A 60,948-nucleotide genomic window follows, 5' to 3' on the forward strand; every position below is an offset into this window, starting at 1 on the left:
TCCGGGTCATGTGGCCAGCAGGACTAAGCCGCTTCTGGCGAACCAGAGCAGCGCACAGAAACGCCGTTTACCTTCCCGCTGGAGCGGTACCTATTTATCTACTTGCATTTTGATGTGCTTTCGAACTGCTAGGTTGGCAGGAGCAGGGACCGAGCAATGGGAGCTCACCCCGTCATTGCGGGGATTTGAACCGCCGACCTTCAGATCTGCAAGTCCTAGGCTCTGTGGTTTAACCCACAGCGCCACCCGCGTCCCTGATAGATACCAACATACAAATTCAAGGGCTGTTGATGGCTAAGCCACGATGGCTTTGCCCTGTGTCCACAGCAGCAGCGCTTCCGGAAACCACAGAAGGGGAATATGCCCTTGTGTGCTTGAATCTTGCTTGCGGACCGGCCAGGATGTTGGGCCGGATGGGGCGTTGATCCATCAGGGCTCGTCTTCTGTCCTTACGATGCTGTCCTGCCTTTGCCTCGGAACGACTTTCGCCATTCCCTCTTTCTCCTCACTTTTCTGCCGGGTGGGATCCTTTCAAAACACGATGCACCATTCTGCAAAGCGTTTGAGAGCTGCACCTGTTTGGCCTTTCCTCGCACGTCCTTCTGTCTGCCTTTTCCTGGGGCTGTCTGGCCCCTGGGAGCGGCTGTTTGGCTGAGTCCTGTATGGCAATGAGCCGAGAGGCACAGGCAAGGCAGCGATGACATTTTGGAAGTTGTGTTTATGTGTGTGTGTGTGTGAGAGAGAGAGAGAGAGAGAGAGAGTGACCGGCAGACAGACAGACAGACAGACAGACAGTTATCTCCACCCACTCTTGATGCCAGCAGGGGAGCTGTTTTTTTGTGCCCATGCAGTTTTATGCCAAATACAGTTTTTGCATGCCTTCCGACTAGGAAAGAGAGAGGGGGGAAGAACAAGTGTTGACTCAGTAAGAGTGTCACAAGATGCAGTGAGTGACTGGATGGCTTTAAGAAAGGATTAGACCAATTCATGGAGGATGAGTCTGTCCTGGCCCTACTCAGAAAAACATCAAGGATTGAATAAAGGGCTTTGGTATGCAAAGCAGATGTTCTGCCCTTGATCTCCTGAAGATCAAGTAAGATTCCAGTCCTCATTGGGGTTTTTTTAAAAAATAAAGTGGTTTTTGTTGTCGTTTTTAAGCTCTCTTTTTTAATGCCTTACTGGTTTTCAAAACAAGACCAGTACAAAACTAAACAATACGCAACGGTCAACAAAAGGCAAGCCAAGATCAACACTCATTGCAAAAAAAGAAAAGATTGAATTCACATTGTTGTTGTTGTTAAACAAAGCTGCATTCTACTGGATCAGGCTATTGGATCACTTGACTGGCAAAGACTTTTTAAGGTTTCCAGAAAGGGAGTTTCTCCCAGCCCTATGTGGGAACTTCCAGACAAATGAGAAGTTGATGTTCTGCCTGCAGAGGAAGGATGCCAGTTTTCTGGGGGTACCGAAAGGAGAGACCGGCCGCTGCGCTCCTATCTGGTTGGCTACTGTGAGGACAGGAGGACTCCCTGATCCTGAATGGGGTCACTGTGCCCCTGAAGGACCAGGTGCGCAGCCTGGTGGTCATTTTGGACTCATAGCTGTCCATGGAGGTGCAGGTCAATTCTGTGTCCAGGGCAGCTGTCTACCAGCTCCATCTGGTACGCAGGATGAGACCCTCCCTGCCCGGAGACTGTCTCTCCAGAGTGGTGCATGCACTGGTTATCTCCCGCTTGGACTCCTGCAATGTGCTCTCCGTGGGGCTACCTTTGAAGGTGACCCAGAAACTACAACTAATCCAGAATGCAGCAGCTAGACTGGGGACTGGGAATGGCTGCCGAGACCATATAACACCAGTCCTGAAAGACCTACATTGGCTCCCAGTACGTTTCCGAGCACAATTCAAAGTGTTGGTGCTGACCTTGAAACCCCTAAACGGCCGAGTATACCTGAAGGAGTGTCTCCACCCCCATTGTTCTGCCCGGGCACCGGGGTCCACTTCTGAAGATCTTCTGACGGTTCCCTCCCTGTGAGAAGCGAAGTTACAGGGAACCAGGCAGAGGGCCTTCTCAGTGGTGGCACCCGCCCTGTGGAACGCCCTCTCATCAGATGTTGAGGAAATAAACAACTACATGACTTTTAGAAGACATCTGAAGGCAGCCCTGTTCAGGGAAGTGTTTAATGTTTGATCTTTTATTGTGCTTTTAATATTATTAATAATAATATTCTGTTGGGAGCCGCTCAGAGTGGCTGGGGAAACCCAGCCAGATGGGCAGGGTATAAATAATAACAACAACAACAACAACAACAACAACAACAACAACAACAACAACAATAACTAGATGGGCCCCCTTTGGCTTTGGCTTGATCCAGCTAGGCTCACGACTCTCTTGGGGTGAAGACATATGTCCCTTCAAGACAGCTCAGAAGCTTTTGCTCATCACTACTGCTCAGAAAAAGGGATGTGGGTGGAGCTTTGGGTTAAACCACAGAGCCTAGGACTTGCTGATCAGAAGGTCGGTGGTTCGAATCCCCGCGACGACGGGGTGAGCTCCCGTTGCTCGGTCCCTGCTCCTGCCAACCTAGCAGTTCGAAAGCACGTCAAATTGCAAGTAGATAAATAGGTACCACTGCGGCGGGAAGGTAAACGGCGTTTCCGTGCGCTGCTCTGGTTCGCCAGAAGCGGCTTAGTCCTGCTGGCCACATGACCCGGAAGCTGTACGCCGGCTCCCTCGGCCAGTAAAGCGAGATGAGCGCCGCAACCCCAGAGTCGGCCACGACTGGACCTAATGGTTAGGGGTCCCTTTACCTTTACCTTATTGCTCAGAAATTCCCACAGAGAGGGTTAAAGGATATTGCCAGCCCCTTATTGCTCCTACTGTGAATTAGGAGTTGGACTGACGATCATTTTTTCCACGGCCTCAGAGGGCAGCCCTGTTAATTACTTGTTTAATAAAGGAATCGGTTCTCTTGGAGATCTTGCTTAGCAGCAAGGTGTGAAACACTCACAAGAAGATGCACCAGGGACTCAGTTAAGAATACTCTGACGCCGGCACCCTCAACCACGAAACACCTGTCTCTTTTGCCGGCACTCTGCTGCTGAGCTGGAAGAAAACGGTGCAGGATTGGGCCACAGGGAAGCTCAATAGCAAGACGTGGGTTCAACGCCGCCTTTCCCACCTGCAATTCCTAGCAGCCGGTCTCCAGAGGTGTTTACAACCAAACCTGAAGCAGAGCCATTGCAACAAGGGGGAAGTAAACAAATATTAACATTTGGAAAGGGCTGTGGTTGGTCAATTGGGGGAACCGAACCCCCAAAACCAGTTGGAAGGGACCCCAGCGGTCATCTAGTCCAACCCCCTGCAATGCAGGAATCTCAACTGAAGCGTCCATGACAGATGGCCATCCAACCTCTGCTTGGAAACCTCCAAGGATGGAGAGTCCACAATCTCTGGTGGGAGTCTGTTCCACTGCTGAACTGCTCTTACTGTCAGAATGCTGAGTCGGAATCTCCTTCCTTGTAACTTGAAGCCACGGGTTCGAGTCCTACCCTCCAGAGCAGGAGAAAACAAGCTTGTTCCCTCTTCTGTTTGACAGCCCTTGAGACAATTGAAGAACCTCCTCTTTTCCAAGCTAAACCTGCCTAGCTCCTCCAAGCGCTCGTCTTAAGGCTTGGTTTCCAGACATTGGACTATCTCGGTTGCCCATCTCTGCCCACCTTCCACCTTGTTCAGGTCTGTCTTAAATTGTAGTGCCCAGAATTGGACACAGTATTCCAGGTGTGGTCTGTCTGACCAAGGCAGAATAGAGTTGCCCTATTACTTCCCTTGATCTGGATGCTAGACTTCTGTTTGATGAAGCCCAGAATAGCATTAGCCTTTTTTGTTGCTGCATCACACTGTGGGCTCATGTTCAGTTTGTGGTCCACCAAGACCCCTAGATCCTTTCCACGTGTCCTGCTATTAAGCCAGGTGTCCCCCATCCTATATTTGTGCATCTGGTTCTCCCTGCCTAAGTGCAGAACCTGACATTTGTCCCTGTTGAAATTATTTTTCTTAGCTTGCGCCCAGTTCCCCAATCTGTTAAGGTCATTTTGAGTACTGATTCCATCTTCTGCGGCATTAGCTACCCCTCCCAGTTTGGTGTCATCTGAAAATTTGATGAGCACCCCCTCAATTCCTTCAGGTCATTTTATATTAAATCTTCTTTTATTTTTGTATCTGATTTTAGATTTGGTGAACCAGAGAAGCGCACAGAAACGCCGTTTACCTTCCTGCCGGAGTGGTACCTATTTATCTACTTGCGCTTTGACGTGCTTTCGAACTGCTAGGTGGGCAGGAGCAGGGACCGAGCAACGGGAGCTCACCCCGTCATTGCGGGGATTCGAACCGCCGACCTTCTGATCAGCAAGTCCTAGGCTCTGTGGTTTAACCCACAGCACCACCTAGTTTGTAATTCCATTTTTTAAAAAAAGCAAAGAAAAGAAAGGAGATTGGTCTGTCATGACTTGTTTTTGAGAAACCCATGCTGGTAATAAAATAATGATAATGATAAGATTGATAATGATAAGATAATGATAATAATGAAAGAATAATAAAATAATGATAATGATATAATAATATATATATGCCCATCACTTCAAAAATAAGACTGGGAAACAAGGGGTCTCCTCACAACTTAACAGTATCCTGTAAGTGGATACAGGATATTTACACTTGAGGGAAATAAGAAGCTTACATATATACGACATCGTTTACATTTTACTGTCATTTCAATGTTCTTGTTTTCCTCTGTTTTTCGTTTCTGTGTATTTCTTTTCTCCCCCCTTCGTTTTAATTCACTGTGAAACTTTTAATAAAATATAAATATTCAAGAAACCCAAAAATTAACAGTATCCTGCAGGAAGACTTGCCATCTAGGCCGTTTTTGGCTCGCTATCCATGCTGCAGAATTTGGTTGCGGGCCACACTCATTGCAATAATCCTCAAACGCAGAGGGAGTGAGTCGAGGAAGCTGATAGGAGAGGCCACAGGAGCCTCTGTTGAAAAAAATATTCCCCCTTACGGTTCTGAAAAAGCCAACTGCTCCTGTGGCCACGGCCAGTGGACCCGACACTAAACCGTTCTGATCTCAGCCACGGGGAGAGCAGCAAAATTGTCATTTTAAAATGTAAGAGATGCATCCTTTCCGGTTCGTTTGTTCGTCTCTTTAACCCAAATGCATCCAATGTCCTCACTCTCGCTCCCAATTTCAACTGCACGGCGCTTAGCAAAGTTTGCGCAACAAAACCTCCATTTGCAAGAGCAGTGTACCTCTCAGCACTAGCGATGGTGCCAACGCAATTTCTAAGGCTTGCTAGCGCCAACAGGCATTGGGCACCGAGATCGGTAGGGGGTTAGGCCCTCTTGGTAGTTCCTCTGCCCTCAAACGCTCATGGGTTGGCAGCCCAGGGGAGGGAGTTCTGTGGGGCAGCCCCTAAGCAGTGGAGCTCCTTCCTCACAGAGGTGTGCCTGGTGCCTTCAATGTACAACTTTTGGCAAATTCTCAAGACCAGGGGGTCAGCAATTTTTTTCAGCAGGGGGCCGGTCCACTGTCCCTCAGACCTTGTGGGGGGCCGGACTATATTTTTTTTGGGGGGGGGGAATGAACGAATTCCTATGCCCCACAAATAACCTAGAGATGCATTTTAAATAAAAGGACACATTCTTCTTGTTGTTTAGTCGTGTCCGATTCTTTGTGACCCCCTGGACCAGAGCACGCCAGGCCCTCCTGTCTTCCACTGCCTCCCGCAGTTTGGTCAGACTCATGCTGGTAGCTTCGAGAACACTGTCCCACCATCTCGTCCTCCGTCGTCCCCTTCTCCTTGTGCCCTCCATCTTTCCCAACATCAGGGTCTTTTCCAGGGAGTCTTCTCTTCTCATGAGGTGGCCAAAGTACTGGAGCCTCAGCTTCCGGATCTGTCCTTCCAGTGAGCACTCAGGGATGATTTCCTTCAGAATGGATAGGTTTGCTCTTCTTGCAGTCCATGGGACTCTCCTTTATGGTCCAGCTCTCCCTTCCATACATCACTACTGGGAAAACCATAGCTTGAACTATTCGGCCCTTTGTTGGCAAGGTGACGTCTCTGCTTTTTAAGATGCTGTCTAGGTTTGTCATTGCTTTTCTCCCCAGAAGCAGGCGCCTTTAATTTCGTGGCTGCTGCAGTGATCGGAGCAGGAACCTGGAGCAGGAACCGGCAAGCCACTTCAGTATCCCTGCCAAGAAAACTCCATGGACAAAGGACACATTCTACTCATGGAAAAACACGCTGATTCCCGGACCGTCTGCGGGCCGGATTTAGAGTTTGATGCACCGTTTGGGAAAAACTGGCCTATGGGATCGATCTCCAGGCAGGGCTGCTCACGGAGTCCCGCCTGAACCGTGGAGAGCTGCTGCTGGGTCACTGAGCTGGGTGGGCCAATGCTGTAGCTCAGTATAAGGGAGCTTCCATCTTTCCTACTTAATTCCATTTTAAAAAAATTCAGAACCATGTGGACTAGCACCTTACTTTGCTTTTAGGGGAAAAGAACACAGATCAGTGGAAGAGCTGAATCATAGGCCAATGGTCTGGACTCAGTATTAATCAGCTTCCAGCATTCCCAGTGCTCCTTAGGCTTTTCACAGAATTGCGGGGTTTGGAAGGGACCCTGAGGGTCATCTAGACCAACCCCATGTGCTGCAGGGTCTTTTCCCAATGTGGGGCTCGAACTCACAACCTTGAGATTAAGAGCCCTATGCTCTTATCAACTGAGCTACCCCAGCAGCACCGAATTCAATAATAATAATAATAATAATAATAATAATAATAATAATAATAATAATACAGTGGTACCTCAGGTTACATACGCTTCAGGTTACAGACTCCGCTAACCCAGAAATATTACCTCAGGTTAAGAACTTTGCTTCAGGATGAGAACAGAAATTGTACTCCAGCGGCGCGGCAAGCAGCAGGAGGCCCCATTAGCTAAAGTGGTGCTTCAGGTTAAGAACAGTTTCAGGTTAAGTACGGACCTCCGGAACGAATTAAGTACTTAACCTGAGGTACCACTGTAATAATAGATTATTTATACCCTGCCCATCTGCCTGGGTTTCCCCAGCCACTCTGGGCAGCTCCCAACAGAATATTAAGAACACTAATAAAAAAGCGATAAAACCTCAAACGTTAAAAACTTCCCTGAACAGGGCTGCCTTCAGATGTCTTCTAAAAGTCAGGTAGTTGTTTATTTCCTTGACATTTGGTGGGAGGGCGTTCCACAGGGCGGGTGCCACCACCGAGAAGGCCCTCTGCCTGGTTCCCTGTAACTTCATTTCTCACAGGGAGGGAACTGCCAGAAGGCCCTCGGAGCTGGACCTCATTGATGCTGTATTTTGATTTCCACTTTAAAGCTGAGCAGCTTATTAGTTATTACGACGCTTGCCAGCTTCCTTCGAGGGTTTCCCTTTTCGGGCAATAAATCTAAACATCTAAATGCATAAATAGGTAATAATAATAATAATAATAAACCTGTCCAGTTTTCTGCTTCTTGCTCACGTTGCCCTGCGACCGAATTTAAGCAACGGACTCGGGCAGATAATGTAGATTTTAGGGAACCAAATCGCATCGCAACATCCGGCTTAAAACATACCCACGGGCTTTAAGGCCCTTGTCAAGAATGAGAGAGATTCGGAAGTCTGCAGCCGCAATAAGAAACAAGGCACAAAATTGTATTAAAAACCTACTAATTATAGCGCAAACAACACACTCCCTTGGTAACATTCCAGATAACTAATAGGCAGGCTGTGTTTCTAATTTTAGCCGCAAGTGAAGCGTTAAGACGCCACAGCCTCTTGCGAGTGAAGCATCCTTATCTCGGAACAGGTAGGGGAAACGTCTTGTGTCGTGAGAATGACGCAAGGAGGCAGGAGGGGGCCCTGGCTTCGAATCTAGCCCCATCATCCTGTCCTCACAGTGGCCGCCAACTGCCCCCATGTGAATCCTACAAGCTGGTTCTCTCCACTTTGAGAATACAGAATACCTACATTTGTTGTTGTTTAGTCGTGTCCGACTCTTCGTGACCCCCTGGACCAGAGCATGCCAGGCCTTCCTGTCTTCCACTGCCTCCCGCAGTTTGGTCAAACTCATGCTGGTAGCTTCGAGAACACTGTCCCACCATCTCGTCCTCTGCCGTCCCCTTCTCCTTGCGCCCTCCATCTTTCCCAACATCAGGGTCTTTTCTGGGGAGTCTTCTCTTCTCCTGAGGTGGCCAAAGTCTTGGAGCCTCAGCTTCAGGATCTGTCCTTCCAGGGAGCACACAGGGCTGATTTCCTTCTGAATGAAGAGGTTGGATCTTCTTGCAGCCCATGGGACTCTCAAGAGTCTCCTCCAGCACCAGAATTCAAAAGCATCCATTCTTCGGCAATCAGTCTTCTTGATGGTCCAGCTCTCGCTTCCATACATCACTACTGGGAAAACCATAGCTTGAACTATATGGACTTTTGTTGGCAAGGTGATGTCTCTGCTTTTTAAGATGCTGTCTAGGTACCTACATTAGCACCCGTAAAATTAGCAAAGATGTATAGAACTGCTTCAAAGGTATGCTGGAAGTGTAAGGAGAAGGAAGGCATTTTCCATCATATGTGGTAGACATGCAAGACAGCAAAAGCATTCTGGGAAATGATATACAGAGGTACCTTGGTTCTCAAATGCCTTGGTTCTCAAACAACTTGGAACCCAAACACTGCAAACCTGGAAGTGTTCCGGTTTGCAAACATTTTTTGGAAACCGAACGTGTTCTGTTTTGAGTTTTAACGCTTCCCTTTTTGAGTGCCACACTTCTGATTTGAGTGTTACACTGAGGTCTGTTTTTGCTATTTATTTTGTGTTTTTGTGACTGTGCAGAACCAAGTCCAGCTACTGACGGATTGTGTGACTGCAGTACATTGCTTATCGCTTTCATTTTACGGATCAGTGGTAAAATTTTAGATAGTCAAATTCATGTTCAGTTGCTGTTTTAGGGCTTCTTTTTAAAAATCTGGAACGGATTAATCCGTTTCGCTTTACTTTCTATGGGAAAGGGCGCCTTGGTTTTGGAATGCTTTGGTTTTGGAACGGACTTACGGAACGGATTAAGTTTGAGAACCAAGGTACCACCGTATAACGAGTTGAAAAAAACTTTCGTGGGGTAAAACCAGAAGCCTTTTTATTAGGAATTTTAGATGCAGAGATACAGTGGTGCCCCGCAAGACGAATGCCTCGCAAGATGAAAAACCCGCTAGACGAAAGGGTTTTCCGTTTTTCGAGGCACTTCGCAAGACGAATTTCCCTATGGCCTTGCTTCGCAAGACGAAAACGTCTTGCGAGTCTTGCGAGTTTTTCCCCTTCCACCCCCTTTTTCTAAGCCGCTAAGCCGCTAATAGCCGCTAAGCCGCTAATAGTGCTAATCCGCTAAGCCGCTAATAGGGATGCTTCGCAAGACGAAAAAACCGCTAGACGAAGAGACTCGCGGAACGGATTATTTTCGTCTTGCGAGGCACCACTGTACCGAAGGAGCATAAACAATTATGTATGCAATGACAGCCGTGCGGATGCTACTAGCCCAGAGATGGAAAGGAGATAAAAGCCTTGACCAGAGACCTATGGCTGATGAAGATGGACTACGCCAAAATGGCGAATATGATCAAGAAAACCAGAAACCAGGAAGACAGAAGTTTTAATAAGGAATGGGGGAAATTGACAATTTACTTAAGAGAATGTTGTAAACAACTAAAAACCTCAGGAGGATTTGAGTAACGCTTATATTAGAAACTAAGGTGAAAATGGATTTCAAGAAAGAGAAAATATATGATATGCAGCAGAAAAAGTTTGATAATGGAAACCATGGAACAGTGGAAGGGAGTCTAAGGATTCAAGGAATCCTAAACGTTGATGGTTATGACTAATGTTTGAATTCAACTGTATTCTGTAAAATTGAATAAAAAGCTTGTTTTTTAAAGAGAGACTGATAGGGAAAATCTGAAACCACGAAGACCAAGTATTCTTAAAAGACTGGAATAACTTTCTAATGTATTTGAGAGATCACTGTAAACAGTTGAAACCATTGACAGGAATAACAATGACACTTGTAACATAACAGGGATTTTGGATACTGTGATTGTATAACAGATACGGATCACCGTAAAAGATGCAGGGATAAAATTTAGAACTGGAACCCATGGAGGGAAGGGAGGAGGTATAAAGGTTTGAAAGAACCTTTTTTTTTTTAATGTGCGAAAATGTTATGTTTATGGTGTATAACTTTTATGTAAAACTAACAAAAATAATTAGAAAAATAAAAATGAATAGTTGCTCCAATCCTCGTTTAGAGCTAGCTGTTCAGGAGCGGAAGTCAAGAAAGCACCAATGTTGGTGAAGACGACTCTTTATTCAAAGAAACAAATAACAGGCTTAGGCCTAGTGGTCGCAGCAGCCCTTTCCCAGTAGGTCTTGCCCCAAAGGAACCACTGCGAAGACTGAGAGTCCCTGCCTTTCCACCGCTCTCTAAGGCTCCTCCATCGGTTCCTTCCCCAGCAGCCTACGGCTCCATCGTCTTGTCTCTCTTTACTCCACCCTCTTCATACCTCTGCTGGTTCTGGGAAACCAGGGGTCAGAGGGGAACTGGTCGCACCAGGAGGAGAAGACTCCCTGGAGTCTGTTGCGGCAGGAGGGGGAGACACTCGTGCCTCTTCCCCAGCCGGCCTCATATCGTCTCCTGTCTCCCCTTCCTCTCCTGTCTCCGATTCTGCACTGCTCTCTGCCACAGCATCTTCCCGCTCACTAAACCCTGTCGCCTCTTCTGCTTCTGCTACCTCTTCCCAGTCTTCTCCTTCTGACTATCCATTGTTGCCCCCACCGCCAATTCCCAGGCTCTGAGCCTTCTTCCATATGGGGGGGGGCCATTTCCCGGGGCGGAGGTGTTCTCCAGCTGAACATTTTGTGCTCAGGGCGCCGTATTAACAACGTCGGCCGCCTGCCTCCGGTGGCAAGGAGTTCCGCAGGTCGCGCGGTGCCTTTTGCCTGCCTCAAATCTTTCAGCGCTCAGCTTCGTTGGGTTTCCTCAAGTGTTCGAGTATTTGAAGGGATAACGTTTTCCTCTCTCCAGCCACTTTCTCCGTAAAGGTAAAGGTAAAGGTAAAGGGACCCCTGACCATTAGGTCCAGTCGTGGACGACTCTGGGGTTGCGGCACTCATCTCACTTTACTGGCCGAGGGAGCCGGCGTACAGCTTCCGGGTCATGTGGCCAGCAGGACTAAGCAGCTTCTGGCGAACCAGAGCAGCGCACGGAAACACCGTTTCCCTTCCCGCTGGAGCGGTACTTATTGATCTGCTTGCACTTTGACGTGCTTTCGAACTGCTAGGTTGGCAGGAGCAGGGACCGAGCAACGGGAGCTCACCCCGTCATTGCGGGGATTCGAACCGCCGACCTTCTGATCAGCAAACCCTAGGCTCTGTGGTTTCACCCACAACGCAACCCGCACCCCATACCTTATACAATTCCCATCATGTCTGCTCCTATCTGCCTTTTCTCTAAATGAAAAATGCTGCAAGCTTTCCCCAAAGGGGAGTTGCCCCATCCCCCTTAACCGTTTGGGCTTTCCATTTTCTGAACCTTTCCAACTCTGCCATATTCGTTCTCAGCTGAGGCGACCAGAACTGCAACCGGGTATTCCTCTCTGTGTTGTTCAACTGCGTCTCTCCTTATCCCCCGACCGCCAGCGGAGCTTGAAAGAACCCCACGGGCAGAGACTCAGTGCAGAGACGCGGTGGGCTGCCTCCTCGCTTCTCAATGCAAGAGCATTTGCTGAATTCGTTTCCCGGCGTCGACAGATCAGAAATTCCAGAGGCAAGGCAGAGATTTCTTGTAGGCTTTTAATTTACAGGCATTGGCCAAGGGGTGTGGGCGAGAAACACAGCTCTCTTGGTGCGTCAAAACGACCCTCCCTCGGCCACTCTGCCGGAACAAACTTAACCGTTCCCTGACGGAGAGGACACAGCTGTCAACTTTCCCCCTTTTTTAAGGGAAATTCCCTTATTCCAAATAGGATTCCGCACAAGAAAATGGGAAAGTTGACAACTATGGGATAACATCCCCTGCGGGACTCGATTCTGCACCCCACAGGCGGTTCGAGGGGGCAGCCCCATGCCGTGGTACCCAAAAAGCGGCACGTGGGACAATGTGGGCAGAACCAAAGCAGACAGTGCCAGGCAAGGGAATTTCACCCATATTTCTCGTCCCATGTGGTTCCTATGCTCTGCCGTTGCAAGAACGAATCCCCCAGAAGCTGTGGGGTCCTGCTCCGACCAGCCCCCAAAGGTTAGGGGTCTGTGGGAGATGGAGCCCAACACGTTGGCCATACCAGCCTTCAGAGTCGTCGCAAACTTGGGCCGCCCTGCGAAGGGAGGGGAAGGAAGCCTGCGGGTCAAAGCTACCATCTCCTGCCGCCACAAAGCTCTCCTGGTTAAGGGCAAAGGTACCCCTTCTCCAGAGGGCTGGCAGAGATTCGGGGTGGCAAGCCAAGTGCCCTTTGGGGGGGCACCAAATGACCTTAGCAGCACCAAGCCAGGAGAACAGCTTTCTTCCGTCGATTCTTCACTGTTTGGGCATTTGAAAAACAAATGAAAACAGTGGTTGTATAGAGGTGGTGCTGCTCAGAGTTCTGGGATGGAAAGGAGGAAAAGAAAACCTGATGGAGGCTTGGAGCAGGGAGACCGAATATGTTTTGCACGGTGCAAGAAATTCCTCCCCACCGTTTTTCATTCTGCAGGTAGCAGAGCCCGTTCAGAGCCGGGTTACGGGGCGACGGAGGGCAGGGTCCCTGGAACAGCTTCTGAAGCGCCTTCCGGGGTCAGCTGAAAAAATAGGTGGACTCTTTCACCTTCTCCAGGTCGAAGTCACCTGGAAGGGAAAGAAAGTGTGTAACGTTCAGAATACAAGGAGAGGCCGGATTTACGTATAAGCTAAACAAGCTATAGATTAGGGCCCCACTCTCTTGGGGGCCCCCAAAAAAATTAAAGGGGGAAAAAAAACCTGGATGTACATTTCCAAAATATAAGATTAAAGACAAATAAAATAAAACCTACATCCAGCAACAGTGTTTTGTGTTGGGTAGGCTCCTACGATGTAAGTCATGGGCCCCGCCTGCTAGCCTGTTCCCTAAAATATCACTGGTTTGCTCCTTTCTATATATAGGGTGCCTAGCTCCCGTTGCTCGGTCCCTGCTCCTGCCAACCTAGCAGTTCAAAAGCACGTCAAAGTGCAAGTAGATAAATAGGTACCGCTCCGGTGGGAAGGTAGACTGTGTTTCCGTGAGCTGCTCTGGTTCGCCAGAAGCGGCTTAGTCCTGCTGGCCACATGACCCGGAAGCTGTATGCCGGCTCCCTCGGCCAATAAAGTGAGATGAGTGCCGCAACCCCAGAATCGGCCACGACTGGACCTAATGGTCAGGGGTCCCTTTACCTTTACCTTACATTCTGTGTGGACTGGTTGCATGGCAATATGCGGAAATGGCTTGAGTTACCTATTAGGCCCATCAATTACCATGTAGCAAATATTCAACACAAAAAACAAAGGCAATTTGTTGTTGACAAAGGACAGCTGGACATAGAAAGGGCCCCGTTACCTTCAGTAGTTCAGGGCCTCATCAAACCGAAATCCGGCCCTGATCCTGCCCTCCCACGGCGGACAACCAGCTGCCCGTGGAAAACTGAGCTGAGCACAAGAGCCCCCTCCCCTCCTGCGGCAACCAAAATCGGTTCCCTCCCTGCGAGAAGTGAGGTTACAGGGAACCAGGCAGAGGGCCTTCTCGGTGGTGGCGCCCGCCCTGTGGAATGCCCTCCCATCAGGTGTCAAAGGAATAAACAACTACCTGACTTTTAGAAGACATCTGAAGGCAGAACTGTTTTTAATGTTTGATGTTTTATTGTGCTTTTAATGTTCTGTGGGGAGCTGCCCAGAGTGGCTGGGGAAACCCAGCCAGCTGGGCTGGGTATAAGCAATAAATAATAACAATAGTTCTATTGGGATTGTAGTTCCATTTGTGTTTTACAAGCTGGTCTCTGACCGTAATAAATTTCATAAAATAATAATAATAATAGTTGTCGTTGTTGTTATTTAGGCCTGGAAGGGGCGGGAAGCATCTTCTCAGCTTCAAAAGCAAACTGGAAATTTGAGGACGAAATTAATGGACTATGCAGAATTGGACAAAATGACAGGAAGGATTCGAAACCTGCGGGACCAGAGATTTACAGAAGATTGGAAGAAGTATATGAATTATTTGAAGAGCGACTGTAATCAACAAATTACGCTAGAAGTTTTGTAAGGAGAAATATACGAAGTGTTACAAAGGGATATTGGTAATGAGTTTGAAATGTAATAGGGAAGATAAGAAATGCATACTGAGAGATTAGAGTGGAAAATTTTCAGACAGGATTGATGGAAGTCAAAAATTTGAATAAGATGCAAAAGTATGTTTACTTATTGTTGAAAATGATATGTTAAAAAAACTAATAAAAAATATATATATATTAAGAAAGGAAATTTGAGGATGGAAGCAGAGAGAAGAGAAGGGAAGGGGAAGGAAGGGAAGAGACAAGACTCTGTAGAAACTGGGCAGCCAGCCACAAATCCCCTGAAGAGGGTTTGTGTACGACTACAGAGATGAACTGAGAGCAGCAACAGAACACCCCAGGGAGGAAGATGGAAGGAGGTGGAAACTGCCTTTGAAATAAAGCTTTAGACAGCAGCTTCCCACCTCCAGATCGGCAGATGGTGATGGGAGTCTTTGGCTACGATTCAGGTGAGGTTTCTTTGGGGGGGGGCAGATACGTATGCCCCTTCTGCAAAAAAACAACAACAAGAAGGCAGGACCAGAACGGTTGGTCTAAACCAGGGCTGCATTGGGAGCAAACCTGTGGATTTTATACTTTGGAGGAAGGAAGGTCCCAGAAGACGCCGTGTGGGATCGGGCCCATTTAGTCCCACGTCCGCGGGTGGCGCTGTGGGTTAAACCACAGAGCCTAGGGCTTGCCGATCAGAAGGTCGGCGGTTCGAATCCCCGCAATGACGGGGTGAGCTCCCATTGCTCGGTCCCTGCTCCTGCCAAACTAGCAGTTCGAAAGCATGTCAAAGTGCAAGTAGATAAATAGGTACCGCTCTGGCGGGAAGGCAAACGGCGTTTCCGTGCGCTGCTCTAGTTTGCCAGAAGCGGCTTAGTCTTGCTGGCCACATGACCCGGAAGCTGTACGCCGGCTCCCTCGGCCAGTAAAGCGAGATGAGCGCCGCAACCCCAGAGTCGTCCATGACTGGACCTAACAGTCAGGGGTCCCTTTACCTTTACCTTACCTGTTCTCACAGCGGCTGACTGGGTGGCAGGGAGTTCCACAGCTAAACGGGCCTGTCCTGGATCTTCCAATGTCCAGGTTCGGATCCAGTGTCAGGGTGGCACATGTAACTTTTTACAAACTCCCTTGCTTGCCTTTTGTCTAAACATGAAAGTTCCCAAACAACAGCAACCTCTCCTCGTTGGGTGTGACAGGGAGACACGCAACCCATGGTGAGGACTAGGAACCTGGCTTCGTTTGAAGCCAGTCGCCGGTCCCCTGCAGTCTGGAGCTAAAAGGCCAATTCCACGTGGGAGCCCAGATAGGGGGTGAGAAAGGCCAGGCGCCCCCCGTTCGAATCTCGGCCCGAGCTGCGAAATCAGAGAAAGCAGGAATTGCGATATTGGCTGGGATGTGGAGCTGACGAGCCCGAGGTGAGTGAAATGTTACAAACCGTCCCATGAAACGCCAAGGATGGCTACCATTTGGACTACTGCAATGCGCTCTACATGGGGCTACCTTTGAAGGGGACCCAGAAACTGCATTTAATCCAGAATGTGGCAGCTAGACTGGTGACTGGGAGTGGCCGCCGGGACCATATAACACCGGTCTTGAAAGACCTACATTGGCTCCCAGTACGTTTCCGAGCACAATTCAAAGTGTTGGTGCTGACCTTGAAAGCCCTAAACGGCCCAGTATCCCTGAAGGAGCATCTCCACCTCCATCGTTCTGCCTGGGCACTGAGCTCCAGCTCCGAGGGCCTTCTGGCGGTTCCCTCCTTACGAGAAGTGAGGTTACAGGGAACCAGGCAGAGGGCCTTCTTGGTGGTGGCGCCCGCCCTTCAAATGTGAAGGAAATAAGCAGTTATCTTCTTTTTAAAAGACATCTGAAGGCAGCCCTGTTTAGGGAAGTTTTTAATATTTAATGCTGTATTGTTTTTAACACTTGATTGGAAGCCGCCCAGAGTGGCTGGGGAAACTCAGCCAGATGGGTGGGGTATAAATAATAAATTATTATTATTATTATTATTATTATTATTATTATTATTATTATTATTATTATTATTTAAGAGTTTGGTACGCGCGGCAGAATGCCAACTGCGTTTTTTTACGCTAATCGGGCCTTGCTTGGATCCTGGCAACAGCACAGCAGATGCTATTCTCTCTTGGTTACCAACAAACAGATAAGCCAAACAGAGAGTCGGCTGGAAGCCGAAATGAAGAGGCTTAAAAGATAAGATTAGGAAGAGTTCAGCATGGCTGGGAAGTGAGGCGATGAAGGAGGAGGGTGGAGAATTAGGCAACGCACGGGGCAGCGTTGACTGGAAGCAGCCGTCGAGACCACATAACACCGGTCTTGAAAGACCTACATTGGCTCCCAGTACGTTTCTGAGCACAATTCAAAGTGTTGGTGCTGACCTTGAAAGCCCTAAACGGCCCAGTATCCCTGAAGGAGCGTCTCCACCCCCATCGTTCTGCCCGGACACTGAGGTCCAGCTCCAAGGGCCTTCTGGCGGTTCCCTCACTGTGAGAAGCAAAGTTACAGGGAACCAGGCAGAGGGCCTTCTCAGTGGTGGCGCCCGCCCTGTGGAACTCCCTCCCACCAGATGTCAAAGAGAACAACAACTACCAGACTTTTAGAAGACATCTGAAGGCAGCCCTGTTTAGGGAAGCTTTTAATACTTGATGTATTAGAGTATTTTAATATTTCTTTTGGAAGCCGCCCAGAGTGGGTGGGGTATAAATAATAAATTATTATTATTATTATTATTATTATTATTATTATTATTATTATTATATTTTCTGTAAATGTTTTCCCCCTGCCCAATTGCTGCGTCCCCATAAATGAGGTGCTTTTCAGAGACCCGTACGCCCCAAGACCCACGATTCACATCAGCCAGGAATCGGGCGCTGTGAAAATCAGCTTCATGGTGAACTTGACGTTTTTGCTCCCCCTGAAAACTCCTCTTCTTATAGCTACTTCCACGCCAAACCACGATGCCACCTTTAAACAGGCTCCCCCCCTGCTAGATAATTCTGGGAACTGTAGTTTGCCCGGGGTTAGATGAGAGTCCCCTATTCCCCACCCCCTCGCAGGGCTATAATTCCCAGAGCAGTTTTACAATCAACCGCTCTTTCCCTGGGAACTGTAGTTCTGGGTGAAGAAATAAGGATCTCCAAAGAACTCTGGGCACCCTTAGCAAACTGCATTTCCCAGAATCCTTTTTTGGGGGGAACCATGGCTTTTTAAGGTAGCACCATCGTGCTTGAAATGGATGGTGCAAATGTGGCCAAAGAAATATTAACAACCTCAGACATGCAGATGACACAACCTTGATGGCAGAAAGTGAGGAGGAATTAAAGAACCTTTTGGTGAGGGTGAAAGAGGAGAGCGCAAAATGTGGTCTGAAGCTCAACATCAAAAGAACGAAGATCATGGCCACTGGGCCCATCACCTCCTGGCAAATAGAAGGGGAAGAAATGGAGGCAGTGAGAGATTTTACTTTCTTGGGCTCCATGATCACTGCAGATGGTGACAGCAGCCACGAAATTAAAAGATGCCTGCTTCTTGGGAGAAAAGCGATGACAAACCTGGACAGCATCTTAAAAAGCAGAGACATCACCTTGCCAACAAAGGTCCGTATAGTTCAAGCTCTGGTTTTCCCAGTAGTGATGTATGGAAGCGAGAGCTGGACCATAAAGAAGGCTGATGGCCGAAGAATGGATGCTTTTGAATTCTGGTGCTGGAGGAGACTCTTGAGAGTCCCATGGACTGCAAGAAGATCAAACCTCTCCATTCTGAAGGAAATCAGCCCTGAGTGCTCACTGGAAGGACAGATCCTGAAGCTGAGGCTCCAAGACTTTGGCCACCTCAGGAGAAGAGAAGACTCCCTGGAAAAGACCCTGATGTTGGGAAAGATGGAGGGCACAAGGAGAAGGGGACGATGGAGGACGAGATGGTGGGACAGTGTTCTCGAAGCTACCAGGATGAGTTTGATCAAACTGCGGGAGGCAGTGGAAGACAGGAGGGCCTGGCATGCTCTGGTCCAGGGGTCACAAAGAGGCGGACACGACTAAATGACTAAACAACAACAACAACAAGGCGCCTCTCTTTATCTCAACTGGCAGGGAGTTCCAAAGGCTCTGCCATGCTAAATGACTGAGTTGCTTTAAAGTTAAGAAATTTCAGTGGTATTAGTATTTTTAGGTATTTGTACAGTCTGGGCTCCTTCGGTGGCAGGTCCTGGGAAAAAATCTAAGGAATATACGGTGGGATTGGCCCTGGCATGGATTGTCGGCTGACGGTAGGCTCTCCCAGGCCCCCGGCCCCCAAAATAAATATGCTATGTGCTCGTACCTTTTTTAGGGATGCTAGACAGAAGCTGAAACAGCCTCTGGTACTCATTCGCCTTCTTATCCTTCCACTCAACCCTGGAGAAGGAAAATATTAATTTTCTGTAATAAAGGTGTCACCCAAATAATAATTAAACATCTTTGCAGGAAAAAACAACAACAAGGAAACCTTCTTTGATTTCCCCCGGTGCCATCCCTGACTTAAGGCTTACGAACACAATCCTATATGCCTCCAGGAGGCTGTCTCCAATACTGTATGCACCTTGGGAACTACCTGCCACTACAAACCAGGCAGGCGCTATCCGTATTTTCTTTTCGGCATCCTCTGTCCTCATGGAGGCGCAGGTCAGTTCTGTGTCCAGGGCAGCTATCTGCCAGCTCCACCTGGTACGCAGGATGAGACCCTCCCTGCCCACAGACTGTCTGGCCAGAGTGGTGCATGCTCTGGTTATCTCCTGCTTGGACTACTGCAATGCGCTCTACATGGGGCTACCTTTGAAGGTGACCCGGAAACTGCAATTAATCCAGAATGCAGCAGCTAGACTGGTGACTGGGAGTGGCCGCCGGGATCACATAACACTGGTCCTGAAAGACCTACATTGGCTCCCAAGACGTTTCTGAGCACAATTCAAAACGTTAGTGCTGACCTTGAAATCCTAAATGGCCCAGTATCTCTGAAGGAGCGTCTCCACCCCCAATGTCCAGCCCGGACACTGAGGTCCAACTCCGAGGGCCTTCTGGCAGTTCCCACCCTGTGAGAAGCGAGGTTACCGGGAACCAGGCAGGGGGCCTTCTCGGGGGTGGAGCCCGCACTATGGAACGCCCTCCCATCAGTTGTTAGTGAAATAAATAACTACCTGACTTTTAGAAGACACCTGAAGGCAGCCCTGTTCAGGGAAGCTTTTAATGTTTGATCTTTTATCGTGTTTTTCATAGTCTGCTGGGGGCTGCCCAGAGTGTCTGGGGAAACCCAGCCAGATGGGCGGGGTATAAATATTATTATTATTATTATTATTATTATTATTATTATTATTATTATTATTATTATTATTATTTGCCTTTAAAGGGAAGATCATTATCCTTGCTTGCATTGGATCAGAAATACGTTTCTACAACTGAAAGCGCTAATTTTCTTGCAGGGGGGAGTTTGGTTTGTTGCAACTGCATACAAAGTTATTCCGCTGCTCTTATCTCAGTTTTATTTTTTTAAAACCCTGAAACGGCTGCGGTGAATCTTTCGCAAAGCGGTCCGACAAACGGAAACCGATCAGATGTTTGAAGAGTGGCGGGTGAAGAAAGCTGAAGGAGCGTCTCCACCCCCATCGTTCTGCCCGGACACTGAGGTCCAGCTCCGAGGGCCTTCTGGCGGTTCCCTCCCTGCGAGAAGTGAAGCTACAGGGAACCAGGCAGAGGGCCTTCTCGGTGGTGGCGCCCTCCCTGTGGAACACCCTCCTTTCAGATGCGAAGGAAATAAGTAGCTATCCTATCGTTAAAAGACATCTGAAGGCAGCCCTGTTCAGGAAAGTTTTTAATATTTAACACTGTACTGTTTTTAACACTTGATTGGGAGCCGCCCAGAGTGGCTGGGGAAACTCAGCCAGATGGGTGGGGTACAAATAAATTATTATTATTATTATTATTATTATTAAGCGACACACACTTACGGAACGTGGGAACAGTATTTCTGCAGCATGAACTGGGAGAGTTCCTCTAGGATGGGGTGCTTGTGGAGCTGTACAAATTGTTCGCGGCACACCTGAAACGCAATGGAGGGAAGCAATCAGCACTGTTGTCCGAAATGCTAGGACTCGCGGGCGCCCGGCCAAGCCAAACGTCAAGAGATTCGGGACAGGTTAAAAGAAGGGCTCCTTCGTTAAACTGTGGAACTCGCTCTCGCAGGAGGCAGAGAAAACCGCCCACTTGGATGGCTATAAAAAAAGATGAATTTGTTGCTACGCTCTGCCTCCATCGTAGAAGTACAGTGGTACCTTGGTTCTCAAACTTTCCGGAAGTCCGTTCCAAAACCAAAGCGTTCCAAAACCAAGGCGTGCATCACTGTATTTTTATATTTTGTTGGAAGCCACCCAGAGTGGCTGGGGAAGCCCAGCCAGATAGGCGGGGTATAAATAATAAAATTATTATTATTATTATTATTATTATTATTATTATTATCATCCCATAGAAAGTAATGCAGAACGGAGTAATCCATTCCAGACTTTTAAAAACAACCCCTAAAACAGCAATTTAACATGATTTTTACTATCTAACGAGACCACTGAGCTCCCAGTACGTTTCCAAGCACAATTCTCAGTGTTGTTGTTGACCTTTAAAGCCCTAAACAGCCTCATAGGCACAGTATCCCTGAAGGAGCGTCTCCACCCCCATCATCCAGCCCGGATACTGAGGTCCAGCGCCGAGGGTCTCCTGGCGGTTCCCTCCCTGTGAGAAGCAAAGCTACAGGGAACCAGGCAGAGGGCCTTCTCGGTGGTGGCGCCTGCCCTGTGGAACGCCCTCCCGTCAGATGTCAAAGAGATAAACAACTACCTGACATTTAAAAGACATCTGAAGGCAGCCCTGTTTAGGGAAGTTTTTAATGTGTGACATTTTAATGTGTTTTTAATCTTTGTTGGAAGCCGCCCAGAGTGGCTCGGGAAACCCAGCCAGATGGAAGGGGTACTAATAATAAATTATTATTATTATTAGCCAGCAGCCTAGTTTGTCGGCTACCTGTCATGGATGCTCCAACTGAGATTCCTGCAACGCCGGGGGTTGGACTAGATGACCTGGGGAGGCCCATTCCGACTCCAGCATTCTATATTTCTGTGACTAGGTGGGCTCCCGTTGGCCGGATCCAGCTAGAGCTATTCTTACATTACTATCCTCATTGCTACTTGCCAGGGTAAACGTCACGTTTTTCCTGGCGAAGGGGGCTTTTCAGATAGGTAAAGGTAAAGGTACCCCTGCCCGTTCGGGCCAGTCTTGCCAGACTCTAGGGTTGTGCGCTCATCTCACTCTAGAGGCCAGGAGCCAGCGCTGTCCGCAGACACTTCCGGGTCACGTGGCCAGCGTGACAAGCTGCATCTGGCGAGCCAGCACAGCACACGGAACGCCGTTTACCTTCCCGCTGGTAAGCGGTCCCTATTTATCTACTTGCACCCGGGGGTGCTTTGGAACTGCTAGGTTGGCCGGCGCTGGGACCGAACGACGGGAGCGCACCCCGCTGCGGGGATTTGAACCACTGACCATGCGATCGGCAAGTCCTGGGCGCTGAGGTTTTACCCACAGCGCCAGCCGCGTCCCTGTCGCTTTTCAGATAAGCCGGCCCAAAACCCCGGCCAGGTTTCACTGTGGGTCAGGGCTGAGATCTGGGGTGGCAGCGGAGGTGAGGGAGACCAGCTTACCCGATTCATGATGTCGACTGTGAGCGCGTGAGTCCAGTAACAATCGTGCACTGAGACAAAGGTCAACCCTTCCCTAGGAGACACAAAAAAGTCAAGATGCACAACGGCTAAGGTCAAGGCTTTCCCGTTCAGATAAGCCCACCCAGGTGCTGAGATCGACCAATGTGAAATATACCGTATTTTTTGCTCTATAATACCCAATTTTCCCCTCCTAGAAAGTAAGGGGAAATGTGTGTGCGTCTTACGGAGCGAATGCAGGCTGCGCAGCTATCCCAGAAGCCAGAACAGCAAGAGGGATTGCTGCTTTCACTGCGCAGCGATCCCTCTTGCTGTTCTGGCTTCTGAGATTCAGAATCTTTTTTGCCTTGTTTTCCTCCTCCAAAAACTAGGTGCGTCTTGTGGTCTGGTGCGTCTTATAGAGCGAAAAATACGGTATATTTTTGTATACTGTTTCCGGGTCACCTTCAAAGGTAGCCCCACGGAGAGCGCATGGCAGTAGTCTGAGCGGGAGATAACCAGAGCGTGCACCACTCTGGTGAATAAAGGCTCGGGGGCGGGGGGCGGGGGGCGGGGAGCCTTCCCCTGCCCGAGGGCCGCATTCACTTCGGGGCAAGTTCCAAGGGGCCACATAATACCGGTGGGGCGGGGCCAGAGGCCAAAATAGGCGGAGCAATGAATGTTAAGTCGTAGCTTGGGACAAGAAAATCCGGCTACCTCCAGGATTATTTAATTATTTAAATATAAATACCATATTTTTCGCTCTATAGGACGCACTTTTCCCCCCTCCAAAAATGAAAGGGAAATGTGTGTGCGTCCTATGGAGCAAATGCAGGCTTTCGCTGAAGCCTGGAGAGCGAGAGGGGTCGGTGCGTACCAACCCCTCTCGCTCTCCAGGCTTCAGGAAGCTATCCGCAAGCCTTCGGAGCCCAGCGGGGGTGCCTGCCACGCTCTGAAGGCTTGTGGATAGCAGCCTGAAGCCCGCGGAGCGCTACACAGCGTGCCCTGGACTTCGGGCAGATATCCGCAAGCCTTGGGAGCCTGGTTTGTAGGCTGGCAGTGGGGAAAGCAGCACTCCCACCCCCCGCCAGCCCCACAGAGCAGGTCAAAAGGATCCCGCTGGGCTCCGGAGTTTTCGGGTGAACGCACCTTGAACGAACAGAACAGAACAGAATGCACCTTGTTTTAGAGGGGGAGAACAAGAAAAAAAAAATTCCTGTTCTCCCCCTCCTATGGTCCGGTGCATCCAATAGAGCGAAAAATACGGTGATTTTTTAAGAAAGACAGGAAAAGAGGAAGAGGCAGTCAGGCAAGTGAAAACCCGTCTGCTCCCTGACCGTCTCCTGAGACACGGTCTCCCAGAACCTGGACCCCTAGAACCTCCAGATTAGGAGAGAGTCTGTGCCTGCAGAGATGCTGCCAACCAGTGCTGGCAGTGCTGGTCTAGATGGGAGCAGTGGCTGAACACTGCATAAGGCAGTTTCTGACGTCCTTTGACTGTGACCAGGGACTGCCGTCAGCCTGGTAAAAGGAAAAACCGTTCTCCAAAATAAAAACGGATTGGGAGGAGGGTAAAGGAGGGACGACCCCTCCTTGTGGTCAAGGGCTCTGTTCGGATCTACCGTATCTTTCGCTCTATAAGATGCACCAGACCACAAGACGCACCTAGTTTTTGGAGGAGGAAAACAAGAAAAAAAAATATTCTGAATCTCAGGAGCCAGAACAGCAAGAGGGATCGCAGCGCAGTGAAAGCAGCAATCCCTCTTGCTGTTCTGGCTTCTGGGAGAGCTGCGGAGCCTGCATTCGCCCCATAAGACGCACACTCATTTCCCCTTACTTTGCAGGAGGGAAAAAGTGAGTCATATAGAGCAAAAAAATACGGTAATCCCCGGGCTGGGAGCACCACCCAGTGGCGTTAGAGCAAAGAGCAAGAAAAGGAGCGGCTCTGAGCTAGCTACTTCCCTAAAAGCCATGCCCAGTGTATACTGACGGGCTTCGCAAGTTGGATTATTTACGCCCCAATACGGCCCCAAACCCCTGGGATGGATCAGGGCCACCGCCTTTCTCGTGCTTCGAATCCGGCGACTCGGGTCCTGCCCTCTGGAGCAGAAGGAAACAAGGGACAGCTCCGTCGGGAACAGAATGAGACACTCAACATCCGGGTTGCGAGTTCGAATCCTACGTTGGGCGAAAGATTCCTGCATTGCACAGGGTTGGGATAGATATTGCTTGGGTCCCTTCCAACCTTAATGCTGAAATGGCAAAATCAACTGAGAAGCTCAAGGAACCAAGAGGACATGAACTTTTTTTAAAAAAATGGGAAAAATTTATTTAGGAGACCATTGTGAGCGGATGAAAACACGAGCAGGATTTTAACCACACTTGCAACAAAAACTGTGGACAGCTTCGATGGATAAAAAATGTGGATAATGGACTGATATAATATTGACATTAGGACCCATAGAGGGGAAAGTCTTGAGATTCAAAGCAATCTCTCCATATGGATTTTTAATTGACTTGGTTATAACTTTATATTTTCTAAAATCAAATACCGTACTTTTTGCTCTGTAAGACTCACTTTTCCCCTCCTAAAAAGTAAGGGGAAATGTGTGTGCGTCTTACGGAGCGAATGCAGGCTGCGCAGCTATCCCAGAAGCCAGAACCGCAAGAGGGATTGCTGCTTTCACTGAGCAGCGATCCCTCTTGCTGTTCTGGCTCCTGAGATTCAGAATATTTTTTTCTTGTTTTCCTCCTCCAAAAACTAGGTGCCTCTTGTGGTCTGGTGGGTCTTACAGAGTGAAAAATACGGTAGACTAAATAAGTAATAAATTGGAAAGTGCCTGTAGCATGTAAAGCAAACTACGACAACGAATTCGTCAGAATAACTAACACAACTTTGGCGTTGCAGAAAGTTGCTGTCACTCTGTTGGCTGATTTCCCCGTTAACGCCGTTTCGGGAAAAGGAAGCGCTGCACCCCGTTTTTAGCCGCCTGGGGGAAGGGGCGCCCCCAAAGCATCTCAGAACACAAAAAGGAACCCTTACCTGTGACAGTGCAAAGCTGTTAGCATCATGTGTGTGGAATCCAGGGAATGGATGAAGTTTGGGGGGAAAGCGTTCTTCTGCTTCACCGTGTCGGGCTTCCTGCAGGGAAATCGAGGCAAGAGAGGGTGTTTCGGGAGGAGGGCAGAGTCGCTATTGTGCTCAGTTCCCGCTTGCGGGCTTCGTGCGGACACCCTGGGTGATTTCCGGCGCTGCACGATGTTCAGTTGTCTCCCAGCTCCATCTGGTACGCAGGATGAGACCCTACCTGCCCGCGGACTGTCTGGCCAGAGTGGTGCATGCTCTGGTTATCTCTCGCTTGGACTACTGCAATGCACTCTATGTGGGGCTACCTTTGAAGGTGCCCCAGAAACTACAACTAATCCAGAATGAGGCAGCTAGACTGGGGACTGGGAGCGGCCGCCGAGACCACATAACACCGGTCCTGAAAGACCTACGTTGGCTCCCAGTACGTTTCCGAGCACAATTCAAAGTGTTGAGGCTGACCTTGAAAGCCCTAAACGGCCCAGTAGACCTGAAGGAGCGTCTCCACCACCATCGTTCTGCCCGGACACTGAGGTCCAGCTCCGAGGGCCTTCTGGCGGTTCCCTCACTGCGAGAAGCCAAGTTACAGGGAACCAGGCAGAGGGCCTTCTCGGTAGTGGCACCTGCCCTTCAGATGTCAAGGAAATAAACAACTATCTGACTTTTAGAATGCAGCCCTGTTTAGAGAAGTTTTTAATGTTTTATGTTTTGTCGCTTAAAAAAATTATTATTAATATTCTGTTGGGAGCCGCCCAGAGTGGGAAACCCAGCCAGATGGGCAGACTATAAATAATTATAATTATAACAACATGCCTTTTCAGGGAGGATCTTTATCCCACCTGCGCTGGATCCAAAAAAGTTTCTACAACTGAAAGATGGGCAGGGTATAAATAAATAGTAATTATTATTATTATCATTATTAGTGCTCTTTTTTTCTTAAAAAATGTCTAGGGGTACTCCCATTTTCCTACTCATATTGAAATACTGCCCCTCAATGAAGCCAAGCTTAATTCACCAAAAATTATGCATACCCCTGCGTCCCCCCCAGGAAAAAAGGACTGATGGTGATGGTGATGATTATTAGTTATGTGTGTATCCTAGCAAGCAACCTCTCTAGAAGTATTCCGCTCCTGGTTCCCGAGATTCCTGCATTGCAGGGGGTTGGGCTGGATGACCTCTGGGTTCCCCGCCCGAGTTGAGGGAGCCCCTTCTGAGATGTTGCTTGCTCGGACACACGCATATCACATCCCACAACACCGGGAGGAGCCATCCCGGAACGGGCATTCTCCGCCCGCTCTCACACCACAGCTGTCAACTTATAGATTTGAAAATAAGGGACCAGCAGCCTCAAAAATAAGGGATCAGCAGCCAAAATAAGGGATTTTCAGAGCGCAGGTATGTTTGACTTCTGAGCCCCTCCGAGCCAAAGACAGAAAGCCCAGCCAGCAGCCAAGCGAAGCCTCAAGCGGTGGTTCCCACAGCGCAGCAACCCGGCAAAGGGGACGCAGCAAGGAAAACCACCGTCACCTCTCCGCTGGGAAGCGCTGAGCAAAGGCAAGTCCCCAGGGAACGCGGCCGATTTGATTGGCACAAGGCATGCAAGCTCCACCCCCCAGTCGTTCTTGGACTCCTTATTGGGTGAGCAATGCAGCCAAGCAACACAGTTGGAGCCTCCCTCCTCCCTGGCCGGCAGGGAGGGAGGGAGGGAGAGGAGCTGCTTCCTTTGAAACCCGGGAAATTTAAGGGACGTCATCAATAAGGGACAGCAGCGGGACACAGTGCTGGGATAAGGAACTTCCCCGCCAAATAAGGGACGCTTGACAGCTATGTCTCACACCCACAAGAGGGGGCGCTTCTTGCAAGAGGGCAGCACCCTAAGAAGGGAGAAAAGATGCGCTTTCCCCTTCAACATTCCTGCTCTGGCCACCGGCAAAATTTTAGCCCGGCTCTCAAATCGGTTTGGACTCGTTTCATCAGATCAGCAAAGCCCTTTTTGAGCCAGGCAGGTAAAACCTGGAGCCCATCTCCCAAACCACCAAGATGAGATACTCACTGGGTGACGTCGTGTCGCGACTTGAGATGGACCGACTGAATGGTGCTGTTAACCTTGGGGAAAGAAGAGGGGGGGAAAGGAGAAATAAGTACAGGTTGACGCATCGGCTTCGCAAGGAGAGGAAGGAAACTGGAGCAGCCTTCGGTCTCATCGCACATTTGGAGGGACAGCAGGGGTTCAAAGTGGTTCAAAACCCAGCGAAGGAAGGTTACCAGATGTCTCCATTTCCCAGAGACGGTCCCCCAATTTACAAATCAGTCAGCGGTTCGAATCCCCGCGACAGGGTGAGCTCCCGTTGCTCGGTCCCTGCTCCTGCCAACCTAGCAGTTTGAAAGCACGTCAAATTTGCAAGTAGATAAATAGGTACCACTCTGGCGGGAAGGTAAATGGCGTTTCCATGCGCTGCTCTCGTTCGCCAGAAGTGGCTTAGTCCTGCTGGCCACATGACCCGGAAGCTGTACGCCGGCTCCCTCAGCCAATAAAGCGAGATGAGCGGCGCAACCCCAGAGTCGGCCACGACTGGACCTAATGGTCAGGGGTCCCTTTACCTTTTTATTTTACCCCTGAAAAAATGCATACACATCAACAGAAGTTGAAAAGTGTCGCTGGATTCACTGAAAAAAATCTGGTAACCTTACTGTGAAGTCCACTGGGCAAATCTGCGGCCGCCACTCTCTCTGCTAATCCAGAATGCGGCAGCCGGACTGGGGACTGACAGTGGCCACCGAGACCATATAACACCAGTCCTGAAAGACCTACGTTGGCTCCCAGGACGTTTCTGAACACAATTCAAAGTGTCAGTGCTGACCTTTAAAGCCCTAAACAGCCCAGTATCCCTGAAGGAGCGTCTCCACCCCCATCGTTCAGCCCAGACACTGAGGTCCAGCTCTGAGCGCCTTCTGGCAGTTCCCTCCCTGCGAGAAGCGAGGTTACAGGGAACCAGGCAGAGGGCCTTCTCAGTGGTGGCACCCTCCCTGTGGAACGCCCTCCCTGCAGATGTCAAGGAAATAAACAACTATCTTTACTTTTATAAGACATCTGAAGGCAGCCCTGTTCAGGTAAGTTTTTAATGTTTGATGTTTTATTCTGTTTTTAATATTCTGTTGGGAGCTGCCCAGAGTGGCTGGGGAGTCGCGGTCAGATGAACAGGGTATAAGTAATAAATCATCATTATCATTATCATTATTATATTATCATTATCATTATCATCATCATCATCAGACAGATGGGTGAGGTATAATATTATATAATATTGTATTGTATTGTATTGTATTGTATTGTATTGTATTGTATTGTATTGTATTGTATTGTATTGTATTGTATTGTATTGTATTATATTATATTATATTATATTATATTATATTATATTATATATTACAGTGGTACCTCGGGTTAAGTACTTAATTCGTTCTGGAGGTCCGTTCTTAACCTGAAACTGTTCTTAACCTGAAGCACCATTTTAGCTAATGGGGCCTCCCGCTGCCGCCATGCCACTGGAGCACGATTTCTGTTCTCATCCTGAAGCAAAGTTCTTAACCTGAAGCACTATTCCTGGGTTAGCGGAGTCTGTAACCTGAAGCGTATGTAACCTGAAGCGTATGTAACCCGAGGTACTACTGTATATTATATTATATTATATTATATTATATTATATTATATTATATTATATTATATTATATTATATTATATTATATTATATTATGATTAAAACCACATTCATTTATTTATATTTTTCCGGTGGGGAGAGGGAAAAGGGGAGTTCGGTGCGCTCTGCCTTCCCCAGGCAGACCCATCGGTGGGGGCAACGATCGGCTGGTTATTCCTGGCAAATGTCACCTTGACTCTTCCACGCACCCCCCCCTTTCTGCTGACTCACACCCCTCTGCCTGCTGAGTCATGCTTTGCCACTGCAAAAAGCTGAGTCACTGCCCTGCCTGTCCTCAGGTGACTTTGATTTGCAGAGCTGCCCTTTTAAAATGTGGGGTTTTCCCCCCACGTGTGTGTGTGTGTGTGTGTGTGTTTTATCGAGTTGTTGCTTTTATTCGAATTATGTGTTTTGGTGGTTTTATATTTTGATTTTGTCCATTGAGTTTTATATGCCTGTTGCCTTTTTAGAGACATCACCTTGCCAACCATAAAATTCCTATAACAAGTGCATGTTCATTTGCATTCGTGAGAGAAAAACAGTGTGACATACTTGTGCCAGGCAGGCAGCGCTTGCCCATGTGTGTGAGAGAGAGCATGTGTTTCCGCATAGGAAAAAGGGTCTGTATGGAAGTGGGAGCCAACTTGCCTCTTTTGCTCCAACACGCAAGTATACATGCTCACACGCAGACAAACAGGCACACACGCACTATTTGTGTGTGTCTTTTGTGTGTGTGTCCATGTCCGTGTGAATGCACCCTCTCCATCTCACACACAAAGGCACACACGCACTTATCTGTGTGTGAGACGACTCGTGCCTCTGTTTGGCAGGAAAAGCTCCCTCAAACACACATAAGTACAGTGGTACCTCGGGTTAAGTACTTAATTCGTTCCGGAGGTTCATACTTAACCTGAAACTGTTCTTAACCTGAAGCACCACTTTAGCTAATGAGGCCTCCCGCTGCTGCTGTGCCGCCAGAGCACGATTTCTGTTCTCATCCTGAAGCAAAGTTCTTAACCTGAAGCACTATTTCTGGGTTAGCAGAGTCTGTAACCTGAAGTGTATGTAACCTGAAGTGTATGTAACCTGAAGCATATGTAACCCAAGGTACCACTGTAGACACAAACTCTCTCTAACACACAGCGAGACAAACCATTAGATTCACAAAATGTTTAGAGGTATGCGTTTCCTGCGTCCCCCCAGAAAAAAAGCACTGGGTGAAAAGGTAAAGGCAAAGGACCCCTGGACGGTTAAGTCCAGTCAAAGGTGACTATGGGGTTGCGGCGCTCATCTCGCTTTACTGGCCGAGGGAGCCGGCGTTTGTCTGCAGACAGCTTTCCAGGTCATGTGACCAGCGGGACTAAGCCGCTTCTGGCGCAACAGGACACCGTGACGGAAACCAGAGCGCACGGAAATGCCGTTTAGCTTCCCGCCGCAGCGGTACCTATTTATCTACTTGCGCTGGTGTGCTTTTGAACTGCTAGCTTGGCAGGAGTTGGGACGGAGCAACGGGAGCTCACCCCGTCGCAGGGATTCCAACCGCCAACCTTCTGATCGGCAAGCCCAAGAGGCTCAGTGGTTTAGATCACAGCGCAACCCGCGTCTTTGGAATAGGTCAGAGGCTCAGTTTGGAATAACAAGAGGCTCAGTGGTTTAGACCACAGCGCCACCCGCGTCCCGTGCGCCCGGATGTTCCCGGCTTGACTTACCAGCGTGGTCTTCGAGCGATGGTACGGCTGGACGATGGGCAGTCCCAGCGGAGTCATCCACTCTACCGTCCGGCCCGACTTGGCAATGCACCGGGCGCTTTCGGTCAGCCAGCCCTGCGGGGGGAGGAAGGCAGTGAGCAATGCGGTTCCCGTGGGGTGGGCACCCCAGTTTCAGAAAGGTACAGGCAAGCTGGAAGGCCACTGGTTCCCGCCCACCACAACCCTGCCTGGGAGCATCTCTGTGCTCTGTTTACCTCGCTGCCCATCCCCACATTTCCCCACCCTTCTCTTCCTCCTGAAACCTCCTTGCACCCTTTGCTGTGTAGCCCTAAGACTGGGGAGATTTCACCCCTCCCATATCCAAGAATCTCCTGAGGAACCTGCTGATTCTACAGAGAGGAGGAGCAATGTTCTGCTTTCTACTTATTATTCAGCGAGTGAATCAGCCAGCGAGTGTATCGGAGAGAGCGAGAGTGTTAGAGATCGTGTCTAGAGCAGTGTTTCCCAACCTTTTTTGGGCAAAGGCACACTTGTTTCATGAAAAAAATCTCGAGGCACACCACCATTAGAAAATGTTTAAAAAATTAACTCTGTGCCTATATTGACTATATATACAGTGGTGCCCCGCAAGACGAATGCCTCGCAAGACTGAAAACCCGCAAGACGAAAGGGTTTTCCGTTTTTTGAGGCACTTCGCAAGATGAATTTCCCTATGGGCTTGCTTCGCAAGAAGAAAGCCTATAGGGAAATCTCCAGGGACCTCTTTTAAATGCTGGCGGTGGGGAGCAAAGCCTTCCCCCCCCCCTCCGGCCTTCAGAAGAGGTCCAGGAAGGCCGGCGGGGGCCGAAAGGCTTTGCTCCCCACCGCCAGCATTTTAAAAGCAGTCCGGGATAGCAGGGAAGCGCTTCCCGCTATCCTGGACGGCTTTTGAAGGCAGGCGGGGGGAGCAAAGACTTTTGTTCCCCCGCCCGCCTTCAGAAGAGGTCCAGGACCTCTTCTGAAGGCTGGCAGGGGGTGAAAGTCTTTGCTCCCCCCCGCCTGCCTTCCCGGGAGAGCGGAGAAAAGCAGCGTGTTTCTCCGCTGTCCTGGACGGCTTTTGAAGGCAGGCGGGGGGAGCAAAGACTTTCGCCCCCCGCCCGCCTTCAGAAGAGGTCCAGGACCTCTTCTGAAGGCTGGCGGGGGGCAAAAGTCTTTGCTCCCCCCTGCCTGCCTTCCCGGGAGAGCGTAGAAACGCAGCACGTTTCTCCTCTGTCCCGGACGGCTTTTGAAGGGGGGGAGCAAAGACTTTCCGCTCTCCCGGGAAGGCAGGCACGGGGGAGCAAAGACCTTTGCCCCCCGCCCGCCTTCAGAAGAGGCCCTGGACCTCTTCTGAAGGCGGGCGGGGGGCAAAAGTCTAATTCTAATTTCAATGAGTGTGCCCTCCCACGGCACACCAGGCAACGTCTCGCGGCACACTAGTGTGCCGCGGAACACTGGTTGGGAAACACTGGTCTAGAGACAAGGTTGCTGCTAAGAGCAGCTGCAGACTCTCAGTGTAGCATTGATTTATGCTTAGATCTTTTAGCTCTGTATATAGTTTTGTATCATAGTTGTAGCTATAGAATAAAAGGAAGATATTCTACAGAGCTGCTCTCCGAGTGGTTTATACTCTGCAAGACTCTGCAAAACTCTGCTGCGCAACGACTGTATTATTGTGCATGTGAATCCGGTGCTCTCAGCTCTAAGCTGTGAGTCCACAGCACGGTGACCTGTCCCTGTGAGAAAGGTGGTCTCTGGCAGTGCTACCCAGCTCGCCTGACCAGTCGGGGTTGAAGTGCATTGAGTCCAGTTGGTGCACTGGCTCAAGGGCGATGCTGACAAAGACAGGTGTCAGCAAGGTCTACCTCGCCTAGACCAGTTCACTCCAGCGGAGATCCCTTTGTGGGCCAGGTCGTGCAAGCACATGAGCATGCACAGCAGAGATTTCTGGTGTCGGTGTCTGCGCAGACATGATTTTCAGCGTCTGAGCCATAGCTGTCAACTTGCAGATCTGAAAATAAGGGACCAGCAGCCTCGAAAATAAGGGATCAGCAGCCCAAATAAGGGATTCTGCTGAGCTTATACAGAAATCCGCCACTGATGGAGCCATGCTGCTTTGGCGGCCACTGACTGTGTTTTGCAGGGAGTTGGACTAGATGATCCTAAGGGTCTCCAACTCCGACCAAAGAAGAGGGGCAGACAAAACTGATGAACGACGCCGAGATGGCAAAGCTTACAGGCAGAATTAGAAACCAGGAAGAGGACCTCTTTAATAAAGAATGGGGAAAGTTTAGAATTTATTTGAAAAGCTATTTTAAAGAGTTACACACATTGGTAGGATTGACAGAAAACTTGTAGTAAAAATGTGAACTATGGGTGGACAAATGATTTATAAACCCGGGAAATTTAAGGGACATCATCAATAAGGGACAGCAGCGGGACACGGCGCTGGGATAAGGGAGTTTCCCGCCAAATAAGGGACGGTTGACAGCTATGGTCTGAGCATGCACAGAAACGATTTACAGCACCACAGAAATGAGTTCCTCCACCGTGCCACACTGGTTTAGCGCAACGTGCGAGGACTCACTGAGTAGGTGGCTCAGTTTGGGGGTAGCTTGTGGGCCGGTTAAATGACCCCCGTGGGCTGCTTGTGGCCCATGGGCCTTAGGTTGCTGACCCCTGCCCCAAGACATATAGGTTCCCCGCACATATGCACAATCGACTCAGCACATTGTGTACAGATATAAATAATAATAATAATAATTTATTATTTATACCCCGCCCATCTGGCTGGGTTCCCCCAGCCACTTTGGGCGGCTTCCAACAAAACACTAAAATACAATAACCTATTAAACATTAAAAGCTTCCCTAAAAGGGCTGCCTTTAGATATCTTCTAAAAGTTTGGTAGTTCTTTTTCACTTTGACATCTGACGGGAAGGCGTTCCACAGGGCGGGTGCCACCACCGAGAAGGCCCTCTGCCTGGTTCCCTGGAACTTGGCTTCTCACAGTGAGAGAACCGCCAGAAGGCCCTCGGAGCTGGACCTCAGTGTCCAGGCTGGACGATGCGGGTGGAGACGCTCCTTCAGGTATACTGGACCGAGGCCGTTTAGGGCTTTAAAGGTCAGCACTAACACTTTGAATTGTGCTTGGAAACGGACTGGGAGCCAGTGTAGGTCTTTCAGGACCGGTGTTAATATGGTCTCGGCGGCCGCTCCCAGTCACCAGTCTAGTTGCAGCATTCCGGATTAGTTGCAGTTTCCGGGTCACCTTCAAAGGTAGCCCCACATAGAGCGCATGGCAGTAGTCCAAGCGGGAGATAACCAGAGCATGCACCACTCTGGCCAGACAGTCTGCGGACAGGGAGGGTCTCATCCTGCGAACCAGATGGAGCTGATAAACAGCTGCCCTGGACTAATAATAATAATACAGTGGTGCCTCGCAAGACGAAATTAATCCGTTCCGTGAGGCTCTTCGTATAGCGGTTTTTTCGTCTTGCGAAGCAAGCCCACTGACAGCTTAGCGGATTAGCGCTATTAGCGGTTTAGCGGCTTTTAGCGATCAGCTGATAAGCGGCTTATCAGCGGATCAGCTGATAAGCGGCTTAGCAGCTTAGGAAAAAAGGGGGGGAAAACCGCAGGAACTCGCAAGACATTTTCGTCTTGTGAAGCAAGCCCATAGGGAAATTCGTTTTGCGAAGCGCCTCCAAAACGGAAAACCCTTTCGTCTAGCGGGTTTTCTGTCTTGCGAGGCATTCGTCTTGAGGGGCACCACTGTAATAATAATAATATTTCTACCCTGCCCATCTGGCTGGGTTTCCCCAGCCACTCTGGGCGACTCCCAACAGAACATTAAAAACACTCCCTGAAGCGTTTGCAAATAAATGAAGCACGTGGGTTACCTGGATTTCTCGAGTTCCTGAGAACATCTCCTTGAGGCTGTTGAAGACTTGCTGCACGAGGTAATGAGATGCTTCCCAAACGTATTCCTGGGCGGAGGGAATGCAAAATGGGTATAGTTAAGAGGCAGAAATGGGGGAACCTCACAACCCTTTCTCCCCTCGCCGTATTTGCTAGGACAGCGCGGACCCTTGGTTCTCTCAAACTTCCTTCTCTGTGCCGCGCTTTCGGAATGGAAAAAAAATTCATTTGATTTTTTTGTAAATAGAACGATTGGAAAACAGAAAGAATCAACTCCCAGCAGAACGCTGCTGACAGTCCGTGGGAACATGCAGAAAGCATGAAATGATGCACCCGTTTGAGAACATTAAAGGTAAAGGTAAAGGGACCCCTGACCATTAGGTCCAGTCGTGGATGACTCTGGGGTTGCGGCGCTCATCTTGCTTTACTGGCCGAGGGAGCCGGCATACAGCTTCCGGGTCATGCGGCCAGCAGGACTAAGCCGCTTCTGGCGAACCAGAGCAGCGCACGGAAACGCCGTTTACCTTCCCGCCAGATATTTATCTACTTGCACTTTGACGTGCTTTTGAATTGCTAGGTTGTTAGGAGCAGGGACCAAGCAACGGGAGCTCACCCCGTCATTGTGGGGATTCGAACCGCCGACCTTCTGATCGGCAAGTCCTAGTCTCTGTGGTTTAACCCACAGCGCCACCTTATGAGAACATTAATCAATCCCAAAATATAAATGTTGATAAAATGCAAGATGTGACCGGGACGTTCGGTGAGTGGTCACAGAAATCGGACAGCGAGAAATATCAGAACATACAATCGGCGTCGGAAACCCACAAAATGCTTACAAGTGTGCACAATTGTAACTTGAAAGACAATGTACATGAGTGGTTTAAGCGTTACTGTGAAGGGCGGCAAACTGTCGAAGATGACCCTCTCTCTGGCAGACCGGTGGCGAGCTGAACAGCAGCAAATGTCGACAGAGTCCATGAGTTATTGATGTGGGATTGGCGTTTGTCAATCCGAATGCTGGTGGAAGAATTGCATATTCTGCACAAAATCGTTTCTGGGGTTACTGAGTTGTCCCACCCTCCGTATTCTCCTCATCTGGTGTCACCACATTTCTTTCTGTTTCCAGAACTGAAATATGCACTGAAAGGGCACAGATTTTCCCAACATTTCACATGTCCAAGCCGCTGCGACGAGGGAACTGGAAGCAATACGGAAAGAGGACTTCTCCAGAAGTTTCCAACAGTTCTGCGAACGTTGTCAACGGTGCGTTGTATCAGAGGGGGCCTACTTTGAAGGACTGTAAGGCATGCACAGGGATGCGGGTGGCGCTGTGGGTTAAACCACAGAGCCTAGGACTTTCCGATCATAAGGTCGGCGGTTCGATTCCCCGCAATGACGGGGTGAGCTCCCGTTGCTTGGTCCCTGCTCCTGCCAACCTAGCAGTTCGAAAGCACGTCAAAAGTGCAAGTAGATAAATAGGTACCACTCCGGCGGGAAGGTAAATGGTGTTTCCGTGCGCTGCTCTGGTTCACCAGAAGCGGCTTAGTCCTGCTGGCCACATGACCCGGAAGCTGTACACCGGCTCCCTCGGCCAGGAAAGCGAGATGAGCACCACAACCCCAGAGTCGGTCGCGACTGGACCTAATGGTCAGGGGTCCCTTTACCTTACCTTTAAGGCATGTACGTTCAAATATTTCTCGCTGTCCGGTTTCTGTGACCATTCACCGAACTTTCCAGTCACACCTTGTAGAATAATAATATAATATAACATTGATTGTCCTTGAGTCTTCCCAATGCATTTGCTATCCTCTCCTGACGCAGCTGTTGGGAACCACTGGGCTAGACAGAAGAAGGAGAGAGAGAGAGAGAGAGAGAGAGAGAGGAAGGGAGGGGGGAGGGAGGGAGGGGGGGAGGGAGGGAGGGAGGGAGGGAGGGAGGGAGGGAGGGAGGGAGGAAGGAAGGAAGGAAGGAAGGAAGGAAGGAAGGAAGGAAGGAAGGAAGGAAGACAGAAAGAAATTAGACCTGCGGGAACTCGTCAATCTCCTTGAGGCGCTTCTCGATTTGGAGACGCCCTCCGTAGCGGGTGACCCCGTACACAACCGTCATCACTGTCTGTTTCACCACCTTGCGGCCAATGAACCCGTCCAGGACCTGGGCGATTTTGACGCCTTGCTCGGCGTCCCGCTTCCGGTACACTTCCACCTGCAAGCGAGGAGGGGAAGGGATAAAAGACAAAGGCATTGTGAGAGCTGGACCATCAAGAAGGCTGATGGCCGAAGAATGGATGCTTTTGAATTCTGGTGCTGGAGGAGACTCTGGAGAGTCCCATGGACTGCAAGAAGATCAAACCTCTCCATTCTGAAGGAAATCAGCCCTGAGTGCTCACTGGAAGGACAGATCCTGAAGCTGAAGCTCCAAGACTTTGGCCACCTCATGAGAAGAGAAGACTCCCTGGAAAAGACCCTGATGTTGGGAAAGATGGAGGGCACAAGGAGAAGGGGACAACAGAGGACGAGATGGTTGGACAGTGTTCTCGAAGCTACCAGCGTGAGTTTGACCAAACTGCGGGAGGCAGTGGAAGACAGGAGGGCCTGGCGTGCTCTGGTCCAGGGGGTCACGAAGAGGCGGACACCACTAAACGACTAAACAACAACAACAAGTTGCCGTTGGCATCTTCCTGCTGCTGAGGGCAAAGTCAAACTGCTGTGTTAGCAGCACCAGAGTTGACCTCCCGCCGGGGCAGAAGTTGTTTTTGTTGTTGTAATCCATCTGCACACCCGTCTTACCCATAGAGGCTAGTGGCGTGGGGTGCCAGAGCGCCAAGTTCTGGAGGGCGCCAAGCAAGAGTCCAGGGAACACCAAACAAGTGCGCTGAGTGAGCGAGGGTGCAGACACGTCTCAACGACTAAACAAGAAATCACTGTTCAAACCTTCCCGGGGCGAGCTGCGGCACAGCCACACGGTGTTGATAACGACACGGCAACAACTTGCAACCACAGCCTAACTTCTGCTCTGCTGAATCACAGAATCTTAAGAGGCAGAAGGGACCCCATGGGGTTCTCCAGTCCAACCCCCTGCAATGCAGGGATCCCAACTAAAGCATCCATGACAGATGGACATCCAACCTCTGCTTAAAAACCTCCAAGGAAGGAGAGTCCACAACCTTCCGAGGGAGAACGTTCCACTGTCAAACAGCTCTTGCCGCCGGAAGGTTTTTCCTGATGTTGAGTCGGAATCTCCTTTCTTGTAACTCAGAGCCATGGGTTCGAGTCCTACCCTCCAGAGCGGGCGAAAACAAGCATGCTGCCCACTCCATGCGACAGCCCTTCAGATATTGAAATGACAGCTATCATATCTCCTCTTTTCCAGGCTAAACGTACCCAGCTCCTTCAACCATTCCTCATCAGGCTCGGTTTCCAGACCCTTGATCATCTTGGTCTCTCTCCTCTGCACATGGCTGCAGCTCGTCAACATCCTTAAATTGTGGTGCCCAGAATTGGTCACAGGACTCCAGGTGTGGTCTGACCCAGGCAGAAAAGAGCAGGAGCAGGGCTGGATTTAGGTTTGATGAGGTCCTAAGATACTGGGGCCCTTTATATGTTCCACTGCCCTTTGTCAACCACAAATTGTTGCTGTTTTTTGTGTTTAATAATAATAATAATAAATTATTTGTTATGTGGTCTCGGCAGCCGCTCCCAGTCACCAGTCTAGCTGCCACATTCTGGATTAATTGCAGTTTCTGGGTCACCTTCAAAGGTGGCCCCACGGAGAGCGCATGGCAGTAGTCCAAGCGGGAGATAACCAGAGCATGCACCACTCTGGCCAGACAGTCCGCGGGTTGGATGCAGCCTAGAGTAGCATTTGCTTTTTTTTGCTGCTGCGTCACCCTGCTGAAGAGGCAGAGGCCTCCTTCATACAGCGTATAGTTAAATACAGTGGTGCCTCGCAAGACGAAAAGAATCTGTTCCGCGAGTCTCTTCGTCTAGCGGTTTTTTCGTCTTGCGAAGCAAGCCCATTGACAGCTTAGCGGATTAGCGCTATTAGCGGTTTAGCGGCTTAGCGGCTTAGAAAAAGGGGGGGGGGAGAGGAAAAAACCCCGCAGGAACTCGCAAGACATTTTCGTCTTGCGAAGGAAGCCCATAGGAAATTTGTTTTGCGAAGCGCCTCCAAAACGGAAAACCCTTTTGTCTAGCGGATTTTCCGTCTTGCGAGGCATTCGTCTTGCGGGGCACCACCTTAGTGGAACTCACTGTTGCAGAAGGCAGGGACACAGGAGCTCCTCAAGGCTCCGACTTCAGGACATGCATTCAGGGAGGAAAGGACAACTCGAAAGGCTTTTCCGCAGTGGGAGTGCCCGGGAGCTAAGCTCTTACCTGCTGAGCCACTCCGCTGTAGACATCTTGAGGAACGTCGCAAGGGGAAAGGTTCACCGAGGTGGCGCCCACAGTGTCCCGCCCGAGGGCCGCGTAGTGCTGCAGCCCGTTGCAGGAGCCATCCTGGGGAGGAGGGAAAAGGCGCAAAGGGAATCAGACGGTGGTGGTGATTAAAATAAAATAAAATAAAATGGATGGATGGATAGGAACCCTGATGGAGCAAACCGATTCATGTGTAGGAAGCCCAGACTTCAGGCAACAGCTCCCCCACTTTGCATGCTCCTGGTCCTCAGCGTTTAGGAATTGCAGGTAGACTGCCCTGGCTCTGGAGGTTCCACTTTTCTATCATATAACATACGTTAACAAGAGCAGCCCTGCTAGATATCTCTCTCTCCAAGACTGATTTGAGACGGCATGAATATCCTTAGGGCTTGTGTTATTTTGGGTGTCACACTGAGATACGGTCGTACCTCGTAAGTCAGACGGAATCCATTCCGGAAGTCCGCTCGGCTTCCAAAACGTTCGGAAACCAAGGCGCGGCTTCCGATTGGCTGCTGGAAGCTCCTGCAGCCAATCGGAAGCTGAATAAGCCGTGTCAAATGTTCGGGTTCCAAAGAACGTTCGCAATATGCTCTTATTTTGCAGACAGAGTTGTGCTTGGGTGAGGCTCTACTCTCCGTATTCCCCCGTTGTTTGATCCCTACCCTACAGGCGTTATTCAGAACAGCGGTTTGCACAACCCACCAATGCAACGAAATCGGGAAGCGTGACAATCAATGGCGCACTTATTCAAAATCCAATTCAAAACCAAATTGAAGAACTTGCTTCGGAGACACCCCTTTCTCAAAAATCTGATAAGTACAGATGCATATGTGTTAGCTTTGAAGATCTGATCAAAGACTTTGCAATTAGAAATAAAAGGAGGGAACCTTTCTAATATAAAGTGGAAGTACACAAAAAACCAAACGTTATTTTCCATCTTACTGTAGGTTTTCTTTCATTTAAAATTTAATTGTTGTTTATATTTTGAATTGGATATATATCAAATCCTTTTAAGTGCTAAGGGCCACTAAGGGTCTTAATCCGGAGCCCGACAGCAGGGGAAAGAGGTGGAGTCGGCATTTGCCAAAAGCTGTGCAATGAAAGTGTCGCCGCTGTGACTCCCCTTTACAGTCGCATCTCGGAAGTCGAACAGAATCCGTTCCGGAAGTCCGTTTGTCATCCAAAACGTTTGGAAACCAAGGCGCGGCTTCCGATTGGCTGCAGGAAGCTCCAATCGGAAGCCGCGCCGGACGTTCGGGTTCCAAAGAACATTCGCAAACCGGAACGCTCACTTCCGGGTTTGCGGCGTTTGGGAGCCGAAACGTTTGACTCGCAAGGCGTTCGGGATCCCAAAGTACGACTGTACTTCCGATTCGTGAACGGAAAGGGGTAAAGGGCACATTTGAGGGGAGAGGCGCCCCCCCCAATACATACCTGATGGATGGGGAAATGGGAGATGTACTCAGCAGGGTTCGGGGCTCTGGAGGCTTTGGCAATCTCCATGCAACAGGCCAAAGCCTGCCACGGCTCGTCCGTGTTCATCCACCACTTCCGGCCCTGGCAAGGGTAAGGCGAAGAAAGGGTTAAGCCGACTGGGAGAAGTACCCAGGACTAGAAACTTAAGAAAATTCTGTTTATGAAGAAACCAGAGGCCTTTCTCCTTGGAATAACAGGTTCTGAATTGCCCCAAAAAGATGTACCGTATTTTTCGCCCTATAGGACGCACTTTTTCCCCTCCAAAAATGAAGGGGAAATGTGTGTGCGTCCTATGGGGCAAATGCAGGCTTTCGCTGAAGCCTGGAGAGCGAGAGGAGTCGGTGCGCACCCACGTCCAACTGCCCTTTACCCTAAAGACCCTTAAAAACGTTCATATCAAGTCTATTTGTGCACGTAATTTCTGTAAGTGTTGGCGTGTGTGTGTGTGTGTGTGTGTGTGTTTTGGGGGGTGTTATTGCAAAAGGAAGTAAATAAATCTGCATTTTACAACAAAACCACCCAGAACAGCACAAGCGAATTTGTATATATATATATTTTAAAAATCAGTAAAGGAGGTTCAAGAGTACTTGCGATTACACCCAAGCTATCAAGCAATCAGACTGATGATAAAGATTTAATGAAAATTTCATTAAGGGAGATCAAGACTTCATATGGGAAACAACTCTGGGAGCCTGAATGGCGCAAACCAGGAAGACACCATTATAGACCTAACTTTTTAAAGCCTTCAAGCAAAGTCTCACTGAAGGCTAGGAAAACAGCCAATACGTCCAAGGCATTCAGGTACGACTGTACTACAAACCTGCTAATGTCTGGGGAGAATTCTGTATTTCCCACCCCCAGCAAACACACACACATCCCTTTCAACAGGGGTCTGCAACCTTTATCAGCCGGGGGCCGGTCCACCATCCCTCAGACCATGTGAGGGGCCGGACTATATTTTGAAAGGGGGGGGGGAGAGAATGAATGAATTCCTATGCCCCACAAATAACCCAGAGATGCATTTTAAATAAAAGCACACATTCTACTCATGTAAAAACACGCTGATTCCCGGACCGTCCGCGGGCCGGATTTGGAAGGCGATTGGGCCGGATCTGGCCCCCGGGCCTTAGGTTGCCTACCCTTGCCTTTCAAGATCTCGTTTTAGGGCTACAGCCTATAATCCGAGGTGACCTATATCGAAACAGCATACACAGGTACCTCTGGTTACGTACTTAATTCGTTCCGGAGGTCCGTTCTTAACTTGAAACTGTTCTTAGCCTGAAGCACCACTTTAGCTAATGGGGCCTCCCGCTGCTGCCGTACAATTTCTGTTCTTATCCTGAAGCAAAGTAACCTGAGGTACTATTGTTGGGTTAGCGGAGTCTGTAACCTGAAGCGCCTGTAACCTGAAGCGCCTGTAACCCAAGATACCACCGCATACCCGTATTTTTTGCTCTATAAGACGCACCGGACCACAATACGCACCTCGTTTTTGGAGGAGGAAAACAAGAAAAAACATATTCTGAATCTCAGAAGCCAGAACAGCAAGAGGGATCGCTGTGCACTGAAAGCAGCAATCCCTCTGGCTTCTGGGATAGCTGCGCAGCTTGCATTCGCTCCATAAGACACACACACATTTCCCCTTACTTTTTAGGAGGGAAAAAGTGAGTCTTATAGAGCAAAAAATACGGTAATCATTTGTATTCTTCGCCAGGTAAGATGGGTGTCCCCCAAGGTCACTGTGTCCCCTGGATCAGACCAATTCCTGCCTGGGATGGACCCAATACCTGCCCCCCTCTCCACTGACCCACCGTCAGGGGGCGGTCCGCCGAATCCAAGACGTCCTCCATGATTTCGTTGGCGTAGGCCAGCCTGCTCCGCAGGCTCTCCTTCTTCTTCAGCCCCGTGAGGTTCACCAGGTGGACCTTCAGCCAGTCGAGGCCATGGGGGCCCAGGGGCCTCCCCTCCGCGAAGAGCAAGATGGCTCTCGTGAGGTCGCTGCCCAGGTGGTTGAAGTGCGGAGGGCAAGGATATGTCCTCCCCCGGAAGTCCACATTGTGCGGGAACCAGAAGACCCTTCCGCTCATTTGCTTGGCGATGGACAACTTGTAGAGAGCGTCCATCCGTAGGCTGTACATTTCCGTGGCTTTCTTGCGGCACCGCGCCGCCTCCCGCCGGAGCGCCACCTTGCTGGGGGCGGCCCCATCGGGGAAGTGGGCGGCGGGCTGGGGGGCTTCCGAGGGCGGCGGGGGGACGTCCAGCTTCTCGTTGCCCTTGTCGTTGAAGACGGAGATGACAACATCCAAGATGGCTTGGTTGACCTTCCAGGGACAGTTGCCCAGCTGGTTTAGGGCATCCATGACGGGGTAGAGGCTGCTGCGAGGGGCACGGTCCAGCAACAGCTGGTGCTGCACGGCCCCTTCCACGTAGCGCATGAGCTTGGTGGGGGCGAAGACGTAGGCGCCGAACTGCGTGGAGACCCAGGGGATGGGCGGACAGAGCATGGGGATGACGAAGGAGTCGAACGTCAGGGTGGTCTCGGCGGCCTCCATGAGAAGGCGGGCAAACAGAGGGTGCGGCCTGATGAAGCCCACCTGCAGGGGGGACAAGGAGGGAGAACGTACCACTTGCATTATTTTCCCTGTGTATAAGGTGACCCCTAGAGTTAAACCACAGAGCCTAGGGCTTGCCGATCAGAAGGTCGGCGGTTCGAATCCCCGCAACGACGGGGTGAGCTCCCGTTGCTCGGTCCCTGCTCCTGCCAACCTAGCAGTTCGAAAGCAGGCCTGTGCAAGTAGATAAATAGGTACCACTCCAGCGGGAAGGTAAACGGCATTTCCGTGCGCTGCTCTGGTTCGCTGGAAGCGGCTTAGTCCTGCTGGCCACATGACCCGGAAGCTGTACGCCGGCTCCCTTGGCCAATAGAGCGAGATGAGCGCCGCAACCCCAGAGTCGGCCACGACTGGACCTAATGGTCAGGGGTCCCTTTACCTTTTAACTGTTCCTAAATGGGAGGCAGGTGGCGCTGTGGGTTAAACCACAGAGCCTAGGGCTTGCCGATCAGAAGGTTGGCGGTTCGGGGATTTGGGGGGTGGGGTGGTAAAAATGTCTTATTTTTGATTATTTGTTAATGTTAACGAGAAATGTGTGGGTTAATCTGGTATTGATACAATGTGGCATGTATTGGATTTTTTAAATTGAAAACTAATAGACATTATTTTGATAATAACAATAGTAGTAGGCAGAGAGAGAAGGGGTTAAGGGGACTGACAGAGAGACGGGGAGTGGGAAAGAGGGGGCGACGAGAGAGGGAGGGGGTCGAAGGGTGAATGAGTGGTACCCAAGCTCTGTAATAGTAATAATAATAAATTTTTATTATTTTATATCCCGCCCTCCCCAGCCGAAGCCGGGCTCAGGGCGGATAACAACAATAAAAGAATACAACATTCTAAAATCATTTCATGATAAAATTAATTCAAATCAAATTGATGGCAACCATTGGGCTGGAGTTCTGTGAAGATTGCCAAAGGAGGGAGTCAGGCTGTGCCCTGACCAAAGGCCTGGTGGAACAGCTCTGCCTTGCAGGCCCCGTGTAAAGATGTCAAGTCCCGCAGAGCCCTGGTCTCTTGTGGCAGAGCGTTCCACCAGATCGGAGCCACAGCCGAAAAGGCCCTGGCTCTGGTTGAGGCCAGCCTAACCTCCCTATGGCCTGGGACCTCCAAGATGTTTTTGTTTGAAGATCGTAAGTTCCTCTGTGGGACATACCAGGAGAGGCGGTCCCGTAGGTACGAGGGTCCTAGGTCGCAATGCAGCCTCCTGCCCACAATCCACCTCCGTGGCCCCGCCCACTTTGGTCCCTGGCTCCGCCCACCACGACCACGGGGGCCCCAGGAGGTCCCACACCCCACCCCAGTTTCCAGTCTGTTGGAAGCAAAGCTTTCCTCCTAGCCCCTGCTAATTTGCAACCGGCGGGTCCTTGCCCCGTCCCCCTACCTGGCGACCGCTGCGGAAGGAGTAGACATGGTAGAGGACGGGGATGAGCTTCTGCTCCAGTCCTGGGTTCAAGAGGTTGCTCTCCATCTTGAGCACCTGCACCAGCAGCTCCACCAGGTGCAAGCCCAGCTGCACCAGAAGGGCATGGGGCCAGGGGTGCTCCTTGCAGACCAGCGAGGGGCCGCAGCCGTCCTCGGCCGCCACCTTCTCCCAGTACTCGCGAGGAAGGTAGCCATCCGGCTGCGGGAAAGGAAGGGTTCAAAGTTAGAGGCGACTGCTGTCCCCGGTTCTTGTGGGGTGCCTCAGGGTTCTGTCCTCTCCCCCATGCTTTTCAACATCTACACAAAGCCGCTGGGAGAAATCATCAGGGGGTTTGGACTGGGTGTTCATCAGTATGCGGATGATACCCAGCTCTACCTCTCTTTCAAATCAGAACCAGTGAAGGCGGTGAAGGTCCTGTGTGAGTGTCTGGAGGCAGTTGGAGGAGGGATGGCGGCTAACGGGTTGAGGCTGAATCCTGGCAAGACAGAAGAACTGTTTTGGGGGGACAGGAGGCGGGCAGGTGTGGGGGACTCCCTGGTTCTGATTGGGGTAACTGTGCCCCCGAAGGACCAGGTGAGCAGCCTGGGGGTCATTTTGGACTCACAGCTGTCTATGGAGGCACAGGTCAAATCTGTGTCCAGGGCAGCTGTCTACCAGCTCCATCTGGTACGTAGGCTGAGACCCTATCTGCCTGCGGACTGCCTTGCCAGAGTGGTGCATGCTCTGGTTATCTCCCGCTTGGACTACTGCAATGTGCTCTACGTGGGGCTACCTTTGTAGGTGACCCGGAAACTGCAATTAATCCAGAACGCGGCAGCTAGACTGGTGACTGGGAGCGGCCGCCGAGACCACATAACACCGGTCCTGAAAGACCTACGTTGGCTCCCAGGACGTTTCCAAGCACAATTCAAAGTGTTGGTGCTGTCCTTTAAAGCCCTAAACAGCCTTGGCCCAGTATCCCTGAAGGAGCATCTCCACCCCCATCGTCCAGCCCGGACACTGAGGTCCAGCTCCGAGGGCCTTCTGGCAGTTCCCACACTGAGAAGTGAGGTCACAGGGAACCAGACAGAGGGCCTTCTCGGTGGTGGCACCTGCCCTGTCGAATGCCCTCCCATCGGATGTCAAGGAAATAAAGAACTATCTGACTTTTAGAAGACATCTGAAGGCATGTTTGATGTTTTATTGTGTTTTTAATTTTCTGTTGGGAGCTACCCAGAGTGGTTGGGGAGGCCTGGCCAAATGGGCGGGGTATAAATAATAAATTATTATTATTATTATTATTATAGTGGTACCTCGGGTTAAGTCCTTAATTCGTTCCGGAGGTCCGTTCTTAACCTGAAATTGTTCTTAACCTGAAGCACCACTTTAGCTAATGAGGCCTCCTGCTGCTGCTGCAGCAGCACGATTTCTGTTCTCATCCTGAAGCAAAGTTCTTAACCCGAGGTACTATTTCTGGGTTAGTGGAGTCTGTAACCTGAAGCGTATGTAGCCTGAAGCGTATGTAACCCAAGGTACCACTGTATTGGAAATGTTAGAGGGCTCGATTATGACTGGAGAGACTCGGGTTCGAATCCCCACTCAGCCATGAAGCTTTCGCCAGGCGACCTTTGGCCAGTCGCTCACTCTCAGCCCAACCTACCTTCCAGGGTTGTCGCAAGGGCAAAAAGCGGAAGGGGAGAACCATGTCTCTCGGGAGGGAAGGCAAGATACAAATGTCATGGAAAGAAGGAAGAAATTCGGGAGACTCGGTTGAGCAAGACCGGTGGCGTCAAGGCGACGGCGCTTACCTGAGTGTCCTTCGCAAGGAGCTGCACGTATTTGTCATACAGCCTCTGGATCTTCTCCACCAAGCGGCTCCTGGATTTCTTCTGCAACATGAACTTGCTGTAGACTTTGGAACCCAGTTCCCTCGCCAGGACCAGGAGGGATTCCCCTTGCGGTGACAGGCTGTTGAGGCTCTGGGGGAGAAAGGAGGTTATTACTTTATTTATTGAACTTACATACCGCCCTATACCCGGGGGGGGGGGGGTCCTCAGGGCAGTTCACAGAATAAAGTCCAAGATATAAAACCACAAAATGCATAATAAAAATAAAAATGACAATCCAAAAACACATTTACCGTATTTTTCGCTCCATAGGGCGCACCTAGTTTTTAGGGGGGGGGAATAAAGAAAAAAAAAATTATTTCCGGCCCCCCCCCACCAGCCCCAAAGAGCAAAGAAGCCAAGATAGCTGTCTTGGCTTCCTCTTTAGCCACGCGTAACCTCTCCAGCCGGGAGAAGCTGAGCGTGTTTTTAGCCGCGGGGCTGGGGCGGGGGGAGCCCGAGCTTCCCCCGACCCCAGAACAGGCTGCTATCCGCAAGCTTTCTGAGCCCGGCGGGAACTCCCACCAGGCTTAAAAGGCTTGTGGATAGCTGCACACTGACCCCTCTTGCTCTACAGGCTTCAGCGAAGGTCTGCATTCGCTCCATAGGTGCGTCCTATAGAGTGAAAAATACGGTGTTTTTTTCCAAAAAAGAATATTGTTTTTAACAGATAAAACATAAAACATACAAAAGAAAACACACTGCAATACTACAAGAAATAAATAAAGAAAGAACAAAACTAAAAACACATATTCTTTCTAAGGTTCATTTTAAATTTCATTGTTAACTGAATCCCCTCTAACTGAATTTCATTGTATCACCTTATAACAATTCTCCAAGATCATCTTTCTACTACATTAACTCCTTCAATCTACTATCTTCGTCTCTTTTCTTATTGACTTAGATCCATATTAATAAAATAACATTCTTATGCTAAACCTAGGCCTGTTTGGTACTTTCAAGTATTTTCTAATTATCTTATATTACAATACAGTGGTGCCCCGCAAGACGAATGCCTCGCAAGACAAAAAACCCGCTAGACAAAAGGGTTTTCCGTTTTCGAGGCGCTTCGCAAGACGAATTTCCCTATGGGCTTGCTTTGCAAGACGAAAACGTATTGCGAGTCTTGCATTTTTTTTTCGCTCCCCCCCCTTTTTCTAAGCCGCTAAGCCGCTAATAGCGCTAATCCGCTAATAGGGTTGCTTCGCAAGATGAAAAAACCGCTAGACAAAGAGACTCGCGGAACTGATTCTTTTCGTCTTGCGAGGCACCACTGTATTTAGCTAAATAATCTTGAAATTTCTTCCAACAAAAACACATTTTAAAAGGGCATAGGATGTAAATCAGATCAACCAAAGGCCTGGTTAAAAAGGAACATTTTTGCCTGTATAATGAAGGCACCAGGCAAACTTCCCTGGGCAGAGCATTCCACAGACGGGGAGCCACTGCAGAGAAGGCCCCGTTCTTGTATTGCTACCCTCTGGACCTCTTGAGGAGGAGGCACACGAAGAAGGGCCTCAAAGGATGATTTCAGGGTCCGGGTGGGTTCATATGGGAAGAGGCGGTCCTTGAGGTACTGCGGTCCTGAGCTGTTTAAGGCTTTATAGGTCAAAACCAGCACTTTGAATTGGGACCGGAAACTAATCAAAAGCCAGTGCAGTTGGACCAGGATCGGTGTAATATGCTCAGACCGTCTTGCGTGACCTGGCCGCTGAATTCTGCCCCAGCTGAAGTTTCCGACAGTCTCCAGAGGCAGCCCTACGTATAACGCATTGCAGTAATCTAACCTTGAGGTTACCAGAGCACAGACGACAGTAGTTAGGCTATCCCTGTCCAGTTAGGGGCATAGCTGGGCCACCAGCCGAAGCTGATGGAAGGCGCTCTGGGCCACTGAGGCCACCTGAGCCTCGAGTGACGGCAAAGGATGCAAGAGTAAATTAAGTGTAAATTATGTTTTGATGGATGATACAACGGAATACCGAATGGCTGAGTAGTTTATGGAAAATATGCAGGGATTTCTGTTGTGCAAAATGAACCGTGGAAACAGAAGAAGGGAAGTCGTTGATATTTTGTTGTTGTTGTTTAGTCGTGTCCGCCTCTTCGTGACCCCCTGGACCAGAGCACGCCAGGCACTCCTGTCTTCCACTGCCTCCCCCAGTTTGGTCAAACTCATGCTGGTAGCTTCGAGAACACTGTCCCACCATCTCGTCCTCCGTCGTCCCCTTCTCCTTGTGCCCTCCATCTTTCCCAACATCAGGGTCTTCTCCAGGGAGTCTTCTCTTCTCCTGAGGTGGCCAAAGTCTTGGAGCCTCAACTTCAGGATCTATCCTTCCAGTGAGCACTCAGGGATGATTTCCTTCAGAATGGATCGGTTTGATCTTCTTGCAGTCCATGGGACTCTCAAGAGTCTCCTCCAGCACCAGAATTCAAAAGCATCCATTCTTCAGCGATCAGCCTTCTTTATGGTCCAGCTCTCACTTCCATACATCACTACTGGGGAAACCAGAGCTTGAACTATACGGACCTTTGTTGGCAAGGTGATGTCTCTGCTTTTTAAGATGCTGTCTAGGTTTGTCATCGCTTTCCTCCCAAGAAGCAGGCGTCTTTTAATTTCGTGGCTGCTGTCACCATCTGCAGTGATCATGGAGCCCAAGAAAGTAAAATCTCTCACTGCCTCTATTTCTTCCCTTTCTATTTGCCAGGAGGTGATGGGCCCAGTGGCCATGATCTCCATTTTTTTAATGTTGAGCTTCAGACCATATTTTGCGCTCTCCTCTTTCACCCTCATCAAAAGGTTCTTTAATTCCTCCTCACTTTCTGCCATCAAGGTTGTGTCATCTGCAGATCTGAGGTTGTTGATATTTCTTCCGGCAATCTTAATTCCAGCTAGGGATTCATCCAGCCCAGCCTTTCGCATGATGAATTGATATTTTAAGGTTGTTTAAATGAATATTCTAACATGTAAGGCAGAAAAATTTTAAAAAAAAATGGGGGGGGGGAGAAACCCTCTTACCCGCATGAGGACGTCAACGTATTCTTCGTCTTTCAGAACGCAGAGGAAGGGGTAGAGGTTTAGCTGTCCCGAATTCCGTTGCGCTATGTGAAGCTTGGATTCTTGCAGGCTTTGCAAGAGAGATGCGCGCCAGCGGCTACGGAGGGCGGACAGGAGGCTCCGCTGCGCATGAGCAAAACCGTAAAGAAAGTTACATCATCATCATTACAACAATGGGGCATTACCGAATTTTTCGCTCCATAAGACGCACCTAGTTTTTAGAGGAGGAAAACTGGGGGGGGGGGGGGGAGAGATTCTGAACGAAACAGTGAATGTATGATTGTTGTGGTTCATGCTGTGGCCACAGACATGATATGTGATTTGACGGTAAGTTTGGGGTAGCCCAATGCAAAAATCCTGAGAATCCATGTGGAACCGTGCTTTGTAACCACAAAACAGTGGATGTGTGATTTTTTTTGGTGCAGGCTATAGCCATGGGCATGCTATGTGATCTGATGGTGAATTTGGGGTGACCCAATGCAAAAATCCTGAGGATCCATGTGCTTTTACCTACCCCCTCCCAGGCAGCCTCCTTTATCGCTAGCGTCCCTTATCTCCCTCCCGATCACTTGCCGATCAGCTGCTTAGCGGCTTTGTTTCAACATCCCCTTTCCTCTTTGTTAAAAAAAAAAAAAAAAGCACGATCTGCTTTTCACCCCTGAGCAATTTGGCTCCAGGGACCGCGCATTTGCTCCATAAGATGCACAGACATTTCCCCTTACTTTTTAGGAGGAAAAAAGTGCGTCTCATGGAGCGAAAAATACGGTAAGTGGCCGCAGCGTATTCCCAGGGCTGCAGAGAGAGGAGGATAGGCGGACTGCCGCTTTGGGGCACCGTAGCAGCGAGCCGGCCGCAAACTCATAGCTGTCAACCGTCCCTTATTTGGTGGGAAAGTCCCTTATTGCAGCGCCGTGTCCCACTGCTGTCCCTTATTGATGATGTCCCTTAAATTTACTGGGTTTCAAAGGAAGCAGCTCCTCTCCCTCCCTGCCGGCCAGGGTGGAGGGAGGCTCCAACTGTGTTGCTTGGCTGCCCGGCCTGCCCCCCTCCGGCCTCCTCTCACCAGCCTCGGCCCCCGGGAACCCCTCCCCGCCGGGACTGAGGAGCCTTGAGAGGAGAGCGAGGGCAACCATAGAGAAAGCAGTTCAGAGAGAGGAGGAGGAGGCAGAGGCGTGGGCAGGTGTTCCAAGGGCTACAAGGGAAGAACCCATAGATTTGTAGTGGTAGACTAGCATAGATGGTCTGATCTGCGGGTTTACTTTGGGCGCTATTCGCCCCCCCCTTCCTCCTGCCCCACCTGATGGAACTGAGAGCTGCGGATGGAGCACGAGAGAAAAGATACAGAACTGCAGCAGCATCTTCATAGCTCGGACTTCGTTTTGCGCGAAAAGTGGTTGCTGCTTGTAATTATTTAATTGCAGTGTTTCATCACCTGGTGTCTGGAGCAGCAACCTCTGTGTGATGGGATAATGAGCTGCTTGTGCGTAAAAGCTTGATCCCTCTGGGGTTTGGCTGGTCATCCAAACCGATGCACTAACGGAGCCCCCAAAGCATGACTCCGTCAGTCGCTGGTAGAATCTGACAGTGGGCGTCTACGGAATTTACGCCAACATAAAAGCTGTTTGACGGACATGCGCCTTCGTGACTCTCTGCGTGACAGTTTCCGGCGAAGGGTGGGAGTTCCCAACGGGGGTCCCGTTACCTCTCCACTACTCTCACTGGAAGCATCCCAGAGCCTCCCCTCCGCTGTGACTCCTGCACTCCCCCTGCTGGTTCCCTCTTCTGCTGCAGATTCTCTCCTATTCTCCTGGAGCCTGTCCACCACCTGTCTCTCTGATGGCAGTTCCCTGACACTCTGGAAACGAAGGGCTGAAAACCGGCGCTGCTCTCCCAAATTATCAGGTCCCTTTTAACCTCGTATTTCAGCTGGTTGACTAAAATCCCTGATTTTGGCTGCTGATCCCTTATTTTCGAGGTTGCTGGTCCCTTATTTTCAAATCTGTAAGTTGACAGCTATGCGCAATCTACAACTCACATCAGCCTCTGCCCGAGACAAATGTTTAAAGACAGAGAGCAGGAAGGAATGGGGCTTTGGCACAAGGTGCTAGATCTCATGGTTTTGCCCCTCCCGGCTAATCTCCGCCAGTAGCTGGATTCAAATCAATTTAAATACGATTTAAGTTTTTCATGTGTGCTAAAACTCACTCTAAGTTTTTGTTTAAAAAAAAAAGTTTAACCACATCAGTTAACAAATATGGATGCATATGCTATAATGTCATTGTTTCAGTTAAATAAATTGTTTAAATGGTTATTAAGGAAATGCTTACTTTTCTCCTTCTAATAAAGGACAGCAGAAAAGTTGCCCAAATATAAAGAGTTAAATTATTAAACCTCGCAATAATTTTATAATTATCTGTCAATGTGTTTCTAATAGTAAAACCAAATCGGTAATTTTTGATATAAACTGTAAAAACTACTCTGGAAAGTTATTATTCCAAAATGGAAACCTTCATATGGTTGTAAGTATTAAGATTATACCAGCAAGAATGAGTCTTTCTGAAACAAAAAGTGATTTAAATCAAGTCTTACTGACTAGTGATTTTAAATCAAGTCTTACTGACTAGTGATCTAAATCGTGATTTAAATTGATTTGATTTAAATCAAATCCACCCGGATTCTATGGCAACTATCCAGCCTCCCAAAATTTCAACACTGTTTGACCCCTTTCCGTTTTAACGGTTCAGATTCTTTCCCCCTCTCTCATTCTTTTACCGCTCTGCTGGCTTCCTCCGTCAAGGGCTTGGCTGCCTCCACGGAGTCGATGGTGACCGTGTCCGACGCCTCCATCGCCAGCTGCTTCCGGAACTGGTCCCGCAGTTCTTGCGCCGTGAAATCGAGCTTGGGATAGGAGACGGGCTTCCCCTGGGGCGAGAAAGAAAAGTGGGAGGGGGGTAGGCAGGGCACAATGGGGTTAAACCACAGAGCCTAGGACTTGCCGATCAGAAGGTCGGCGGTTCAAATCCCCGCAATGACGGGGTGAGCTCCCGTTGCTCGGTCCCTGCTCCTGCCAACCTAGTTCAAAAGCACATCAGTGCAAGTAGATAAATAGGTACCACTCCAGCGGGAAGGTAAACGGTGTTTCCGTGCTGCTCTGGTTCGCCAGAAGCGGCTTAGTCCTGCTGGCCACATGACCCGGAAGCTGTACACCGGCTCCCTCGGCCAATAAAGCGAGATGAGTGCCGCAACCCCAGAGTCGGCCATGACTGGACCTAATGGTCAGGGGTCCCTTTACCTTTACCTGGTGACGCTCAGCAGGCAAAGGGCATTAAGGCAGCAGAGACCTCTCCTGTGTTCCTTATCCCCGGCTGACCTTGAAAGTCCTAATCAGCCTCAGCCCAATATACCTGAAGGGGCGTCTCCACCCCCATCATTCAGCCCGGACACTGAGGTCCAACTCCAAGGGCCTTCTGGCTCCCTCATTGCGAGCAGCGAAGATACAGTGAACCAGGTAGATGGCCTTCTCGGTGGTGGCACCCGCACTGTGGAACGCCCTCCCATCAGATGTCAAGGAAATAAACAACTATCTGACTTTTAGAAGACATCTGAAGGCAGCCCTGCTTAGGGAAGTTTTTAATGTTTTATCGTGTTTTTAATATCCTGTTGGAAGCCACCCTGAGTGTCTGGGGAAACCCAGCCAGATGGGTGGGGTATAAATGAATAATAATAATAATAACCTTTGCGTAGAAGTCCCGGAGTAGGGGAACCGTGCAGATTTCGGCAGGGCGAGGAGGTGGGGGCTGGAAGTCTTCCACAACCCTCCGGATGGCTTTCAGCACCATCTTCCTCCAGTCTTCCTCGAACCCAGAGTCCCGGAAGAGGTCCTTCACTTGAAAGCCATCTTCTTTGAGCTGCTGAAGGCATCTGTGGAGGGTGTTTGGGGGGGGGGGGTAGAAGAAGGAACGGCAAAGAAAGAGGCTTGGGTCAGTAGTGTCCGTAGAAAGCGGCCCCCTCTCATTCCTCTCGCGGAGACTTGTCATTACCGCCTATCAAAAAACGGCTATCGAAATGAATGGCTTTGGCTGAGACGGCAAAGTCAACATGCTTATAATCACCGCTGGCAATTTATGAATGATTGGAAAACCCTTCTGGACTTTATGCACAGTATGGAAAATGAACTTGCGGTATCGGGATTTGAAGACTGGGAGGGAGGGGGAGTTGGTTTATGGGAAATGGAGAAGTGAATGTTATTATTCAAGTTCCCCACATATCTCCTGGCACAAGCACTAACCTCCCCCCCCCCCTTCTACAGGAGAAGGGAGGACAGAGAAGCTTGCTATTCCCATTGGAATGCACAGCGCGACGACACTCTTCATTTCTATTTATATAGAAAGATATCTGTAGATCATGTTTTCTCCCAAGGAGCTCAAGATGGTGTACATGGCCCTTCTCAGTCAACCACACACCTGTCAGGTAGGTTAGGTGGAGAGGCGGTGACTGGCCCCAACGCCCCCCATCCCTGAAAGCTTCATGGCCATAGTGGGGGAATCAAACCCTGGTCTCCCGAGTCCTAGTCCTCATTTAATCTGGCAGGTAGGCTTAGAGTGTTGACTGGCCCAAGGTCACCCAGTGAGCTTCATGGCAGAGTGGGGATTTCAACCCTGGTCACAGCCCCAATGCTCTAACCACTGCACCACCGCTGTCGCTGAGGAAGAAGGGACCAATGTCAAGAGTAACACCTGAAGATGATGTTCCGAGACGCCCCACACTGCCCCATGCAAGCGAGTGCAGCGGCATAAGAGTCTGGATTGGGCCTCAAGCCAGCTTCCTCGAGGAGGTGGAAGAGTCTGCCAACCTGTGTCAGGAGGCCCTAAGGGGAGAAAGAAAGGACAGGAGACTCAAACCAGGACTTCTTGCTTATCTGCATTCGAGGCAGATGCTTTGCCGCTGAGCTACAAAGCCCTTCGCCTTGAAGTGAATTCTTCCAACCAACTCCTTGCGAGAGGAGCGTGAGCCTGGGACTCGTCTGAGGCCATTTGCATAGCGCTAAGCTATATGGTGGATTCGAACCGCCGACCTTCTGATCGGCAAGTCCTAGGCTCTGTGGTTTTTAACCCACAGCACCACCCGCGTCCCTTGGTGTCAGAAGTGGGATTGGACTATAACGTAACTTAAACAGAAAATCTTTAGAAAGATTATTTTTATTTTAAAAATCTGATTTCAATTTTAAAATCTGATTTCAATTTTTAAAAAATCCGATTTAAATCAAGAAGATCAGTTTTGTTTTTTTAATCGATTTTTATCCACCCTGGCTCTACCGCTGCAAGCAGGGATGAAAATCTCCTTACCTTCTTAGCATACCCTTGCATAACGAGATTGTACATTCGGACGTCAAGGCGTTTCCTGCGGGCGTGAGAGCGGTGATAAAACATCAAGCACTGCTGGGCCCTCTCGGGCTGACCGAGAAAAAGGCAGGCGTCCAGATAGGACAAAATGTTCAGCTTGACATTCATGTGGCGGTTCCCGTCTTCCTCGTCCAGGGGGAGCGTCCCCTCGGCGGCATCCCAGACCCGAAAAGGCTCCCCCGGTTCCTCGCAGCTCCCAGAAGGATCCCGAGACTGCGTCCCGATCGAGACTTTGGCCGTCTTGTTTGGCTGGCCGTCGTCAGCTTTGCTGGACTTCTGTGACTTAGACGCTCGCCCCTTGAGCTTCGGCCGGATCTCTTTAGCGGGAGACCTCAGGGAGAAATCGTCGTCCTTCGCGCCGGGCCCGATCCACTCCAGGATGGGCTCGGCCGCGTCGCCCGGGACGGCGGCCGAGAGCTTGGCCTCCAATTTCAGAAGGCGTTTGTGCTTCATCGACTTCTCCTTCTTCAGCTTCTCGATCCAGCGGCTAGGCTGGGTCTTTTCCTCGCGTTTCGGGGCGCTCTCGTTCCGAGCCGGGCTGGCAGCGGCCGTTTTCCGCGGGGCGGGCGGGAGGGAGCTGAACTTGCGCAGGCGAGAGCGTTGGACCTCGCCGACGGCCACCTCCGATACATTTTCGGCCTTCAGCTGTTGCACTCTTGCCTCCAGCACTGCAGGGGAGGAAAAGAAAGGAAGAGTCGAATCGTCAGGTAATGCGGCACGTAGAATTAAAGAAGGCATCTGTAAATAAGATGCAACTAGTTTTTAGAGGGTTTTCCCAGTAGTGATGGCCCCTGAAACAGCGATGCTGTTAAATATTTTTTGATGAAGACAACGTCATTATAAAAGAATGCCAGCCCTTTTTCAAATAATATTGCCGTTTCCAACGTTTCCAGGATCGGGAAACTCTTGAGAGCCAGTTTTCGTTTTAGAGAATTCAGTGCTTAGGGTGTTGCTCATTTCCTAAGCAAAAGAACCCAATGCTTTCACCACACACACACACACACACACACACACACGAAAGAGAGAGAGAGAGAGAGAGAGAGAGAGAGATCAGAGGCGCATCGCCTAAGAGTGTTTGCTTAGTCACACAAACGCAAAGTGTTTTCTTTAGTTGTTCTCTGTAAGCTGCTTTAGACATTGTCTGGGGAAAAAGGTTGGGTATGAATATATAATAATAATAATTTAACTTTCCTTAATAAAACTGGTTAAATAAGGTAAAGGGACCCCTGACCTCTAGGTCCAGTCGTGGCCGACTCTGGGGTTGCGGCGCTCATCTCGCTTTACTGGCCGAGGGAGCCGGCGTACAGCTTCTGGGTCATGTGGCCAGCATGTCTGAGCCACTTCTGGCGAACCAGAGCAGCGCACAGAAACGCCGTTTACCTTCCCGCCAGAGCGGTACCTATTTATCTACTTGCGCTTTGATGTGCTTTTGAACTGCTAGGTTGGCAGGAGCAGGGACCGAGTAACGGGAGCTCACCCCGTCATTGCGGGGATTCGAACCGCCGACCTTCTGATCGGCAAGTCCTAGGCTCTGTGGTTTAACCCACAGCGCCACCCGTGTTATATTATGCTTACCTTCCAACAACTCTACTTGTTCACACACCCATCTTTTTCTGGCTTCTTCCTTCGCCCTGGCTGAGGAATAATTCCTCACTCTGATCCAAAGGCTCTCTGAAACACAACGGAAAGGGTGAGCATTTAACAGGGGAGAATGGGAAGGGGGTTTCATGCTTCTCTGCAAATTACAGGACAGGGAAGGCTTCACGCACACATGTCTGTCACAATACAAAAATGTCCTGTATTTCAATATAAAATGCAATGTGTCCTGTGTTGATACAGTCTTGTCCTGTATTATTATTGTTATTATTATTATTATTAATTGAATTTAAAAGTAAAGGTAAAGGGACCCCTGACCATTAGGTCCAGTCGTGGCCGACTCTGGGGTTGCGGCGCTCATCTCGCTTTACTGGCCGAGGGAGCCGGCGTACAGCTTCCTTGTCATGTGGCCAGCAGGACTAAGCCGCTTCTGGCGAACCAGAGCAGCGCACGGAAACGCCGTTTACTTTCCCGCCGGAGTGGTACCTATTTATCTACTTGCACTTTGAGGTGCTTTCGAACTGCTAGGTTGGCAGGAGCAGGGATTCCTTTATCTTTAGGGCCCCAGCCCCCTCCCCAAATTTTTTGGTGTGTGTGTGTGTGTGTGTGTGTGTGTGTGTGTAGTGGAAGGTGGCTGCCAGATTGCCCTTTATATGGTAGGAAGGGTCCAACCCCCTCCCTCCCAATTTGCAATTATGGGTAGGGGGCTTCGCTCCCTTCATTGGGGGGAGCCCCTGAAAGGAAGAGTGTCAGGGGTGAATTAGATGCAGCCCTCCCACTGAAGACCCCTCACCCCACTCCACCCCACACGCTCCCCAAATTATAGGAGGGGATAGGGCCCCAGCCCCCACCCCAATTTTTTAGGGTGTATGTTTGTGTGTGTGTGTGTGTGTGTAGGAGGGGGGTGGCTTCCTGATTCCCCCCATATGGGAAGAAGGGTCCAACTCCCTCCCCTCCAATTCGCAATTATGAGTAGTGGGGCTTCGCTCTCAACTGAGGGAGAATGGCAGGGGGGGTTGATCCAGCCCTCCCACTGAGGACCGCCCACCCCACACTTTCCCCATATTATAGGATAGGGATAAGGCTCCAGCCCCCGTCCCCAATTTTTTGGTGGGGAGTTGTGGGGGGGAGGTGGCTGTCTGATTCCCCCTCCCCTCCCCCTCCCCTCCCCCCCACAATCCCCCCATATTATAGGAGGGGATAGGGCCCCAGCCCCCTCCCCAATTTGCAATTATGGGTAGGGGGCTTCGCTCCCCATTGGGCGGAGCCCCTGAAAGGAAGAATGGAAGGGGTGAATTAGATGCAGCCCTCCCCCTGAGGACCCCTCACCCCACTCCACCCCACACTCTCCCCATATTACAGGTGGGGATAGGGCCCCAGCCCCCTCCCCAATTTTTAAGGGGTGTGTGTGTGTGTAGGGGGAGGTGGCTGCCTAATTGGCCCCCCATATGGGAAGAAGGGCCCAACCCCCTCCCCTCCAATTTGCAATTATGGATAGGAGGCCCTGAAAGGAAGGGTGTCAGGTGTTAATTAGATGCAGCCCTCCCACTGAGGAACCCCCACCCCTTCCACCCCACAATCTCCCCATATTAGAGGAGGGGATAGGGCCCCAGCCCCCTCCCCAATTTGCAATTATGGGTAGGGGGCTTCACTCTCAAGTGGGGGAGATTGGTGGTGGGGATTTGATTGAGGCCTCCCACTAAGGACCCCCCACTCCACCCCACCCCACACTCTCCCCATATTATAGCAGGGGAGAGGGCCCCAGCCCCCCTCCCCAATTTGCAATTATGGGTAGGGGGCTTCACTCTCAAGTGGGGGAGAGTGGTGGTGGGGATTTGATTGAGGCCTCCCACTAAGGACCCCCCCACTCCACCCCACCCCACACTCTCCCCATATTATAGCAGGGGAGAGGGCCCCAGCCCCCCTCCCCAATTTGCAATTATGGGTAGGGGGCTTCACTCTCAAGTGGGGGAGAGTGGTGGTGGGGATTTGATTGAGGCCTCCCACTAAGGACGCCCCACTCCACCCCACCCCACCCTCTCCCCATATTATAGCAGGGGAGAGGGCCCCAGCCCCCCTCCCCAATTTGCAATTATGGGTAGGGGGGCTTCTCTCTCCCCATTGGGGGGAGCCCCTGAAATGAGGAGTGTCAGGGGTGAATAAGATGCAGCCCTCCCCCTGAGGACCCCCACCCCCCACTTACCCCATATTAGAGGAGGGCATAGGGCTCCAGCCCCCTCCCCAATTTTGGGGGGGGAGTTGTGGGGGGTGAGGTGGCTGCCTGACTCCCCCCTCCCTTCCCCCTCCCCACCCCCCTCCACTCTCCCCATATTATAGGAGGGGATAGGGCCCCAGCCCCCTCCCCAATTTGCAATTATGGGTAGGGGGGCTTCTCCCCCCATTGGGGGGAGCCCCTGAAAGGAAGAGTGTCAGGAGTGAATAAGATGCAGCCCTCCCACTGAGGACCCCCCACCCCACTCCACCCCACACTCTCCCCATATTAGAGGAGGGGATAGGACCCCAGTCCCCTCTCCAATTTGCAGTTATGGGTAGGGGGCTTTACTCTCAAGTGGGGGAGAGTGGCGGGGGGGGGATTTGATCGAGGCCTCCCACTAAGGACCCCCCACTCCACCCCACCCCCCACTCTCCCCATATTATAGGAGGGGAGAGGGCCCCAGCCCCCCTCCCCAATTTGCAATTATGGGTAGGGGGGCTTCTCTCCCCATTGGGGGGAGCCCCTGAAAGGAAGAGTGTCAGGGGTGAATTAGATGCAGCCTTCCCACTGAGGACCACCCCACACTCTCCCCATATTAGAGGAGGGCATAGGGCTCCAGCCCCCTCCCCAATTTTTTGGGGGGTGGAATTGTATGGGGGGAGGTGGCTGCCTGACTCCCCCCTCCCCTCCCCACCTGTTGAACTGCCTACCTGTGCCCCGCAGCAGCAGCAGCGCCCCCTGCAGCTTCAGCATGGACATGCCCCTCTCTCAAACCCCCCTCATCTCAGCTCCCACCCAGACCACATTGGCTGGTCCCCACTGCGCAGGCGCGGCGTTGCTCCTCCTCCTCCTCTATCACGCCAGCCAATAGGCATCCCGCTTCGCGCAGCCGGGTAAGCCGCAGCGCGTGTGGCAGAAACTACGACTCCCACGAGGCATTGCGAGAGGAGGCGCATGCGCAGGAAGGCGGCCCCAGGGAGCAGCGTGGTCGCTAGAGCTAGACAAAAAAGGAAGAGGGGTCTAGCGCTATGCGTGTGTCGGTGATTTCCGGGATACGTAGAGATATTGAGAGATAGAGATGTATTTTGTTTTTTGGGCTCTCCTTTTCATGTCCTTTGGGTTATTATTATTTATTTCAGTTCTATCTCGTTTTATATTTTTTAAGAAAAGCCTCAAAGCGGTTTAAAGAACATGAAAACATCAATAAAGCATGAAAACATCAATAAAACATGAAAACATCAATAAACAGATCTGCAGATGACACAACCTTGGTGGCAGAAAGTGAGGAGGAATTGAAGAACCTTTTAATGAGGGTGAAAGAGGAGAGCGCAAAATGTGGTCTGAAGCTCAACATCAAATAAATGAAGATCATGGCCACTGGGCCCATCACCTCCTGGCAAATAGAAGGGGAAGAAATGGAGGCAGTGAGAGATTTGACTTTCTTGGGCTCCATGATCACTGCAGATGGTGACAGTAGTCACGAAATTAAAAGACGCCTGCTTCTTGGGAGAAAAGCAACCGGCGTCAACCATCACACGTAATTAAAAAGTTTGTAAGCCCAGGGGAGTAGAAAGATTGTTTGCCTGGCACTGGAAGAAAACAGGGCTGCAAACTGAGAAAGCTGGCGGCAATTTCTCTGGCTCTAATCAGAACACTTGGCTCCCTTGAGAGGTCCAAACAAATGAGACAAGCATAAAATCAATAACAGGCAAGAGAACTTTGCCTTATTGACTTTGACGCCAATTTAGCTGCAGCATTGGTGTATACTTGAATACATCTGTGGAATTATGTTTTAATGATGAATACAATTGACCTTGGCTGGCGGCATGGATTCCAGCCTTCATGTTCCTAGTACTTGCCGATCAGAAGGTCGGCGGTTCGAATCCCCGCAATGACGGGGTGAGCTCCCGTTGCTCGGTCCCTGCTCCTGCCAACCTAGCAGTTCGAAAGCACGTCAAAGTGCAAGTAGATAAATAGGTACCGCTCCAGCGGGAAGGTAAACGGTGTTTCCGTGCGCCAGAAGCGCCTTAGTCCTGCTGGCCACATGACCCGGAAGCTGTACACTGGCTCCCTCGGCCACTAAAGCGAGATGAGCGCCGCAACCCCAGAGTCGGTCACGACTGGACCTAATGGTCAGGGGTCCCTTTACCTTCTAAGGAGTCTCAAAGCGGCTAACATTCCCCTTTCCCTTCCTGCCCCACAACAAACACTCTGTAAGGTGAGTGGGGCTGAGAGACTTCAGAGAAGTGTGACTAGCCCAAGGTCACCCAGGAGCTGCATGTGGAGGAGCAGAGATGCGCACCTGGTTCCCCAGATTGCGAGTCCACCGCTTTTAACCA

At 50.2% G+C, this 60,948-nt stretch overlaps 1 protein-coding gene across 1 annotated transcript; it reads right to left on the reverse strand.

Annotated features, from left to right (window-relative positions):
* Positions 1 to 11,909: 11,909 nt before the first annotated feature.
* Positions 11,910 to 59,392, reverse strand: POLRMT (RNA polymerase mitochondrial). Its single transcript, XM_081846037.1, has 21 exons — positions 59,320 to 59,392; positions 56,374 to 56,469; positions 54,742 to 55,466; positions 54,133 to 54,263; positions 53,131 to 53,317; positions 52,169 to 52,318; positions 49,358 to 49,519; positions 46,267 to 46,437; positions 44,438 to 44,677; positions 42,256 to 43,038; positions 40,403 to 40,525; positions 38,927 to 39,049; positions 36,576 to 36,755; positions 34,535 to 34,621; positions 30,617 to 30,730; positions 27,263 to 27,315; positions 25,168 to 25,266; positions 22,128 to 22,200; positions 20,391 to 20,482; positions 18,731 to 18,804; positions 11,910 to 12,950 (listed from the first exon to the last, which is right to left on the reverse strand). The coding sequence occupies exons 1-21, from the start codon at positions 59,366 to 59,368 to the stop codon at positions 12,901 to 12,903; spliced, it is 3,762 nt and encodes a 1,253-aa protein (XP_081702163.1). The 5' UTR covers positions 59,369 to 59,392; the 3' UTR covers positions 11,910 to 12,900.
* Positions 59,393 to 60,948: the final 1,556 nt, after the last annotated feature.

The sequence above is a fragment of the Podarcis erhardii genome, assembly GCF_964252035.2.
Source record: "Podarcis erhardii genome assembly, chromosome: 18".
In the NCBI taxonomy this organism is placed as follows: Eukaryota; Metazoa; Chordata; class Lepidosauria; order Squamata; family Lacertidae; genus Podarcis; species Podarcis erhardii.

Coding starts and splice junctions, on each gene's coding strand:
- POLRMT (XM_081846037.1), bottom strand. CDS start 59,368: ATGTCCATGCTGAAGCTGCAGGGGGCGCTGCTGCTGCTGCGGGGCACA. Junction 53,318..54,132: donor TCTCGGAACATCATCTTCAG/GTGTTACTCTTG, acceptor CACCCTCCACAG/ATGCCTTCAGCAGCTCAAAG. Junction 12,951..18,730: donor GTCTAGCATCCCTAAAAAAG/GTACGAGCACAT, acceptor TTTCCCTTCCAG/GTGACTTCGACCTGGAGAAG.